At 40.2% G+C, this 72089-nt stretch overlaps 2 protein-coding genes and 1 long non-coding RNA gene across 3 annotated transcripts; 2 read left to right on the forward strand and 1 right to left on the reverse strand.

Moving 5' to 3' along the window:
- Positions 1-23455: 23455 nt before the first annotated feature.
- Positions 23456-37209, forward strand: LOC125415400 (synaptonemal complex protein 3-like). The gene is made up of 8 exons (XM_048457623.3): positions 23456-23576; positions 25895-26043; positions 26651-26717; positions 27094-27128; positions 30894-31011; positions 31697-31796; positions 33965-34063; positions 36877-37209. Exons 2-8 carry the CDS (start codon positions 25923-25925, stop codon positions 36973-36975), a joined length of 639 nt encoding a protein of 212 aa, XP_048313580.3. The 5' UTR covers positions 23456-23576; positions 25895-25922; the 3' UTR covers positions 36976-37209.
- A 7424-nt stretch (positions 37210-44633) lies between these two features.
- LOC125415401 (uncharacterized) lies at positions 44634-56041 on the reverse strand. The gene is made up of 4 exons (XR_007236611.3): positions 55799-56041; positions 49111-54957; positions 48370-48476; positions 44634-44929 (listed from the first exon to the last, which is right to left on the reverse strand). It is a non-coding gene; the product is annotated as an uncharacterized LOC125415401 (long non-coding RNA).
- A 2225-nt stretch (positions 56042-58266) lies between these two features.
- LOC148117217 (zinc finger protein 75D-like) lies at positions 58267-71759 on the forward strand. Its single transcript, XM_087902901.1, has 4 exons — positions 58267-58376; positions 62121-62644; positions 64178-64304; positions 71002-71759. Exons 2-4 carry the CDS (start codon positions 62237-62239, stop codon positions 71685-71687), a joined length of 1221 nt encoding a protein of 406 aa, XP_087759027.1. The 5' UTR covers positions 58267-58376; positions 62121-62236; the 3' UTR covers positions 71688-71759.
- Positions 71760-72089: the final 330 nt, after the last annotated feature.

Consider the following 72089-nt stretch of genomic DNA (forward strand, 5'->3'; position numbering starts at 1 on the left):
TTCTAGCCTATTTGGCCTGACCAGAGGAGAGTCAGCTTCTGGTGAACTAATTGCCTGTTGCTTTGCAAAGGCTTTTTTTTTTATCGTTATGCCATTTGCACCTTAGCAAGTCAATTGCCGAATAAGAAAATCTCTTATCTGAAGTTCCCCAAAGAGACAAATGCCAAATGCCAAAACAATTCCCAGTCATAGGACATCACAGTTTTGCACAGACTTTGAATTTTTAGGAAGCTCTCAGATAAGATTTACACACTTCAAACAGAAGGTACAGGACACAAAAGATAACAGTCACAAAAGGCAGATCAAGGTCCAGGTACTAACACTCTGGAATCAAACAGGCTTCAAAGCTTTGTGGGAACTCCCACTACCATAAGCGGAGCCACTGATATCAAGGCAGACCCTGGCTGCAAGAGGGCCACAGACCAAGATATTATTAAAACGTAAAAACAACAACAACAAAAAAAACCTAGAACCTTAGCTGGGTGGTGGTAGCACATGCCTTTAATTCCAGCACTCGGGAGGTAGAGGCAGGAGGAGCTCTAGGAGGTAGAGGCAAGCCTGGACTATAAGAGCTAGTTCCAGGACAGGTTCCAAAACTACAAAGAAACCCTGTCTCAAAAAAAAAATAAAAACAAAACAAAACCCAAAACAACAAAATCCTAGAACCTTGATGTTTCCCACATTAATAGTTAGAATTCTTTCTCCACTCTTTGAAGCTTATTGTGGGTTGTTTTTTTTGTTATTATTGTTTTGCTTTGTTTTTTGAGACAGGATTCTCTGTGTAGCTCTGGTTGTTTTGGAACTTACTCTGTAAATTAGGCTGACCTGGAACTCAGAGATTCATCTGCCTTTGCCTCCTGCGTTCTGAGATTAAAGGTGTGTGCCACCACCACCCAGCTTTCATGGGCTGTTTTACTTGTTTGAGTAAATGTGTGAACACAGAGGCTTGAAGACTATTCAGGGTTTGACTTTTAGCTTTTTCTAGAAGAAAGATAATGAGTATGAGAAAAAGTCTGAGATAGCATCCTGGAGAGCAAGAGCACACCAAACGTGTAAATGCACTTGTAATAGATCATCCAGTCCTTTTGAGTCTGCCAGATACTGACAATGATATGAGTTAAGAGGACACTAGGAGAACAAAGTACTCTAAATCAATTGTGCACAGAATTCTGAACTCACAGAAACTGAAGCATATAGATCCTCTATGTATATATTATAAGTATTAGCTTAGTATTTTTATGGGACTACTGAGTGTGTATGCTGCTCTTGGGGCTCTTTAAGAAATAGCCAGAACCTTTTAGAGCCATAGCTGTAGCCAACCATTCAAAAACTGACAAGTTTTTGCTATGTTATTAATAGTCTTGAAGGGCCTATTCTCAAGGCTACAGTCAGAATTCTGAACAAATGAGATAATATTTTCTTCTAGTCAGTAACTTTCATTGCGACCTATTATGTAACAATATATTATGTAAGAATGTTATGTAACAATATATAGCCTGTAGAAGTTAAGCATAGACAAGTCAAACACAACTTAATTAAATAGGATTAAGTGGTATTTTCTGGCAATCTTCTATTTGAAATTAGCTTTTATAAATATCCAACTGCAGAATACAGGGAAAAAACATTAGTAGGGTCAATATATTGTTGGTTGAGTTTTCCTGCCCTGACTGGCTACAACCAAATAACCACTCAGAGTCTTAATGTTGATTATAAATGCTTGGTTGATAGCGCAGACTTATTACTAACTAGTTCTTACAACTTAGATAAATTTTACCTCATGGCTCATGGCTTGTTACCTTATTTTGTGCATTCCCTGCTTCCTCTGTCTCCTCCCTCTTTCTTCCCAGTATCCTTCATTTAGATGTCCCACCTATACTTCCTGCCTGGATATCAGCCAATCAGTTTTTTATAAACCAATTTGAGTGACAACTCTTCATACTGTACAAAAGGATTATGTCACAGAATTTCCCTGTCTTTGTTTAATTAAAAAGAAAGGTTTTAATGTTAACAAGTAACATTAATTACAGCAAAAACAGTTAAGTAAGAATTACAATTACAATATCTAGTCTATTTGTATTTGAAAAATTAGAGAAATATTCTATTATGTGTCTTATCTTTGTGAGTCTAAAGTTTTATATAATTTAACTTTTATCATAACTGAGGAAAATCTTAAGTCTAATTATTTAGTCTTTAACTTTAGCAAAGACCTCAGAAGGGGATAACGTTATCTAATGGCAGGGACATCTGGCTGCCTGGAAAGTCACCCAAAGTTCTTCTGTAGTGTTGGGGCATCCATCTTTGGCCTACAGGCCTAGTTTAACTGACAAACTTTTCTGAGAATCGAAGAATTTTGAAGGCCTTTCCTACCTCGTCTTCACAAACTTTGATAGTTGCTTTCTAATAGTAGCCAAGAGTCCAGCTATTCAAGATTACCTCCAGGGTTCAAGTAAGAAGGTTACAGTGAAGAAAATGGATTTAGGATATTTCTAATCTGAATGGTTATAGAATTAACTCATACACATGCTGTTTGAGTAATGTTCTTTATTCTTCTGCTCAAGTTCCAGATCTTTATAGTTTATATAAACATACAACAGCAATTCTTTGGCAGTAGGTTGCAAGACTATTTTCTGAGTGTCACAAAACATTCTTTTGTAGATATGATAAGAGACACATGCAGTGCCATGGGCTGTGAAAGTATACATCAGGTGACAACTAGATGTCAACCCATCAGAGGAATGATTCTCTGATGAAGGAGAACCCATCCCAGGCATGGTCTGTGGGACCACTGACTCTGGAAACTTGTTCCTGTCTGCAATTTCATATGGGTTAATAAAGCAGCTATGGTGTCTCACTAATACCTGTACTGTAGGGTGTAATTTCGTATGATATGCATATGTAATCTCATGATTGCATCTCAATCTTAAGGACACATATATCTATGGGTGGTCAGAAAGATGATTTATCATTAACTGTATAATTTTGATATATAGAAAATATACTAGGATATGCTTCATAACTAGATCTGTTGTCCCATAAGGACTGTAAGACACTTAAAGCCTGCCTTGCTCCTTTTACTCAGATTAATATCAGAAAACAACAATTTCTCCTTTGTCTAAAACAAATTACAAACAATTAGCTCATTTTTATCTCAGAGCAAGATCAAACTAGACTGAATGCTTCTGTGAATAGACCTTAAGTTAAAACCTTAACTTATTATGCACAAGGTCAGAGTTGCAGGTGTTTAACCGAGGCTATTACCACAAAGAAGCCTAAAAATCATGCCAATTCTTTGCTTGCCAAGGCTAGTTGATAAAAAGAACTATGTCTTGCAGCTTATCTCACTGGGTACTATATCCCCAGATTCTGGTCACGGTCTTATACCAGAAACCTTGAAACATTGTGTTGCCAGGTAAATGGCTCTGCCCCTCCTTATCACTTACCCAAGGAGTGTACTATGACCAATCAGATATAACTCTTGTAACTTTTTTTATTGCCAAGCCTACTGTAAAAAATAAATTCAAGCTATGTAAACAAGGAAATAATAGAGAATTGGAACAGAGAATTGAAACAATGAGAACTCAAAGCTGTAGATGTAGAATTAAAGCTACAGAACAATAAAGAACATGGCCCTCAGATTTTGTATATGAGTCTTTACTCCTCATATAGAAAAGATAAGCTCAGTTTCACTTTGTTGTGGACTTCTTCCTTGAACCCTGACTGTAGCCTTGAGAATAGGCCCTTCAGGACTATTAATAAGATAGCAAAAACTTGTCAGTTTTTTTGAATGGTTGGCTACAGCTATGGCTCTAAAAGGTTCTGGCTATTTCTTAAAGAAAAAGGAGTCATAAATTGGAAAAATTAAACTAATGAAAAATCTAAGAAGGGAGCAAAGAATTCATGCACTAATCTTTATTTCCTAAGTGTGACTAAATTTATAAGCCAAGAGTTTCTGATCAGAAAAACACAAATAGAACAAAATACAGCAAACACCATTATTCTCCCAGTGCAGGGAGTGATGGTGTGCTTCAGAAAGAGTGTCAGTGAGTAACCATGGCAACCTGCGAAAGACAAAGGGGAAGCATAAGGCACAGATTCACATCTGCATATAGGTCAAATTTTGACTGGAAATTAAAGTCTTTTCAAATCTAAAAGCACATCTTTTACTCTATGTGGTTAGAACAAAGAAAGAGCATGTAACTATTTTGTCCAAAACTGGGGCCTGACAGCTCCCAGTCGCTCTGGCCATCTCATGGTAGTAACTGTGTGAGAAAATAATCTCCCTTTGGAGATGGTTTATTAGGTAACAACCTCTTCCTGTAAATCATACATATCAGGGCTAAAACATAAACAGTTCCCTAAGCTTAAAATTCTGCATCAATAAACTGGAGTGAAAGTGTATACAAAATATCAATAGCCTTCAGTGACAAAGCAGAAAACTGCTGCAGTTTCCATAATGACATGTGGGGTGAAACCAGGGTAATCCTGTTCTTTTTATTCTCTGAGGGGCTTTGATATGACAAATCCAGATGTACTACAATTCTGTCATTGAGAGTTATCTGTGAAAGTCCTTCTAGGTCTATCTACACAGACACCTCATTTGGTCAATTTGTCCTGATAGTAATGATAATTATAGAGAACATATTTCTAAGTTTTTTTAATAGCAATGTGTAACAAAAGGTTGACCATGACTTATTTTATTCACCAGAATTACACAGTATGGGGAGAAGTTGTCTTTCTATTATATTAATACATAGAAATGACTGTACCCGACAAATGAAGAATGCACTGCTAAGGTTGTGGCACAAGTCCCAGAGCTGTATTAGAGGGGGAATATGCTGGCACATAAGAGAATTACAGTTAGAAGCAACCAGCTATTTAAAATGTAGTATTTCTCATAGACCATACCTCAGGAGTTTTATCTTCCAACACATATGCATATCTCTGGTGGACTGGCCTTCTAAATACCAGTTGTTGTCTTCTACATAATCTTCCAGACTCCACCAGCTCTCTTTTGCACCCTGCTGGTCCACTATGGACACTATATTGTCAGAAACTGAGACAAGGGCAGATTTTTGCCCAAATGGATAGCTTTTGCTGTAAAGAAAGCAAACTCAAGCTGGGCAGTGGTGGCATATGCCTTTAATCCCACCATGAGGGAGGCAGAGACAAGTGGACCTCTGTGAGTTCAAGGCCAGCCTGGACTACAAGAGCTAGTTCCAGGACAGGCTCCAAAGTTACAGAGAAACCCTGTCTCAGAAGGAAGGAAGGAAAGAAAAAAAGAAAGAAAGAAAGAAAGAAAGAAAGAAAGAAAGAAAGAAAGAAAGAAAGAAAGAAAGAAAGAAAGAGAGACTCCATATGGAGTTTCTTGAACACCCATCATCTTCTCTGAAGTAAATTGGTACTGTCAGGAGCAGACTATTATTGTGTTTTCTTTGAATTTTTTGACTGTGAAGGAGCTAAGTACAGAGAGACATTTCATTGTATGGGCTGCTAAGCTAAACCAGAATGTATATTATAAAGGTATCATGACTTCCAAATTTAGGTCTAAGGATATGTTGCTTTGGAAAAGAGGTTATTCTTTTGTTTCCACAGAGGATGAGAACCTGTGGTTGCTTTCAGACTGGTGTGGTTTAATGGAACAAGACCCCCTAAAAGGTTGCCTTGAACACCCCTCAAAAATTGCTTCACCTGTTAAACAGCAGGAATAAGTTTGGACAGAACTGTGTCCATATTCCCAAATATTGTTTGTAAATGTTTCTTTACATTTAAAGGGGGATATACTATAGAGATGGATACTTTGCATTGGTATGAATCTTTGTTTATTGATACAAATTTAAGGTCAATTTTGCTATATGTATATTTCTGCTCTTGATTAAGCAGACATTATTGCATTTGTCCAACTCACTTAAAATGTAGTGTATAATTAAGAAATATAAGTTAACAGATAATCATCTATAATGTCAACCTTGTAGTCATGTTAGTTAGGATTTCTAGATATATAATTCAGTTAGATAAGTATTCTTCAAATATTTCAAAGACCTTCATAAAATGGCATTTAAATGTTTTAATAATTTAGGACTTTTCATGACAGTGAGACACATTTGCTCTTGGCAGCACCCATTACTTCAAGAGGAAGATGGGCATCAAAGAGGCTCCTTATGGAGTTTGCTAGCCATTTGGGCAAGGAACTGCTCTTGCCTGGACTGCTTGATAAGATGGACAGGAAGAACCCGTAGAGAGAGGACTGCTGAACTTGCCTAAAAGTGAGATGGTGCTTTGGGGTTCCTGCTATATGAAAGAGTCTGCAGACATTCTGCAGTACACAGAAGCAAGTGACTAACAAACTGCCGATATTAGCTCTCTTTTCCTGCTGCAGGATTCTGTTGCTATTCCCTGTTCCAACAGAGGATTGTAATCTGTGAGTCTACCGCTAAATAAATAACCCTCTATTATTCTCAATTCTGAGCTAGTGTGGGATTTCTTTTAAGTGTCCTTCTTTATTTTGACTAAAATTTCAATGGATTCTAGCATTATATTCTTTCCAAGGAGGGGTTAGGGCCATTATTATTAGGACTCCAGGATAACGACCTTCCTTTACCACATTTATTTATGTCACCGATTTGGCTGGCTGAGATGGCCCACCTTCTTACAACACCTTGGCCAGAACTTCAGAAAACCACTACCTGCTACTCAGAGACTGTCTGCAATTGTTAAAGACAGTAACCCTGAGACTTAACCATTGTTTTAGTTTTTCCAGGATCCCATAGAAATGCCATCTCCCCATGACAGCTAGAAGTAATGCTAGAAGACGATAGCCCTTTTCCTAACAGGTTTTGTCTTCTCAGGGTTATGAACTGGTATCTGTTAAGAATTGGTTATAAGTTGTGTAGGGTTGTCAGTGAAATAATGAGGTTTAGACTCAGGAATCTCTTATGGGAAAGAAGAAAAGGGGGTATGGATAGGATGGGACAATAGGTGGATTAGTGCATCTACTTGTGAACTACTAGTTACAGACAATTTAGGTTGATGTAGATTCTTGCATATTGAAACATATGTAAAATTATCTTTGCATTCCTGTCTAAGATAAATTTGTATATTGATACAAAATTTAAATTATATTTGTTATATTGTGTATATTTCTATTTCTGTTCACAATGTTTTTTACACAAAAGTAAAGTTATTTTATCATACTATATGTATGCATGCACTAACACTATTCACTAAGCTAAGCAGTGCTGGCGGTTGACATAACAACTGAAGGTTTGTTTCATGTGATCAAAAACAATACAGATGCTCAGCTTTCACTGCCTGGGGGGCTAGGCACCAACACCGTAGGGCTCAAAGGGAAGTCATGGAGTTGGTATATACTAGACTTTTTTATCTGAGGGGGTTAGGGAAAGAGACACTCATATATTCTCTTGCTGGTTTCCTTCTTTATTCTTCTGTATTCTTCATTCTATGCTCTATGTTCTCCTTTTAAAATCTCTATTCAGAAATGTCCCTTCTGTCTCTCCAGATGTTTTCCTTATCCTTTTAACACTCTCATTCTTGGTGTTTTCCCTCTAACTCTCTTGTAGCATGAACCAAAAGATAGATATGTGTGTGTGTGTGTGTGTGTGTGTGTGTGTGTGTGTGTGTGTGTGTGTATACACGGCTTCATGCTGTCTGACCCAGTCTTCACCACCCAAGAAACCATGACAGAAAGAGAGCAAGAGACCTTCTTCCTCCACTTAAAAGTTGTCATGTCCGCATACAAGACCATGCCCCATGCTTGGTAATCCCTAAAAGCCATTGGCTAAAGTGATTGAAATCCCATAACACTTCTCCTTTTTTTCTAAATAAGAAGGTTCTAATCCTAACAGAAAACTATATACAATAAGAACAACTATCAAGTATTGTGCAAAATATGGAAAAGATAATAACATAAACAATAATGAACTTATAGCCAGCAAAACAACATCAAGCAAGAAACACATACTAAATGACTAGGCTATAGGCTATTGAGAAATTACAGACATTATTCCAATAACTGTCCTATTCTGGAAAGTCTAAACCTTGTGCATAATATACCCTAGCTGTGATATGAGAGGATTGTAACTATGACTATCTAGTACACCCCTATCAGAAACCTGAGAATGAAAATAATATTACCTGAGTAAGCAGGAAGTGCAAGCAAATGACTTTCCAAAGATGCAAGAAATGACAGAAACAGCTGGCTACCTGGACAGCCACCCACTGTCTCTCTGCAATGTTGGGGCAACCAGCTTTGGCTATAGGCCTAGAATATCTGTTGATTTCCTTCTGACTCTCTCATTCTTGATATTTTCCTTCTAGTCAGTTTTAACTCTATCTAACTCTATTCTTTCCCTTTTAGCTTATATACCTCAGCAATATACAAATTACAGTGTGGTTACATTCTATTTTTCAAGTTCATGATTATAAGTAAAAAATAGCATATCTTCCATATCCCTTACATGATTAAACAGTTTATGCATTACAAGTGAAAAACAAAGTATCCCCAAAACCTACATACACTCATACCCAAACAAGTTGTTGTAGATTAACAGTGTAGGCAAGGAAGCTATTTTCTTTTTTTTTTCTTTTTTTTAAATATTTATTTATTTATTATGTATACAATATTCTGTCTGTGTGTATGCCTGCAGGTCAGAAGAGGACACCAGACCCCATTACAGTTGGTTGTGAGCCACCATGTGGTTGCTGGGAATTGAACTCAGGACCTTTGGAAGAGCAGGCAATGATCTTAACCTCTGAGCCATCTCTCCAGCCCAAGGAAGCTATTTTCAGTCATATCTTTTACTGGCAGGCTGCATTTTGCAGTTACAAAGAAAGGGCCAATTAATTATGAATTATCTTGAAAAGCAACCTTATAAGGAATCTTAGAGGAATCAGAAACTTAAACCTTTGAAAAAGGGTCAGTCAACTTTATTTTAAACCTTTAGGATGCATAGCCACACATCAGTAGTTTCCTATATCAGGAAATTGAGCTCAGGAATGGGTACAAGAAATTAATTATCACCTTTGGTCATCAACCAATACTAGCAAGATAGGCACATTAGTTAAAGATAACTGGGGTGCTTTGTTCTTGTTCCCTAAACATAACAAGTTCCTCATTCAACTATGTGCCTTTCTAAAACTTTAGATTATCTTCTTGTTTTTTTTCTCAAAGCTATTTGACAAAATATCTTTAAAAAAACTTAGTCTAAGTTATTTTCAAAGCTTTGTTTCAACTGTTATGCACTCTGAAACCTGTTACTACGTCCCCCAACTAATGTTAAAGAAATTAAACTAGCTGGGATACTGGAACTCATTTTTTAAAAATCATTAACCTAAGCCACAGTCTATATGACTTCTCAATAGAAACTCTTGTGTTCTAGCAGTGTGACACTTCCTTATATTTATTTTTGTTCATCAAAATCTGCATAAAATAATAGTATTATTATTTTCAGTTAGACAGTACAGCTTAGGAAAGAATCATCTTCAAAATAATACACAGGTAAAAATGCCAGTAGAATGGGATGCTTCCATGGGGCAAAAACACTGTATTACAGGCAGTGGGGATTTCCCCACACCTATTCACACCATGTCAGTTACAAAGAAAGGTAGCAGCAATAATTATGTAAAGGAACAGCAGAAGCAAAACACATTCTGGGGTCTATAATCTCAGGGCTTTGGCTATCCAAGATTTATTCATCCGGCAGTTGCCTCCTGGTGGGCTTACACCTTGAACTTCAATTGACATCTGACAAGGTCACCAGCTCTCTATAAAGATAGATCCAGGCAAAAAAAATCTCTAAATGGGTTCAGTCATAGATTAAAAAATAGTTTAAAAATAATAATATAAAACCCTTAAAAAGGAATAAATAAAAAATAATAAGCCAGATAAGGATGAGAAGTACACAGAAAATCTTAATCATGTATATTATTGTGTTTTCTTTGAATTTTTTGACTGCTGATAAAGGAGGAATAGCTGCTGAAGCATTGGATTATGAAAGTTGCTAGATTAAACCAACCTATATATTTTAAAAATAACTTTACTTCAAAATGGAAATCAAAGGTATGTTGCTTTGAGGGGAAAGATTATGCTTTTATTTCCAAAGGAAATGGGAGACTGTGGATTCATTCCACATTGTTGTGGGTTATGTTTGATTAGGAAAGATACCCTGAAAACCCTGGTTACAGATATTGTTAGTTATATTAGATAGGCATTCTTCATATCTTTCAAAGACCTCAGAATATGGCATCTAATGTTTTAATAACTTAGGGCTTTTTATGACAATGAGGCATGTCTGCTCCTGGCAGCACAAATCTACTTCAAGAGGAAGATGGGCATCAAAGAGGCTCCTTATGGAGCTTGATAGTCATTTGGACAAGAAACTGCTCTTGCCTGGACTGATGCATAGACTGGATACAAAGAACCTGCAGAGAGAGGACTACTGAACTTGTCTAAAGGTGAGATGGTCTTTTGGGGTTCTTGATTCATGAAAGAGTCTGTGAGACATTCTGCAGGACACGGCAGATAGTGACTGAACTGCCTTTAAAATTTTCTGCTTCATGAAAATGTCTGCTGGAAACTATGGGCCTGAAGGCTGAAGATGGATGCCCCAACGGTACAGAGAAACTTTGGGTGACTGTCCAGGCAGCGAGATGTCTCTGTCATTTCTAGAATTTGAAAGTTGCTTATTTTTTGTTTGCTTAGGTAATATTATATCCTTCTGGAGTCTTTGATGGAGTTGAAGAGCGGTTAGTTATAGTTTTCCTTAGTTATGATAAAAGATAAAGTAGATATAAATATTGTAACTGTAATTCTTGCTTGATAACTGTTTTGTTATATGCAATTTTACTATGTTAAAATTAAAGCCTTTCTTTTTTGTTTAAACAGAAAAAGGGAAAACGATGAAGGAGGGTTATCTGTCTATGTGTTACTTTCATTGGTTAATAAAGAAACTGCCTTGGCCCTTTGATAGGACAGAAAATTAGGTAGGCAGAGTAAACAGAACAGAATGCTGAGAGGAAGAAGGCAGTGGGGCAGTCGCCATGACTCTCCTCTCCAAGATGGATACCGGTTAGAATCCTCCCGGTAAGCCACCACCTCATGGTGTTACACAGATTACTAAATATGGGTTAAAGCAAGATGTGAGAGTTAGCCAATAAGATGCTATAGATAATGGACCAGCAATGTTGAAATGAATACAGTTTCCCTGTAATTATTTCTGGTAAAGCTAGCCGGACGGGCGGCGAGAAGCGGTCCGACATTCTTACTACAAGATATAAAGAAATAGATCTTAAAAAACTACAAAACATGTAACATATTTTACCTTCTCAAACACATAACAAGAAATTATCTTTGACTTATATTAATGCAGATATGTATATTACCTTTAAAAGTTTATGTATTTTCAGAGTAAGGGGACCAGGCACTAAAGAAAATGGATGTTCCAGATGATCCAGCCTCTCAGAGTGCTTCTGTTTCAGTTTCCTCAGAGTTCTGCATTCAGAACAGCTTCTAGGCTTCTGGCTGAGATGGTCCAATCTCATAAACTACTCTAGTCAAGTCTTAACCTTTATCCTAAATTTTCTCAGGGTTCTTTAAAGATGCCAACACCTACAGGCAATAGGAAGCCATCTAGGAAAAACAGCACCTACATTTCCAAAAGATTGGTTATGGATGGTTTTTCATCAATTAATAGGCATTGTTTATAAGTTATTAGTCATAGTCAGAAAAAGGTAAACAACTAAGTTAGATTCAAAAATCTCTTAATAAAGGAAAAAAGTGGGATATGATAAAGAAATGATGAGATAAGAGAACAGATTTTTAAATCTACTTTAATCCAAAAAACAACTATTAATCTCAATATATTTTACATTGGTATAGATTTTGGTTTACTGATATAAATTTAAAGTTAATTTTGTTGTACAGTATGTATGTTTCTACTCTTGTTTGGGGTATTGTGCTTATGCAGCTCATTAAAAATATAGTGTGTAACTAAGAAATACAGGTTAATAGTCATATAATAAAGTTGTAGTCATATTATATATATATATATATATACATATATATTTCAAGGTCATGCACAAATATACTTAGATGGTCTTCAAACACTTCAAAGACCTACGTAATATGGTATTTGAAATGTTTAATAACCTAAGACTATTCATGACAGTGAGACATTTCTGCACCTGACAGTGCCAATTTACTTTAGAGAAGTTAATGGCCATTAAAGAAACCCTGTATGGAGTTTGCTTTCATTATGGCAAAAGCTATCTATTTGGGCAAATACCTGCCCTTGCCTAAATTGCTGAAAATATACTGTCCAAACAGGACAAGCAGGACTAAAAAGAAAGAGGCTACCAAACTTTGTGAGGAAAAGGTAGGACTAATGTGGGATTCCCCTCTGTATGCTATGAATGTGTTTTATTGCCATTGGTTAAAAGAGAAACTGCTTTCTGCCAATGAATTAGCAGAATATAGCCAGGCTTGAAAATATATATATAGAGAGAGTAGGTAGAGATGAGAGAGACACCATGTAGCCACTGGAGGAGAAACATGCCCACACGCTGGTACCAGTAAACCATGATCCTAGTGGTAAAATTTAAAATAATAGCAATGGATTAATTTAAGATGTAAGAGCTAGCTAGAAAGATGCTTAAGGTATTGGCCAAACAATATTGCAATTAATATAGTTGCTGTGTGATTATTTCAGGTCTGGGCAGCCAGGAAATGCCTATATAGGAAAATCCTTCAAAATTCCCCAATTCTCCATAATGTTTGTAAGATATTAGGGCTATAGGCCAAAGTTTAATGCCCTAATGTTGCAGAACTTTGGGTAACTATCCAGGCAGCCAGATGTCTCTGTCATTAGGTAACATTTCACTGTAGGTGGAGAATGCTAATTCATTCCCAGCTTCCCTGACCTGAAAAATCACACAGAAACTGTATTAATTACAACACTGCTTGGACTATTAGCTCAGGTTTCTTATTAACTAACTCTTACACCTTAAATTAGCCCATTTCTATTAATCTGTGTATCAGCATGAGGCTGTGAATTACTGGTAAGTATCTGGTGTCTGCCTTCTTCAGTAGCTACATGGCTTCTCTCTGACTCTGTCTGAGAGTCAGACTCTGTCTTACACTTCTTTATTAAACAAAGTTAATAAAATATATTCACAGCATACAGAGGGGAATCCCATATCACCTCCCATTTTCTGTCTAAATAAAAGTTTAATTTTTCCTTTAACCTAGCAAAATTGCATATAACAAAACAGGTATCAAGCAAGAACTAAACTTACAGTATATATATATACTTTATCTTTTATTATAACTAAGGAAAACCATAAATATTCTTCAACTCCATCAAAGACCCCAGAAGGATATAATATTACCTAAGTTATTACAATGTACAGGAAGTGCATTGTAATCAATTTCCAAAATTCTACAATTGACAGAGACATCTCACTGCCTGGACAGTTACCCAAACTTCTTCTGTAACATTAAGGCATCCATCTTCAGCATAAAGGCCCATAGTATCTGTCAGACGTTCCCATGAAGGAGAAAATTTGAAGATATGTTTTGCCTTGTAATGGCAAAGTTCATTAGATGCTTTCTTCTGTGTCCTGCAAAATGTCTGGCAGTTCTTTCATGAAGCAGGATCCCTGAAGGACAGTCTCACCTTTAGGTGAGCTCAGCAGTTATTTTCCTGTGTGCCCTGTATGTCCAGTTCATACAGTATAATATCAAACAGTCCAGGCAAGAGCAGTTTCTGACCCAAATAGTTAACAAACTCTATAAGGAGCCTCTTTGATGCCCATCATCCTTTTGAAGTATATTGGTGCTACCAGGAGAAGATGTGTCTCAATGTCATGAAACGTCCTAAGTTCTTAAAGCATTTTAAATGCCATATTCTGTTAGTCTTTGAAAGGTTTGAAGAATACCTATCCATCTGAATTATGTCTGTGTACATCTATAAAATCTAACTAACATGACTACAAGCTTGACTATTATAGATTACTATCTATTAGCATGTATTTCTTAATTGTACATTACACTTTTAAATGAGCTGCACAAACACAATACCTTTATCAAGAGCAGAAATATACATATAACAAAATTGACCTTGAATTTGTACCAATAAACCAAGATCCATATAAAAGCAAAGTTTTCTTTTTTTTAAAGTAATTTTATTAAATTATAAAAGTTTCCATTTACGCCCCTCTTCCCAACACCCTCCCACTTCCCCCCCTCCCTCTCCTCCTCCCTCTTTGTCCCTAAGGGCAGTCAGGATTTCAAGCCCTGTGGGAAGTTCAAGTTCGTCCCCCCTCCCTCCAGGTCCAGGAAGGTGAGTATCCAAACAGACTGGATCCCAAAAATCCAGTATATGCAGAGGAAACTAGTCCCAGTGTCATTGTCAATGGCTTCTCAGAAAGACTCCGGGCCAGCAATATTCAGAGAATCCGGCCACATTCAGAGAATCTGGTTGGATCACGTGCTCGTTCAGTCGCAGTCCAACTGCCCTTGGTAAACTCTCATTAGATCCGACCCCTTGTATCAGTGGGTGATAGCATCCCTCGCAGTCCTTCGTCATTTTCTTCGTCCTTCTGCTCCTCATTTGGACCTTGGGGGGCTCAGTCCGGTGCTCCAATGTGGGTCTCCGTCTGTATCTCCATCCATCGCCAGATGAAGGATCTATGGTGATAAGCAAAATAGTCATCAGTATGGTTATGGGCCAAGGCCGGTTCAGGCACCCTCTCCTCTGTCCAGAGAACTATCTGGGAATCTCTCCTTGGACCTGGGATCCCATATAAAATCAAGTTTCCTATAAACCCTAAAATGACTCCCTTAGTTGAAATATATTCTTCCCTGATCCCATATTCATCCTTCCTCCCTTCCCCCCATCCTGGTCAACCAAGCTTTCTCCATTCCTCCCCTACTCCCTTCTCTCTAACCCTCTCCCCTTCCAACAACCCTCCCACCCACCCCCCATGCACCCAAGGTTACCTGGGACTCTTGACTATTTCCTACCTCCTGGCGGATAGCTAAATAATCTTCATCAGGTTCTTCTTCTTATTTAGCTTCTCTAGGATAACGAATAATAGGCTCAAAGACCTTTAAATTATGGTTAGAATCCACTTATGAGTGAATACATACCGTGTTCCTCTTTTTGGGTCTGGCTTACCTCATTCAGTAAAGCGTTTTCTATGTCCATCCATTTGCATGCAAAATTCAAGATGTCATTATTTTTTACCGCTGAGTAAAACTCTAATGTGTATATGTTCCACACCTTTTTTTAACCATTCTTCTATTGAGGGGCACCTAGGCTGTTTCCAGGTTCTGGCTATTACAAATAGTGCTGCTATGAACATAGTTGAACAAATGCTTTTGTAGTATGCTAGGGAATCTCTAGGGTATATTCCCAAGAGAGGAATTGCTGGGTCCTGGGGGAGGTTGACTCCCAGTTTCCTGAGAAACCGCCACACTGATTTCCACAGTGGCTGCACAAGTTTGCAATCCCACCAACAATGGATGAGTGTTCCCCTCACCCCACATCCTCTCCAGCATAGGCTATCATTGGTGTTTTTGACTTTAGCTATTCTGACAGGTGTAAGATGGTATCTCAAAGTGGTTTTGATTTGCATTTCCCTGATCGCTAAGGAGGTTGAGCATGACCTTAAGTGTCTTTTGGCCATTCGAAGTTCATCTGTTGTAAATTCTCTGTTCAGTTCAGTACCCCATTTTTTAATTGGGTTAATTAGAGTTTTAGTGTCTAGTTTCTTGAGTTCTTTGTATATTTTGGAGATCAGACCTTTGTCTGATGAGGGGTTGGTGAAGATCTTCTCCCAGTCAGAAGGCAGCCTTTTTGTCTTACTGACAGTGTCCTTTGCTTTACAGAAGCTTCTCAGTTTCAGTAGATCCCATTTATTCATTGTTTCTCTTATTGTCTGTGCAGCTGGGTTCCTGCTTAGGAAGAGGCCTCCTGTGCCTATATCTTGTAGACTACTTCCCACTTTCTCTTCTATCAGGTTCAAAGTGGACAGATTAATGTTGATGTCTTTAATCCATTTGGACCTGAGTTTTGTGCATGGTGATAGGTATGGATCTACTTTCATCCTTCTACAGGTTGACATCCAGTTATGCCAGCACCATTTTTTAAAGATGCTTTCCTTCTTCCATTGTATACCTTTAGCTCCCTTGTCAAAAACTAGGTGCTCATAGGTTTGTGGGTTAATATCCGGGTCTTCTATTCGATTCCAAAGGTCGATTTCTCTGTTCTTATGCCAATACCAAGCTGTTTTCAATACTGTTGCTCTGTAATAGAGTTTGAAGTCAGGGATGGTAATGCCTCCTGAAGTTCCTTTATTGTATAAGATTGTTTTGGCTATCCTGGGTTTTTTGTTTTTCCATATAAACTTGATTATTGTTTTCTCAAGGTCTGTGAAGAAGTTTGATGGGATTTTGATGGGGATTGCATTGAATCTATAGATTGCTTTTGGTAGAATTGCCATTTTTACTATGTTGATCCTCCCAATCCAAGAACAAGGGAGATCTTTCCAATTTCTGGTATCCTCCTCAATTTCTTTCTTCAAAGACTTAAAGTTCTTGGCAAATAGGTCTTTCACTTCCTTGGTTAGAGTAACCCTAAGATATTTTATGCTATTTGTGGCTATCGTGAGAGGTGATGTTTCTCTGATTTCCCTCTCAGCTTCTTTATCCTTTGTGTATAGGAGGGCCACTGATTTTTTGGAGTTGATCTTGTATCCTGCCACATTACTAAAGGTGTTTATCAATTTTAGAAGTTCTTTGGTAGAGTTTTTGGGGTCACTTATGTACACTATCATATCGTCAGCAAATAACGAAAGTTTAACTTCATCCTTTCCAATTCGAATCCCCTTGATCTCCTTATGTTGTCTTATTGCTATTGCTAGAACTTCAAGCACTATATTGAAGAGGTATGGAGAGAGTGGACAGCCTTGTCGTGTTCCTGATTTTAGTGGAAAGGCTTTGAGTTTCTCTCCATTCAATTTGATGTTAGCTGTCGGCTTGCTGTATATTGGTTTTATTATATATAGGTATGATCCTTGTATCCCCAGTCTCTCCAACACCTTTATCATAAATGGGTGTTGAATTTTGTCAAATGCTTTTTCAGCATCCAATGAAATGATCATATGGTTTTTTTCTTTCAGTTTATTTATATGATGGATTACATTGATAGATTTGCGTATGTTGAACCAGCCCTGCATCTCTGGGATGAAGCCTACTTGATCATAGTGAATAATTTTTCTAATGTGTTCCTGGATTCGGTTTTCCAGGATTTTATTGAGAATTTTCGCGTCGGTGTTCATGAGTGAGATTGGCCTGTAATTCTCTTTCTTGGTTGTGTCTTTATGTGGTTTTGGTATTAAGGTAACTGTAGCTTCATAAAAGGAGTTTGGCAATGACTCTTCTGTTTCTATATTATGGAATACTTTAAGGAGTATAGGAATTAGCTCTTCCTGGAAGTTCTGGTAGAATTCTGCATTGAAACCATCTGGTCCTGGGCTTTTTTTGGCAGGGAGATTTCTGATAACAGCTTCTAATTTTTCACGACTAACAGGTCTATTTAGATTGTTCACCTGTTCTTGGTTCAACTTTGGTATATGGTACTTATCTAAAAAAATGTCCATTTCTTTTACATTTTCCAACTTTGTGGCATATAAACTTTCGTAGTAAGATCTAATGATTCTCTGAATTTCCTCTGTGTCTGTGGTTATATCCCCCTTTTCATTTCTGATCCTATTAATTTGCATGTGCTCTCTCTGCCATTTGATTAATTTGGATAGGGGTTTGTCAATCTTGTTGATTTTCTCCAAGAACCAGCTTTTTGATTCATTGATTCTTTGGATTGTTTTCTGTGTTTCTATTTTGTTGATTTCAGCCCTCAGTTTGATTATTTCCAGTCTTCTACTTCTCCTGGGTGAATCAGCTTCTTTTTTTTCTAGAGCTTTCAAGTGTGCTGTTAGGTCTCCAATGTGTGCTTTCTCCATTTTCTTTAGTTGGGCACCTATTGCTATGAACTTTCCTCTTAGCACTGCTTTCATAGTGTCCCATAGGTTTGAGTATGTTATGTCTTTGTTTTCATTAAATTCAAGGAAGACTTTAATTTCTTTCTTAACTTCGTCCCTGACCCAGGGGTGATTTAGTAGTTGACTGTTCAACTTCCATGAGTTTGTTGACTTCCTGGGGGTAGCATTGTTGTTGAATTCTAATTTTAATCCATGGTGATCTGACAAGACACAGGTGGTTACTAATATTTTTTTGTATCTGTGGGAGTTTGCTTTGTTACCGAGTATGTGGTCAGTCTTCGAGAAGGTTCCATGAACTGCAGAGAAGAAGGTATATTCTTTCCTATTTGGGTGGAGTGTTCTATAGATGTCTGTTAAGTCCATTTGATTCAATACCTCCAATAAATCTCTTAATTATCTGTTTGGTTTCTGTCTGATTGACCTGTCCATTGGTGAGAGAGGAGTGTTGAAGTCTCCTACTATTAGTGTGTGTGGTTTGATGACTGCCTTGAGTTCTAGAAGAGTTTCTTTTATATATGTGGGTGCCTTTACATTAGGGGCATAGATATTCAGAATTGAGACTTCTTCCTGATGAGTTGTTCCTGGTATGAGTATGAAATGTCCATCTCCATCTCTTCTGATTGATTTTAGTTTGAAGTCGATTTTGTTAGATATTAGAATGGCCACACCCGCTTGTTTCTTAGGTCCATTTGCTTGGAAAACCTTTTCCCAACCTTTTACTCTGAGTAGGTGTCTGTCTTTGTGGTTGAGGTGTGTTTCTTGTAAACAGCAGAATGTTGGATCCTGTTTTCGTAACCAATCTCTAAGTCTGTGCCTCTTTATAGGTGAATTGAGTCCGTTGATATTAAGAGATATTAATGACCATTGGTTGTTGACTCCAGTCATTTTTTTGGGGGGGTAATATAGTGTATGTGTTTTCCTTCTTTGAATTGTGCTAGTGAAGGGTCGCTAGATGTCTGAATTATTGTAGTCAGTGTTGGCAATGTTGGATTTTTTGGGATGTAATTTTCCTTCTAGTATTCTCTGTAAGGCTGGATTAGTAGTTACGTATTGTTTAAATTTGTTTTTATCCTGGAATATTTTGTTTTCTCCGTTGATAGTGAACGATAGCTTGGCTGGGTAAAGTAGTCTGGGCTTGCATCCATGGTCCCTTAATTTCTGCAGTACCTCTATCCAGGACCTTCTGGCTTTCATGGTTTCTATAGAGAAGTCTGGTGTAAGTCTGATAGGTTTACCTTTATAGGTTACTTGACCTTTTTCCTTTGCAGCTCTTAATATCCTTTCTTTAATCTGACTGCTTTGTGTTTTGATTATTATATGGCGAGGGGATGTTTTTTTCTGATCCAATCTATTCGGTGTTCTGTATGCTTCTTGCACCTTCATAGGAATATCCCTCTTTAGGATGGGAAAGTTTTCTTCTATAATTTTGTTGAATATATCTTCTGGACCTTTGATCTGCAATTCTTCTCCTTCTTCTACTCCTATTATTCTTAGATTTGATTTTTTTATTATGTCCCATATTTCCTGAATGTTTTGTGATGAGAATTTGTTGGATTTGCTGTTTTCTTTGGTCAGGGCGTTTATTTTCTCTATGGTGTCTTCATAATCTGAGATTCGTTCTTCTATCTCTTGTATTCTATTGGTTAAGCTTGATTCTGTAGTCTCCGTTTGTTTACCTAGGTTTTCCATATCCAGCCGGCCCTCGGATTGTGTTTTCCTCACTGCCTCCATTTCAGTTTTCAATTCTTGAACTGATTCCATTACCTGTTTGATTGCTTTTTCTTGGTTTCCCAGGGTATCATTTACGAATTTACTCATTTCTTCAACCTTTTTGTGATATTTGTCTTCCATTTCTTTACTCATTTCTTCCATCTTTTTGTTATATTTGTCTTCTATTTCTTTAAGTGAGTTATTCATACCCTGTTTAAGAGACTCTATTGTTTTCATAATGACACTGTTTTCCACTTCTTCCGGAATAGGGCGTTCAATTCCTTCTGTCGTAAGATCGCTGGGATCTGGTGTTTTCATGTTGTTTTTCAGATTGTTGGAGGAATTTTTGCCTTGGCGCCTGCCCATCTCTTCCTTCAGATGCTCTCCAATGGCTCTTCCCTCCGCTGGGTCTTCTTCTACTGGATTAGTGTCCCTTGCTATCCAGGAATCACTTTGCCTGCAGTCTTAGCTCGCTGCAGGCAGGCTATTAGAACAAAGGGACTTCCTTCCCTTTGCACTCACCACCTGTCCCGACCCGCGGTGCCCACCCCGGCTGAGATGGAGGAATTTAAGCCCCGAAAAAGGGAGAGAGGACGGGAGGGGTTCGAGGCCAAAAGCTGGGATGGCATAGCGGGAGAGAGGGATTAGCTGGGGGAAGCTGCCCCTTTGGAGAAGCCAGGGAGATAAGGATGGCGGGAATACCGTGTGTACCTAACCGGACTTGTATGGCAGTCAACACACTCACCCCTCCACAGGATCAGAGCCCCTCGCTGGTCAGAAGACTCGCTGCCTGCGGTCTTAGCTTGCTGCAGGCCGGCTATCAGCACAAAGGGACTCCCGTCCCTTTGCACTCACCGCCTGCCCCGGGCCGTGGTGCCCACCCCGGCTGAGATGGAGGAATTTAAGCCCCCCAAAAAAAGGAAAAGCAAAGTTTTCATATCTGTAGCGTATACCTCTTTGAATGTAAACACACATTTACAAACAATCATTTAGGGAATTTGGGTGTTGTTCTCTAGACTACTTCCTGCTGATTGAGGATGCTGTTAATCAGGTCTTTCCTGGGGTATCCTGTGTGGTAGGTCCATCTCAACCAGCAGTCCTGAAACTGTCATGGATGTTGAATCATCTGAGCCTTTACTTCAGGGGTTCCTGTTTGATCAAACCATATTAGCCAGTAAGGAATCAACAGCTTTCTATCCTCTGAGGAAGCAAAAGCAACCTCTTTTCCAAAGCAACATATCCTTAGACCCAAATTTTGAAGTCAAGATACCCTTAAAATGTATATGTTGATTTAGCTTATCAGCCTATACAATGAAATGTCTCTCTGTACTTAGCCTATTCACAGTCAAAAAATTCAAAGAAAACACAATAGTATACATAATTCAGACTCTCAGTGTATTTTCCATCTTTATGTGGCTTATTTTTCCTATATGTATGACTTTAATGTATGACTGTCTACACCTTTTTTCTTTAAAGGCTTTGTTTTATTTTTAAAAAACTATCTTTTATAACTATCTGTACTCTTTTTTTCTCTCTCCCAAGCCTACATACATTTATACAACACTGTGACCCACTAAGAGGTCTTTTTTTCTTAATCTGTCTTTATTGCCTACTAGTAATCATTTTCTGACCAGGAACACCTGTTTTTAAACAACAACAACAACAAAAAAGACAACAAACTAATTGAGTTTGGTTAGGACTAAGGATGCCTTGCCTTTCAGCTCTTCCCAGTCCAACATGGCAGAGGTATATCCACCACCAGCTTTCTGTACCAGCTCCAGTGTCATAGTGGGTCTATGTTGTCATTGAGCAACTAGTAGCACACAACACACAAACCTCATTTAATTACAGGACCTCCTGAAAGAGCCAGAGTTCTTGCTGTCAGAACAAACCAGGAAGCCCTCTCTTAAAGAAGTCATGTAGTTTTTGTTGTTCCTGCTGAGTTGGGAAGCCTTCTCTTAAAGGAATTATGCCTCTGCTTGCTTTTAGAAAACAGAGCATATCTAAAGAAAATACAGCTACTAAGAAGTTGTGCTTAAATCTGTTCTCTTATATCTAGAATTCCTGTTCAAATTCTCTCAGGTTTTATGTGGATGTAGTTGGCACACATTAGCTCAGGTGTGTTATTAACTAACTCTTACATCTTAAATTAACCCATTTCTATTAATCTGTGTATTGGCATGTGCCGCAGAGAGGGGCTGCTTGTTCATCCCAGCTGCCTGGCTAGCTAGCCCCAAAATAACCACACAAAAATTGTATTAATTAAATCACTGCTTGGCCCATTAGCTCTAGTTTCTTATTGACTAATTCTTACATCTTAATTTAACCCATTCCTATTTATCTGTGCATCGCTATGTAGCAGTGGCTTACCAGGTAAAGTTCCCTGCAACTTCCAAAATTCTAGAATTGACAGAGACATTTTGCTGCCTGGACAGTCACCCAAAGTTTTTCTGTACCGTTGGGGCATTCATCTTCAACCTACAGGCCCATAATATACAGAAGACTTTTCCATGAAGCAGGAAATTATGATGATAGTTCAGTCACATTTTTTTTCCCAAGATGGGGTTTCCTTGTGTAGCTTTGGAGCATGTCCTGGCACTCACATAGATCCATCTATCTCTGCCTCCTGAGTGCTGAGATTAAAGACCTGCACCATTGCAGTCTGGCGAAACCTTCTTTTTTAATTAGACAAAAAGGCAGGAAATGCTGTGGCACAATCTTTGTACAGTGCAAATATGTATTACTTTTATTGTTAATAAGAAAGATGACTTGCCTATAGCTGGGCAGGACGAGATATGGTGGGAGAGGAAGAGTAGGAGTACTCATAGGGAAGAAGAAAGGTGGAGTCTCAGGAGTCACCAGGCAGGTGTGGAAGAAGCAGCTTAGAAAGTACATAAAAGGGGTAAATGAATATCGGGGCAGTACTACTAACATAGGTTAGTAGAAATGGGTTCATTTAAGTTAAAAACAAGTCTAAGCAATTATTGGATGAGCTTTCATAATTAGTAAGAAGTCTTCATGTAGTTATGCAGGAGCAGTTGGCAGGACAGAGCTAACCAGTGATCCTAATGAAACAAATACAGACTTTTTCTGGAGAATATGTTTCTTGAGAAGGCTTCTTCTCAATGAGGACTAACAGACAGGCATGGGTGAAACAGGTGCAGTATGGAAGATTCAGGGATGTGTTAGTATAAAAGTGTTTCGGTAAATACTAGCAAAGTGCTGGTTCACAAGAGAGGGGTGCATATTTTTCATATTTGATTCATTTTCTTGTACTTCAAAATACTAAAAAATATTTTATTTTCATATATGTGTATGTATGTGTCTCTGTCTGTACAGATACATGAGACTAGGAAAAAAAATACAAACAAAAGAACAACAACAAAAAAACATCTTTGTTCTGGGAACTGACTTCTGGTCCTCTGCAAGGGCAACCCTACTATAAACTTAATAAACTGGATGGCAAGATATCTCAGCTCTCCTAGCAGCTCAGCAGTTCGTGGGAGGGTTTTGAAGGGAAAACCAGTAAAGCTTTTCAGCTACCTATTGCTGGGGCTGGGTGCCACGCACACACAGTGCCGCCTGTGCGCGCTGGTGCCCATGCGCAATATCAAATGCACATGCGCACCAGTGTCCATACGCAATATCAAACGCACATGCGCAGAGCATTCAGCCAACCAGGAGTCCGGTGAGACTGTCTTTCTCTTTCGCTCCAGCAGTCATTTTGCTGAAGAAGCTTCGGGGGAGTAGGACGTCAGTGTTGTGAAGGGCAGCCACTTGTTGGCACACTGGTAAGCCTGGTTCAGCCAAAGTGGGGTTAGTTCAGGCAGGAGGAAGGGATGAGTGTGAGGAGGAAGGAGTGTGAGAGTGAAGGATTATAAGGAAGCGGGGAGTGTGTCCCGTAGAGGGAGGCTTGGGTCCCACGCGCCATTTTACTTGTACGGCAAATCACCCATCGGCATTACGGGGCCTCTGATAGTAGAATGGAGGAGGTACGAACCTCGTTGGGGCCTCTGATAGTAAAGTGGAGGAGGTGTGAACCTCGTCAGGACCTCTGATAGTAAAATGGAGGAGGTGCGAATCTCGTTGGGGCCTCTGATAGTAAAGTGGAGGAAGTGTGAACCTCGTCAGGGCCTCTGATAGTAAAATGGAGGAGATGTGAATCTCTTTGGGGCCTCTGATAGTAAAATGAAGGAGGAGCAAACTTCGTCAGGGCCTCTGATAGTAAAGTGGAGGAGGTGTGAACATCGTAGGGGTCTCTGATAGTAAAATGGAGGAGGTACCAACCTCGTCTGGGCCTCAGGCAGTAAAATGGAGGAGGTGTGAACCTCGTCGGGCCTCTGATAGTAAAATGGAGGAGGCGTGAATCTTGTCGAGGTCTCTCTGACAGTAAAATGGAGGAGGTGGCAAATCTCACTGAGGCCGCTGACAGGAAAACGGAGGTTCCTTACTGAGTACTGGGCCTCAAGCAGACTAAAGCCTAGATAGAAGGAAAGAATGCTTAGAGGATTGGGAGGTCTCTGCTGCCTTTACAGAGATGGCAACTCCGAGCAAATAGGGAGCCTATAGGGGAGGTGAGAGGCCGTGGTGGGGGCACCGAGGTGTGGCTGAAGGCATGTTGTCTGTAATCTGGTACATCAAGGGACAGGGAATTTACCTCTGTACTTTCCCTGAGGCCAGGCCTGAACCCTTTAGAAACTCACCTTAAGTTTTGTATAGACTGTATGGACATTACTTTTCCAAGGACCAGACTGAATTAAAAAAAAATTATATTTATGTGTATGTGTATGTGTCTGCAGAGAGGTAATTAGATTAGGTGGAGTTTGAGTGCCAGGCAGTTGTGAGTTTGGTAGCTGGATGCTGACTGCTGGGTTTTGACAATTGAATTCCCGTTTAAAACAACTGGCCAAGAGCTTGTAACTGCTGAGCTGTTTTTTGAGCCCCATTTGGGGCAGTGGTTTATAAGACATATTGCTCTGATTCTGGAGATGGCCTCCTAACATTCCTGCTTCAACCATTTGAGTACTGGGATTCTAACAATGTATAAGCACAGCCATCTTTGTATGTTTGTGTGTTACATTTTGTTGGTTTTGTTGGTCAAATATTTTTGAGACAGGTTCTCATTGTAAGGCAGAATGATCAGCACCTCTCAATGTGGCTTGGACTAGACTTCAGCTAGGCATTTTCAGCCTGGTCCAGATGGAATGTTCTGATCAAAGAGAGACCTGAGTCACCATGTCTGGGTTATTGGGGGGACAGTTTTGACAGTTGAATCCAGGCCTTATTGCATGGTAAACATACCCTGTACTCCCAAACTACACCCCCAACTATGCTGAATTTAACTTTGCTATCAACAGATTTGAGGCATGCCTGTAATCTATAGTGATAGCAGCCAGGGGTTCATTTGGGGTCAGATACTGCCTTAAAGATCTGTTCAAAAATTTTAAGAATTTGACAGTGATAGAATCAAAACTTAGATACCCCAGGGGTTAAGTACAAATACATTTGGAGTCAGGGCAAAAGCCATCATTATTTTTTTTCTTTTTAAGATTTTAATTTGCTCTAGGCTGTGCTTTCAGCATCACACACCTTTAGTTCCAGCGCTAGGGAGGCAGAGGCAGACGGATCTCTGTGAGTTCAGTGCCAGTCTGGTTTACACAGTGAGTTCCAGTACAGCCAGGTCGGTCACACATAGAAACCCTGTCTCAAAACCATAAAACGATTTTTAATTTTCAACTATGAATATAGATTTAGGTGGAGGTCTGAGGTGTTAGACCCTCCTAGAGCTGGTGTTACATGAAGTTGGGGACCCCCTGATGTGAGTGTTGAGAAACAAGCTATGGTCCTCTGCAGGAACAGTGTGTACTCTTAACTACTGAGTCGTCTCTCCAACCATCTTTTTTTTTTTTAATTCAGAAATTACAGATTGTTAACTTCTTATTTAATAATATATGGAAACTGGTAACTTTGTTTAACTAATTTCATTCTTTTTGGATAGTTTACATTTTATTGATTTATTTAAGTTGGTTGTTTTAGATTCAGGTGAGAATTTCCTTTTCTATTTTAAATGACAAAGCATTAAAATATATTTTTTCTTTTCCTGAAAAAGGCCGTCTGAGAAATCTGTGAAGCCACTGATGGCAAACCACGAGCACATAGCAATCTATCACTACGATATTGATAATGAAAAAGAGGAAGTACAGGAGGTGATAGAAATAGATGATGGACTGGACAGCTCAATGTACTCTACTCCTTCAGGTACCATACACCAGTTCTAAGTTTGATTGTTCCCGTAGTTCAGTTTGTTTGTGTGTGTTGAGAAAGGGGGTTTGTCAGAAGACAATTTAGAGGAGTTGGGTCTTTTTTCCCACCATGGCTGTCTCAGGGATGAGTCATGTGGCTTTCAGGTTTGACAGTAAGCTCTGTACCCTTTCCTCCTGAGTCGTCTTGCCTGCCCAGTTCATTTGATTTTTACACAGCTGCCTGAAATATAATAAAAGATTAGTGTTTTCATATACTTTGTTTACTCAATCTTCACAAGTCTGTATTAAAGGTTGAGAAATACATATAGTACATTGTTTGAACGGTGCACATACATCAATAAATTGTAAATAACTTACAGTAGTATTAAACTAGAAGGGCTTGAATAATCTTCTTAGAAAATGGTAATAACTTATGATTTTATTTCATCTAACTTTCAGAGTAATATTTTATTTTTATTTCTGCTTTAAAATATTATGTTGGAAAAATGCCTGAAGAAAACTATAAATAAATTACTATTTAATTAATATTAACAAAAATAGCATATTTAATTTATTTTTGTTTTCAATAAAAATAAGTCTTTTATTCTTCTTGTTAAATGCAGGACAAGTTCCAGTATTTGGTAATCCTGAGAAGACATGGGTTCCAACAAGAAAGGGTGATGATGAAGGGTAATATGATAAATATTTTTGCCTGTTCAATAATGATTTTCATACCTGTAATTTCATCACTGGGGAGGTGGAGGCAGGAAGGTAAGAAGTTCAGTAACATTCTCTGCTACATAACTACTTCAGTGATCATTTTGGGCTAACAGAGCTCCTACTTTTAAAATAAAAGCAAAAAAGAATAGGAAAATTTTACTTTGCTAATTTAATAACTACTGGATGCATTATTTAATGTGTGATATTTCCTTGAAACCAAGCAATTTATATTATAAATGCACACTTAATTAAAAGGCTTGGCTTTGTTAATGCTTTGTGCATGGGAGTAATGCTTGACCCCTAAAATAAACCTCAGTTGTAATGTTTTAATGTACTTTCTTTACAGATCTGAATTAAAGAAAAAGATGGAAAAAATTGGAGGTACAGTTTCAATGTATTTGTGTATAGAGAAAATTGTTTAAAACTATATAGTGTTAAAATAATGTATTTGAAAAAATATAAAATATAGTGTTAGTATGTTATAGGATTAAGTTATATAGTGTTAGTGTGTTACAGGATTAAAGTATATAGTGTTAGTGTTATAGGGTTGAAATATATAGTGACATGTTATAGGATTAAACTATATAGTATTAATATGTTATAGGATTGTTAATACTTTATTCTTCATAGAAGGAATTTGCACAAATATTTTTTCATAGCTCAAAGCTTTTCTTAACCTTTTTCTTGATAGGAAAATTAAAAGTGGTTATTTTGTATATGTGTGACATAAATGACATTATGAAAAATAAAATGAATGAGAAAATTTTTTTATGATTCTTTTGGATTCCCAGTTTTATAAATACACATCTTTATGTATACTGGTGTTTCATTTACTCTATTCTCTAGGAATCCTCCTGGATTCCTTTCTCCCTTCCAGCTTACTATTTTTTTTTTTTGGAAACTGTCTGTACTGTAACAGACACCTAAAACTTAGTAGACCTCTAGACTTAAATAGGCCCCAGACCATAATACAATATGATAGAAGCCAGAAAGTTGGCAGAAATTCCCACTGTTTTAGTCGGGGTTGCTATTGTGATGAAACACCATGGTCAAAGCAAATTGTGGAAGAAAGATTTACTGGACTTAGATGTCCACAGCACTGTTCTTTCCTGAAGGCAGTCAGGACAGGAACTCAATAGGACAGGAACCTGGAGGCAGGAGCTGATACAGATGCCACGAACGCTTACTAGCTTGCTCATCTTGGTTTGCTCAGCCTGCTTTCTTAGAGAACCCAGGAGCATGTGTCCAGGTGTGCAGTCAGGGCCCTTCCTCATCAATCACTAATCTAGAAAACAGCCTATAGGCTTGCCTACATCCTTATACAGGCATTTCTTTAATTGTAGTTACTTCCTTTCAGATGAATTTAAATTGTGCCAAGTTGACATAAAACTACCCAGCCCATCTGCCAGAACAGTCACAAAGGCTGTTAAGTTCTTGGTTCCTAGATGTGTCTGGGAAGTCTCTTGGGGGAAAAAAATCCATGCGGGTATTAACCCTGCATTTTTGCTTCTGCAGTTCCATTTCTCGCTAAGTGAAATCTGTCAACCAGGATGTGATTTCTGTGCATAAAAGGCTGAGAACTGTAAGGCTTAGGGCTGCATTATCTGAACAAGTTCTCAATGTATCTGCTGGCTGGCAATAAAGACTTCCAACTAGGAAGCTATAATAGTGTCTATATGGAGGTTTCTGGTGAGCTTACCTTGCAAACACTACATAGCCTTGACTGTCCTGAATTTCACTATGTAGATAAGGTTGGCCTCAAACTCATAAGCATCCACCTGCCTCTGCCTATCTCAGTCTCTTTTTATGATTTGTATATTTAACACACCAAGTCCAGAATAGTCCTGCACATTTCAATTTTGAGGATTTTCAAGACAAGATTTCTCCTTATAACACTGACTGACCTGGAAGTCACTTTGTAGACCAGACTAGCCTTGAACTCATATCCATCTGACTCTGCCTACTGAGTTCTGGGATTAAAGGCATGCACCACCACTGTCCAGCTGCCTATTATCATTTTTAACAATAAGTTATGCATCAAAAATGAAAGGCAATTTTACTGGCCTGTGAGAGATCTTTAATCAGATGTAATAAAGACATTAAGTTTTAAATTGTCTTTTAATTATCAATTTCATGAGATTTATACGAGACAGTACTCATGTTTATTTGATTTCTTATGTAATAACTCTTTTGAGATTATAATAAATTATGCCCTTTCTCACTTCCCTTTCCTCTTTCCAAACCATACAGTGTATGCCAGCCCTGCTCTATTTGAAATTCATGACCTCTTTTTTTAAAAATCTTGTGATGTGTGTTTTTTATTTTAATTGTTGTGAGATATGCATATTTGTACACACACACACACCAAGTTGTTTGTTTCTGAGACAGGGTCTCACTATGTGAATCATTCTGGCTTGAAAATTTCTATTTAGGCCACCTTTATCTTTAAATGGGAGATCTCCTGACTGCCAACTTGGTGCTATAGTTATACAATTGAGGTACCTCGTCTAGGTTAGGAGACAATATTCTTTAAGAAAAGTTAACATGGTCTTCCTTTTTAGGAATTCTTTATACTGTCAGGTCTTTTTTTGGAGGATTTCCACAGTTGGGCAGTATCAGAGTAGCTTCCTAAATTTATTGTAGATACTGAAAGCATAGACTATTAGTTTCATCATAGGTAGTGAAAGGTGATTATGGTATTAAAATTTTAGAAACTATAAAAATGTTCTGCTTTAGGAATTCTTACTCCCAGTAGCCTTTAAGTTACCCACTCACTTGGGTGTGGCCTCTTACACTATTTATGCCGATGTAAAGCGCGTGTCCAGCATCTTTTCTGGCTGTGGGATTCGGTTGCTGTTCCCCTTCCAGCAGAGGATTGTGACTTGTGAGTCTACCCCTAAATAAATAACCCTGTATTATTCTCAATTCTGAGCTAGGGTGGGATTTCTTTTAAGCGTCCTTCTTCAACGTCCTATAAAAAGTTTCACAAATGGCAGTCTGTGATGCAAACACTTTTACTCCCAGCACTGAGGAGACCGAGATAGGCAGGTCTCTATGAGGTTGAGGCCAGAATGGTCTACAAAGTAAGTTCCAGGATAACCAGAGCTGTTACACAGAGAAACCCTATCTCCAAAAAAGCAAAGCTTCACAAAAGTATCTAAAATATTCTTGATAATTATTAAATTAAGATTTATTTCAATCTTTGGTCTTTTCTATTTGTAAAAAGTAAATTTCAATGTACCATTACATATAATCTTTGTCACTTCATTTAATTACCCTTTTTTAATGCTGGCCTTCAGTTTGTAAAAATTTGACCTAAATTAAGAATACTTTGAGACAGGGTTTCACTAAGTATCCCTAGTTGGTCTGGAACTCACTATGTAGACCAAGCTAGCATTGAACTGAAATATCTGCCTGCATCTGCTTCCCAAGTGCTGGTATAAAAGGTGTGTGACTCCAGCCTGGATTTTAGCTGTTTAATGGCATTTACTTTTTTGTTTTATAAAACATATAACGAGTTCTATTGTTTTTGTTTTGTTTTGTTTTTGTCCAAAATAGGGTTTTTCTGTATAGCCCCGACTGTCCTGGAGCTCTCTTTATAGACCATGCTGGCTTTGAACTCAGGGATTCAGCTGCCTCTGCCTCCCGAGTGCTGGGATTATAGTCGTGCGCCACCACCTCTCAGCCATATAATGAGTTCTAACAGTAATGCAGTCAAGTATCCTTTCAACTGGAGAGTACTCTTTAAAAAAAAAGTTGATACTTATAATTTTTTTCCCTTGAGGAAAAATTAAAGTCTCTTCTTGTTCTATTGTTTTGTTTATTAGTTTTTCTTAGGAACTCCAAATTTAAGAATTATCTCCAACAGGAAGACTATAATTGTAGTAATGTTAGGCATTTCAATTTACAATGTCCAAGAACAGAAATGTTTCCAATATTAAGATTTTATTTTACTTTGTAATACTTGTATAAAAAGTGAAAATCTTGAATGCTACAAAATGTGAAATGCGTGAGGTTTTTGTTGGTACTATTTCTTAAATGTCTTTGTTGTTGTTGAATGAATTATATCTGTAGCTTTGTCTCCCTGCATCTATGAGAGCAATATCATTTTCTTCAACATTAAATTTTTATTTTTTTTCAATGTAGCTGACCTTAGCGATACTGTTGATGAAAAGAAAAAGAGAATGGATTCGTATATTAAAGGTGTTGTCAAAGACTGTAAGAGGAACATCAAGCAATATTTGAAATTTCATGAAGATGAAGCGTAAGACTCTTCATTTCTTTAGAGCCACATTTTTATGATTTTATAGTAAATGTTGGTGCTAATTACTCCATTAAGTGGAGTCTATCAAAAATTTTGATTTACTTTTTCTCCGAGCTGACTTTCTGAATTAAGATATGTTTCTGGGAAGCCTGTGAGGATCATGCTTTTTCTCTTCTTAAATAACAGTTGAGAGTTATTGTCAAAAACTCATTTCCGTTTGTTCTGGGAGGCAGTAAAAGGTAGATGTCATAGAAACTTCATTTTTTTTATAGATATGCTTGTCAAGGTAGGAGAAAGTCAATTTAATATTGTAAGTAATTTATGTATTTAAGAGATGTAATCATTCCCTTGTAGTCTTGGTCATGCCAAAACAGGTTTTTAAAAACTTAATTATTTTTTCTAAAATTTGTACATTTATAATCATATATGTGATATCATATATAAACATACATAAGTATCTCATATGTCCTTATTCAATAAGACAGGCATATGAGAGCAACTTTTTGTTAGGAAAAATGGTTTTAGAATCAACACAAACCTAATTTTATTTTTTGATTTCCCACAAGAATATTTACTTTGCTATTATATCATTCCTTTTATAGTACATAATATAGGAATTTAATTTCTCTTTGAATATTCTCTTTATCTTGATAGGTAATGTAACATTCATTATTATGTTTTACAGGCGAGAGTTTAGAATTGAATATACTGAGAAGATTATAACTCTGTTTCAGCAATGGAATTTCAATATAAAGGAAATTGGAGACGAAGAAGAGAAATTATCTGTGGGCATCAAATTTGCTCTTATAATTAATCTGGTAGTACTAAGCCTTGAGTTAAAGTATAGAAACTAACCTTGCATTAAGCACATGAAAATGAACTGTGTTTCAGAGTCTGTTCCTGACTTTGTAGTCTGTTCCTGGTGAACCATGAACCACATAAATGGGCACAAGTACAATGCTCATGAAAACCATTGGACTTTTGATATCAGTTAAAATTCTTACATTTTTAAGCAACAGAAACTTGTAAAAGAATAAATGATTACTGATTTCCATAAAAGAAATTGTAGGTAGGTTAGTTTCAGACATAGTTGAATGATGTGTGGAATACTTTACATGGTATTGTCTGAGCTGTTTGTCAGTCTTAGTGCACCTACTAAATGCCATATGGTACAGCTTCCATTTTTAGACTTAGCTGCAGATTTATTAACTTAGTGAACTTTTTATCTTTTCCCAATAGCCGGTGCAGAATATTCTTGTGCAGGAATATCACTGATCTAGTTTTGAGCATTTTCCTATTAGAGAACTAATCACTGTAGCCAGAACATGATTTGCATCGTTTTCATCCTCTCCATCTTCCTGTCCTTCTTTCCTTCTCCTTTGCCTTCTATTCCCTTTTCTACATTCTTTCTCTTCTTCCATTTCTACTTCTGAATTCTTGACTTAACCCAGGGCAGTTTTCAAGGTAGGCAAGTACACTTCTGCAGAGCTACAGCATCAGTTCACGACATCATTTACTCCTAGCAGTCAAATGTGTGTAATTCTCTTCTCATATTAATGAAAACTAACCCCATGTATACATTTTATTGTAGTGATATTTCATTTGTATTTTAATAAATAAAGCTTGCTTGAAGATCAGAGACTAAAAATGTCCCACTGGTCAGTCACTGGGGAGGTCAGCCAGGGACTCCAAGAGGCCTAGGTCTCACCCCAGTGAGATCTTTTGGTCTTGTCTTTAGCCTTTTTTTATTCTAACAATTACTCTGTTTGTGTAGTAAAAATGTCCACTGGTCAGTCTTTCAGGCCAGGCAGTGGTGACACGCACCTTTTATCTCAGTACTGTCATCAGACAGACTAGCTAGAGTTGTGGTTTCCAAGCTCATGGTTTAGCCAAATAAATGTGAGTAAGTCAGGAGCAAGGTGCATGTGCAAAGCAGTATTTTAACAATTGGCTATAGAATTTAAGGTTGGGAAAAAAAGTGAGGATAACAGGAGCAGGGACAACAGTGAAAGGAAGGTAGGATTCAGTTAAGAGATTTTTGGTCTTGAAGGATTGCTCAGCCATAGTACCAAAAAGAGTAACCTCCAGTAGGAAATGTTAGAGTATGAGCTCATAATACGTGGAGAAGAGAGTGTTTCTATAATGATGATAGCTTAGATGCTGGAGGCATAATGTTTTGGATCTGATTCAGATTTCAGTGATAGGTAGCATTGGAACAATAGACAATGTACCATTGCATCTCAGTTTCCTCATCACTGGAAGAAAATGGAGAGCATCTATTTCCTATAGTTGTCGAATTATTAGACGAGTTTGTATACAATTAATCTATTTAATAGATTTCAAAATAATATCTGTCATGGAGTTATTCTGTATTTTCATTACCAATACTAATAAAGGTGTGTTATGAGTAATGGCAAAACAGAGTACAAATGTTTAAATAAGTGGGTGAATAAAGTAGGTTAGAGAACAAAGTCATTGGTGGAGAATAAGTTAAGGAGCTGAATGGACAGAATTATTGGAAAACCATCTGTGTGAACACTACTAGAATAAGTTATGTCCTGAATATGAAGAATTCCCTCTCAGTCACACAAGCTGCATGATTGTAATCCCAGCTACTCAAGATGTTGAGGCAGGAAGATCATGAGTTCTGTGCATATAGAATCTGACTTTAAAAATTCCTACTCCGTGACTTTGAGAATGTTTTTGCTGCTTAGTGGTAAAAAAAAAATTGCTTAAACTTAGTGATAACACATATCGAATCAAAATATTGACAGCATTTATTACAAAACAATTCCTTTTAAGATGAATTTATAACTTTTTTCTGAATTTAAGTTTAGTCCTTCGATTATCTTAGTTGTAGACTTTATCTAGTATGAGAAAAGCCCACACAGCATCGAAAGCAACCAACTTCATACTTAATTGCTATTACACAGTTTTCCATTTATATTTGTAGGATGTTTTTTATCAGAAGCAGAAGACTTTTAAAAGAGCTAGAACACGTCAGAACCACAGCCTGAAAGAAATTAAGCAAGAGAATGAGGAGTATTTAAAGGTATGGTGTAAATTGTAATATACTGTATTTTGTTTTAGTGACTGGAAAGGGAACCAAACTGTTATATTTTTGGTTATGAGTCTACCCTTTAATGGCTGAGCCATCTCTCCAGTTCCATAATACATTCTTAATACGTTTCAAAATTTAACTACTTTCCATTCTAAATTAATTGATTGTGACTGAGTGATAAATAAATTGGCAGATCTGTCATGATCTCGGCAGGAACTTAACTCAAATCAGAAAACGTTGAGACAATTATCAGAAATGTGCTCATGCATCAATATGTAAACTATTAACACTTTCGTTATTTTCTGTTTAACTGCAAGTAATATGTCTATACACCATTTTAACATTATCGTTTGTCCTTGTAGCCCCAATATTTGTTAAATAAGGAAGTGCTTAATTGAAATTACTAAATATTTTTGTTTTTAAATGTATTATAGAAGCATTTTCCTAACATACTAGGTTTTAGAATAATTACAGTGACCACAATGATTTTAGATGCCAATTTATAATCATAAAAAATAGTCCAGATATAAGTTAGGGTTAAAATTTGTAGACTGAGGGGCTGAAGAGATGGCTCAGCAGTTAAGAGTGCTTGCTGCTATTTGAGGAGCCTGGAATCTGCTTCCCAGCACCCACAACAAGAGGCTCAGCCCTCCAGCCGCAGGGAATCTGACATCCTCTGCTGGCCTCCATAAACACCCACATGTACATGCTTGCAAACATAGGCACACCCATATAAATAAATGATAAACTCTTTAAAGTTTTTTCTAGGCTTATATGATTATAAGTAGATTTGCATGCTAGTAAGTCAAGGTCTAAACAGTAGTTTTAAAACACGTTCGAAGAGCTTCATGCTAATTTGCATAAACATGAAAGAGTGGATTAAGTCCAATTAGAGGGCTGTTGACTACCGCCAAGATTTCCACACCACTACTGTATCTTTAGGGTTATTGTGCTGTGTTGCTACCTGTAGTTCATATTCATTCTAGCTGAATAAATAGGATGGTTGGTTGCCTCTCTCCTTTGGAAATTTCCCTGCCACCTTCTGGTACCATAAAATCTAGTTCTCAGCGAGGAGGCTTTCAGGTCAGATTCAGCTTAGGTCCTGTGGGTCCCATGTCCAAAGTACACAGAAGAGTAGTTTAGTTAAAATCTATTTATATATTCGCAGAGAATTGGTTCCTTTTCAATTTTACTGCTATTAACTCTAGTTAATTACTTGTTCTCCCTCTGTTTTTTGTGCCGTCTTCCATAGATCTGCCATGTAAGCTACTTAACACATCCCTTTGTTTCTGCCAATCTAATGTACAACTTCCTGTTATATAAGATCCCCTCCATTTACCGCATCTGCTCATTAACCTCATCTCTCTGCATAATTGCTTTGTGAACCCAAAGACTGTGTACTTCCATTCTCTGTTTATATGCTTTTCCTAGAATAGTTTTAATTGGTTTAATTTTGAAACCTTACTATTTTGCCAACTTATTTGGAATCACCCCATTTTCTACACTATAGCTAAAAATAGATTCATTTCCATTCCAGTATGGAGTGTTTGAATTATTTTGTTTACTTTTTTTTTCAATAAAAGGGGTAAGATATCTTGTGCTATTATTTTTAAAGTCTCTCTACAAGGTTTACTAGTAGTATACCTTAAATAGCAGGTTAAAATAATTTATTAGTTAAATTAACTTAAAATTTTCACTGGGTATAGTGGCACAGGCAAATGATGACAATTGCGGGGAGTCTGAGAGTGAAGAATGGGAAGTTGGAGGCTAGCTTGAGCTACACAGCAAGATCCTGTAATAAAAACAAAAGTACCAAAATGTATTTTTTGTTTTATATAACTTGGAAATAGTCTCATAGTAAGACCATTTAATTACCTTTATTCACATTAGTCAATTAGTTATAATAAATGAATTGTAACCTGATATTTGATAACCTTATCAGAAATTCTTAAAATCACCATATTTACTGATTGAACTTTTGGATTTTCTAGTGCTTCTAATTCTATACATTTTCGCTCTTTCTTTTTAAAGGTAGGGTCTTATGTGGTACAGTCTTTCTATATATCTGAGTATAACCACGAAATCCTAATCCTTCTGCCTTCACCTCTCTACTGCTAAAATTACAAGCTTGTCACAGCTTGGTTTATATTGTTCTAGGGATCAAACCCAGGGTACATTAAATGCTAGGTAAGCACTCTACCAACTGACATAAATCCCCAGCCCCATTCTGCCTTTGAGACCATGTCTTCCTGTCTTGTCCTTGTTAGTAGTGTTCGGTTCTTTATGCTCTCAGCTGAGCTTCAGAGTGACTTGGAGCTGCACTTTTTTCCTCTACCTAGCCCTAACATCTCATTAAATTATTAATTCACACACTACCACGTTTGTACATGCCACAATTACCTTTGATTCCTTGTTCACACACACAGACACACACATACACACACATACCCACACATACACACACATGCATTATTTATGGTATGAATTTGGGAGTTTATATATTACAATGTTTTATCTTATTTATTTGTATTTTATATACATTGGTGTTTTGCCTGTGTCTATGTGAGGGTGTTGGATCCCTGGAACTGGAATTACAGACAGATGTGAGTTGCCATGTAGGTGCTGGGAGTTGAACCTGGAAGAGCACGGAATCATCTCTCCAGCCCCATATTACAATGTCTTATGAAGATGGAGTAGATAATGGATACTATTTGAATATGAAAGGTTTCATAATTTTTAAAAGTAATTTTAATCTTTAGAACCTGTGATGAAAGCTTGTTTTGTAACTATCTTTTGTGTTTTAGGGTTTGGAAAACTTGGAGGACGGCAGACTACTTAATAATGTACGCACTGAAATTAAAAAACAAATGTCTGTGTTGAAAAAGAAAATTGCAGGAAGTTAAATATTGAATTGTAACAGTATGGAATAGAAGAGGAGCAAACATACTTTGCTTTCCTTAAATATGGCACTTAACAAATGTTCTTCTGATAAGTCTTGAGAAAAACTTGAGCCTGGGTACTATTAGTTAACTAAGAAACGTGTCTTTTAAATACCATCTTTAATCATTAGCTTTTTGAAAGTGTGGCACCTCTGTTATTGTTACTTCCAAATAAAATCTAAACAGTTTTGTGACCTATAGCTAGTCCTGTTCTTCAAGGCTTCAGATATTTATCTGTGTTTTTGTATTTCTCTTACAGTTTACTTTTATGAACAAAAATGTAGGTTTGGGGGCATGGAATGGTGGCACATATCTTAAATCCCAGCACTTGGGAGGCAGAGGCCAGTGGATCTCTAAGTTCAAGGCCAGTCTGGTCTGTAAAGTAAGTTGTAGGACATTCAGGGCTACACAGACTTACCTGAAGAATGTGAGTAAGGTATTGCTGACAGAAGTGCTGGTGAACCCTAAGCAAGCACACTGGAAAGTCTTTACCCAGTATAGATAATGGCTTTCCCATCCAGTCATAGATAGAGTCCTCTTCTCTAGTATTCCCCACCTTTATACCCTAACCACTCCCTGAGGCCCCTGGGCCACATACAATTAGGAAAATAATTGCATACAATTGGCTAGGAGTGTTGAGGACCAAATAAGTCTTCCTGCCCTCTCCTATGAGTGTCCAGTCAACAAATCCCCTGCCATAAAGCTTTTCTCAAGCAGGTGTAATGGTGTTACGAAGATGGCAGTTGCTCCGCTTGTATGGTAGTGATGGACAGCATCCCTTCTTCTCAAGGATTTTCTGGAATGGCGTGCTGTGTGTAAGGTTAGGGTGAGCACACAGCAGAAATCACATGTACAGTTTAAGCACACACGTGGCATGTTATGTGCCAGGCAACATTCCAGCAAATTCACTGAAGCTCAAAGCTCCCAATCCCAGGCTTTAAACATAGGAGTATGGATGTTTCCACCCTTCCTGCTCTGTACTGCCACACATTGTGCTCTGTTGTGCATAGGATTAGGGAAACATGTGGGCACATGTAGAGCATAGACAACTCTGAACTTATCTCCACCCAGCACACAGCTTCACCTGGATGACAAGATTTAAGTCTCCTGAGACTAGTAGAAGTCCAAGCTTCCATCTAGAAACTCAGTGACAGTCTAGGCTAAAGTGTGTTTCAGGTGACTGAATGACAGTCCCAATCCTGTTCTGTTCAAGAACAGAAGGTGAGAATGAACAATGGAAGTTTACCCTTCCATTATTTGGACACTAAGCAGCAAAAGACAGTCAGGAGACAGGAATTATACTGAAGACTTGAGATTAGAAAGCAAAGAATGAAGTCAGTCCTCACTGGAAGATAGCTTGTTTTTGTTTTCATTTTAACTTTTTATTTTTGTTACTGAAAAACTTGGAACAGTTTTGATGAGCTTTGAACTATTCATCCCAGCAAAATCCCCTAGCTTTTGGAACTTTTCTGTGCATATCCAGGGCTGATTGAGGGGAAAAGGCTAAATTTTATACCCTAGCACTTTCCAGATCCAGTAGTAGAAAGGGTGTAAATTTGGAAAGCTTCCTGTAGTTGCTCAAAAAATGGGCCCAGGAAATTCTGGGCCCCAAAGAAGCTTAGCAGTCTTAGGCAAACTTGTGGGTTTTCAAGCTTCACTCTGAATTTCAGTCATAGCACAACAGTGAAAAGTGTCCCATGACCTCAGAACCAGCATACATATTGGGGTTCCTGTCAGGACATTTGGATGGGAAAGGTTCCTCAAGAGATAAGTAGCTTTAAAGCATCCATACTCATACCAGTGGTCGAGGTCAAAAAGCCTTTTTTGCCTTTGTCTCAATATGATGCCTTTCCTCTGAAGTAAACAGAAGGAGCTTCTGGCAACCATTCCAGGTACAGAGGACAGGCTAGAGGAGGATGGTTAGTTCTTGGGATTTATTAGAAAAGGGAGGATAGTCTGGATTTCAGTTACACAGATCTGAAGTAGAGAAAGGAACATAGATCAGGAAAAGGTGACACCCTTCCTCTAAGTTTGTTGTCCCCTGCCCCAGGAGGTGGTGGGGCTTGTCACAAGGGAAAAACAGAGGTCAAGACCTGAGTGAGGTCTGGAGCATGGTGTTCTCCTAAGCAGGAGCCAAGGGCAGTGAAGGAAGTGAGGGGAGGTGGGGAAACTGGATATCTCCATCAGGAGAAATAGTGATGGTCACAGAGGGAGAGGGGGATTAGAAAGAACCTATCTAGATCCAGAAGGGGAAGTCAAGGAATTTAGGATGGGGATAAGGGCCAGAAGTAGATAGAGTATTGTGACATGGGACAGAGGGGCTTGAGGTTGGGAGAAGGAGGATGAATCTAGAGGAGATGGGTAAATTGGGAATGGTGGCAATTAATGTGGGTTATAGGAAGGGGGGAGAAAAACCAGGTTCTTGATCTCTAGGCAGGACAGGACATGCAGCAGGAGGCTGGTGATAAACATTTTTAGAAACCAAGGCAGAGGATTTTCAAGCACAAACCTTAAACCAAGCAGGTGAGTTTTGAATAGGTGACAAACATTGATTAATATAAAGGAACTGATCAGGGTGGCCTGGGTCCAATGTGGACCCAAACTGCTTTTGCAATAGCAAAGGTCCGGGGAACTGGTAATGGCCACCCCACTTCATAAAGAGGGCCATTCAATCTCACAGTAAGTGCACAGTCTTTTTTTTTTTTTTTTTGAGAGTGTGTGCCCATATTCTTTTCTAGACCGTAGGGAGAAATTCCTTAGCATACATTGAAGGGGTAAGAGTTTAGAGTTGATGGTGCCCATGTTAGGAGAAAATGTATGTGACTTGAAGAAGTAAAAGGTTAATATGAGCTGTAGATGGGAGTGTCTCTCCCATCCGGTTCTGCTGCCCTTCAGTCCCAAAGAAACACACTGAGTATTATATTAATTATAAACGGTTTGGTCTATTACCTCAGGTTTAGTATTAACTAGCTCTTACAACTTAAATTAACCCATAATTCTTGCCTATGTTTAGCCATATGGCTTGGTACCTTTTGTCAGTGCAGCATTCTCATCTTGCTTCCTCTGCATCTGGCTGGTGACTCACTCTCTGCCTTGCCTCTTCCCAGAATTCTCTTGGTCTGGCCACCCTGCCTATACTTCCTGCCTGGCTACTAACCAATCAGTGTTTTATTAAACTAATATAATTAACAAATCTTTACAGTGTATAAGAGCAGTTTCCCACAACAATCAGCAACCCAGTAGTACTGACAATGAAGAGATTGACCCCATGTAGACCTGTCACAGCTTTCCTGTTGTTGGAGAAAGGGAGAATCTGAAGCACAGCAGTGGTGTGTGTGTGTGTGTGTGTGTGTGTGTGTGTGTGCGCGCGCGCGTGAGCACGCGCCTGCATGCACATCAGGAACACATTAGTATAACTGAAAATTTGTCCTAGAGAAGAAAAGGGGACTATTTTTGCAAACAATAGCTCATAGATGGTGCCACCTAGTGGTAGAATCTGGAGAAACTGGCAGACTCTCCATCAAGTGAGTGTGAAGTATCCCAGCTTCCCTTTCCTCTAAACCAACAACAGAAAAGGGTCATAAGGAATCCTCAGGCTGAATGGCTGAGCTCCTGTCCCCTCCTGCTTTATATTCCTCTCTCTGCCCAGCCATGTTCCTTCCTGTCTCTGCTTCCCTAGTGTGGGGGGTATAAAGGTTTGTAACTCCCAAGTACTGGGATTAAAGGTGTGTGCCGCCACTGCCTGGCCTCTATGGCAAACTAGTGGCTAGCTTCACTCTCTGATCCTCTGGCAAATTTTATCTGTTAGAGCACAAACAAAATATCACCACAGCAGGCCACTCAGTTCTGCATGCCTCTTGGCCCTCAGACACCAAGTGGCTAGTCTAACCCTGCTCATCCTCATGGTGCTCAGTGGCAACAGGAGCCACATATGTCAATCTAGATCCTGGCCAGTACAGGGCCAGGGACCCAGACATGGCCCTGAGCAGCAGCATGGCCCAGACATGGCCCCAGGTGGCAGCACAAGCCACCCATATCTGTATGGTCCCTGCCATGGCATGCCCCAGACTCCAACGAAGCTGCAGGCTCTGGCCCAGATCCTGGGTCTCTGTGTATGTCCTAGTGGTAACCTGGGCCACAAACTTCAAAACATACCCCAACTGCAGGTGGGTCATGGACCCAGACATGGCCCCAGGCAGCAGCTTGGCCTGGTCAACAACCTAGTTCCAAGTGGTAACCTGGCCACTCAGATCAGAATGTTTCTTACAGTAGCATGATCCCTGGACACCAATAAGGCCACAGGTTCCAGCCAAGACCCCAGGCTTCATGTGACCGTTGGTGGCAACATGGGCCATGGTCATCCCCATAGACTTTGGTTGTGGTAGGACCATGTAAAATGTTTCTGTACCTCGATATTAAGTCTTTCTGCCAATGACGCAAGCGAAATCAAGTGAATCAAGAAGAAAAAGTCCAGGTTTATTGGTAAAATGCTCCAAGTATGATTCTGTTTCTAGCCTCCAGAGAAGAGACAGGGAGAAGAGACTGAAAAACTGTATGACCTTTCCTTAGGAGCCATTTAAATACCCTTTAGGCATGGTCTTGAGCATCTCTGCATTTTCTGGGCTGTCTGAGACTGAGAAGGGTTTGGAGAAAGAGCGATGAGGAGGGGAGACTGAGACAGAACTTCCACCTGCGTATACCAGACTCCAAGCTTGGGCCGAGTTCTGGCAGGATGGAGCCCCATGGATTTTCCCTGTCCCCATCCCCATTGTGAGGTTACCAGTGGCCTCAGGGCAGCTGCCAAGGCATGGACTTGGAGTATAGTCTTCTGTTGCAGCCTAGCCTATTGGGAAGACTCTGATGCCTCCTCTTCGGCATTAAAAATCTTAAATGCCATATTTACCATTCCTATATGAGGGTTTGGGGACCCTTCTCAGCCCTTTTTAATTTCTTTCTAATGATGTCCTTCTGTATATGTGTTGCTTTTATTGGCTAATGAATAAAGCTGCTTTGGCCTATAGCAGGGAAAAATATAGCCAAATGTAGGCCCATATTTCTATATGGTGTGGCAACCAGGCTCTGAAGCCATAGGCCCACCTGAGGTGGTCACATAGAACTACAGACAGCCTGTCACTGCCCTCACAATAGCCAGGATGTGTTGCTCCTTTCTCTTTTGTTAAAAATGTAGATCACCTGAGGAGAGGTGTTTGCTGAAGCTGATGTTCTCCCCCTAGCCTGGAGTCCCTGGGAAAGGGAATATTAATGAGGTATCCACCTTGGGTTGGGGGGGCGGTAGAATAAACGCGGGTAGATCTTCAGGATGGAGAAAAGCCTGAGATGCCCTTCCGTGATGATGGTTTAAGCTGTGTCTGGTTATTTCTTGCGCCTCTGTACCGGTCCAGTTAGGGAAAATAGTTTTCTATGTTGGGCCCTGACAGTCAAACTAAATGAGATATATGCAGAGAATAGGCAAAGTCAAAGAGACTCCATGAAGCTGCTGAAGGAGATAGATGCACTGGAACATTGCCAGTAAACCATGAGCCTTGTGGTAAAATATAAAATAATAAAAATGGGTTAATTTAAGATATAAGAGTTAGTTAATAAAGAGCCTAAGCTAATAGGCCAAGCAGTGTTTTAATTAATATAGTTTCTGTGTGATTATTTTGGGTCTGGGCAGTCGGAAAATTAACAAGTAGTCTAGCAGTCTCTGCCTACAGAATGGTAACCAATGTGGGACATGAATCCACATAAGACCTTTAAAAAAGCTTCAAAAAAGAGGACTTCTAGACCTATAAAAACGGGAGCCAAGGACAGCTTCTTGATAGCTGTGCTCTTTTTTTCGCCCCAGATAGGCTCTGTTTGCTGACAGTAAGCAAAGGCATGACTCCTCTAAAAAAAAAAGACTTCCTAACTCAACAATAGCAACAAATCTATGTGGCTCCTTTAAATAGACATTCTGGTTCTGTGCTAGTTGTACAAACAGCTCTGGGTCTTTCAGGAGGTCAAGTATTTAAAGCAATTAAACTAGCATGCTACTAGTTGCTTAATGACAACATAGACAGGCTACATCCCTGGAGCTAGGGTGGAGTACATGACTCGCAGAGACAGTAAATATGCCTCTGCCATTTTGGACTGAGCAAAACAAATAGACAAGGCTGCAAAGTTGGTCCTAGTCATGCCCACTTAACATATAAAAAACATGCTTCTGGTCAAAAAATTATTACAAATACACAATAAAAACAAATTGAAATAAAAAGACCTCTAAATGGGTCACAGTGTTAGATAAATGTACATAGGCTTTAAAAATATATAAAGTTATAATACAAAACATACAGTCAACATAAATTTAAAAATATAAATATTAAACTTATAAAAAGTAATAACATAAAAATAAAATATACACAAAAAGTCTAAACTATGTATATTATTGTGTTTTCTTTAAATTTTTTGACTGAAAATGAGCTCAGGAAAAAAATACATTTGTAACACTGACTGAGAAATGAAATGGAAGGTCAGGGCCATGGCTCCTACTGGGGAGCTTGGATCAAGGCGAGTGTATTGAACCATGATCTCTCTTAATTGATTTTAAAAAATGACTGGATTTTTATCAGATTTCTGTGTAATCTCTTGGAGCTTATCAAGATTAACAACATTGTCCAATGTTGCTGAAGGAGACAGCCAAGCATGAGGTCCCTCCTCTGGTGGCCATTTTGACCTGGCTGATAATCCCAATAGGCCTCTGTAGCTGGAAATGCCATGTCAGCCATAGAACCATATTGTCCACTAGGTGGGTTTGGTCTGCATACTGTCTAGCTTCTGACTGAACCCAAACTCACTCTTTAGGAGTGAGAGTGGAGGCCTGGTTGACACAGAGATCATGGCAGGTTAGATCGTAGGCTTGGGACAGATAACAAAACTGCTTGATATAAACAGAAGGATTAGCAGAGAAGGACTACAACTGCTTTGCTATCTGTAATAGGTCCTTAAGGAAGAAAGAATGTTAGTCTCCTGAAAGGAGAAAGGAGCATAGTGCCATTTACTAATGATGAAATTGACAAATTATGAGCAAAAAGTGAACCCTGGCAAAGAGCTTGTAGTAATTTTTTGATTGAGATTAACAACCAATATCCCCAAAGCAAAAGAATTCAGCTTATAAAGAGAAGTAACTGAATCCTTCCTCATGTCATATGGAACACACTAATAACTGGGGCCCCTGCATTCTATACTGATGCAAATAAATCAGGAATGGCAGGTTACACAACAGAAAATTTAAGTAAAGTAGAACAAAGCCCTTATGATTCTGTCCAAAAGTCAAAATTATATGCTATTCTCATGGTACTAAAGGACTTTAAGGAACCTGTTAACCTAGTTACTGATTTGCAATATGCAGAAAGAATTGTTTTACATATCAATATCGCTGAATTTATACCAGATGATACAGAATTGACTTTATTCAGTTACAAGATACAATTAGGAATAGGAATCATCCCACATACATAGCACACATCTGATCCCATACTGGTCTGCCAGGTCCTCTAGCACAAGGTAATGCAGAAATCGAACAATTATTGATAGAAAATGTGTTCAGAACTTCATAAAAAACATCATGTCAGTAGCAAAGATTTAAAAAATGTCTTTTTCATCACATGGCAACAAGCCAAGGAAATTATAAGGACATGTCCTACTTATTCTTTATTTAACCAAATACCACTACCTTCAGGAAGTAACCCAAAGGGTACTCAAAGGAATGAAATCTGGCAGATGGATGTGTTCTATTTTGTAGAATTTGAAAAACTAAAATATGTACATCACATCATTGATACTTACTCAGGTTTGCAGTGGGCAACTGCTTTGAGTTCAGAAAATGCTGATTTGGTAACCACATATTGTCTAGAAGTTATGGCCATCATGGGTACACCTGTACAAATAAATATAGACAATGCTCCAGCATCTGTTTCTAAGAAAATGAAATAGTTTTTTGTTTAATATAATATATAAGCATATTGCAGGTATATCATACAACCCTACATGTCCAGCAGATATAAAAAGATCAAATTGCACTTTAAATGATATATTAAACAAAAATGGATAATAAGGACCCCAGGAATAGATTGTTATAGTTTTCCTATAAAAAGAAAAAAGAAACTCTCTAAGGAGATGTAAAGTGTATAAGGTTGAGAGATATCAAAATATAGTTTTGAATGACAATGCAAGTTATGATAGAGAGTAAATTAGGTACAAGTCTTCAGACTCACCAAAATAGGACAGATAATGGAGCATTTTCTCTGAATTTGTAAAATCCAAATGTAGTAGACATTGTTGATGTACTTATTGCCTGTATACATTGTATATAGTCATTATACTTATTTTATATAGTTTTTCTTATATTAGTTATAACCTTTTTATATTAGACAAAAAGGGGGAAACATAGTGACATTTTGTTTATGATCTAACAAATAAAGCTTGCCTGAATATTATAGTGCAAAGCTAGCCACGCTAGTCAACCATAAAGGCCAGGCATTGGTGGCATGGTGTGGAAGGTCCTTCTATCTATGTGTTGCTTTTATTGGTTAATGAATAAAGAACTGCTTTGAGCCTATGGCAGAGAAGAACAGAACTAGGCAGGGAAAGCTACACTGTATGCTGGGAAAAAGAAGGGCAGAGTTAGAGAGAAGCAATGGAGCAGCCACCAGAGTCAGGCATGCCAAAACTTTGCTGGTAAGCCACTGCCATGTGGCAATACACAGATTAATAGAGATGGGTTAAATTAATATGTAAGAATTAGGCAATAAGAACCTAGAACTAATGAGCCAAGCAGTGATTTAAATAATACGGTTTCTGTGTGATTATTTCTGGTCTAAGCCAGCTGGGCAGCAGAGAATCAACAAGCGGCCTCCCTTCTCCAACAGTGGCACAAAACCTTTAATCCCAGCAGTCATACTACTTAGTCATAGAGGTTAGGTAGGGGTGTTGCACGCCTTTAATACCAGCAGTAGAGAGGAATATAAGGCAGATGAGACAGGATCTCACTTTCTTTTCAGTCTGAAGATTTCTTAGAGGTAAGAGTTCTTTAGTGGTTGGCTGCTTTGCTTCTCTGATCTTTGAACTTGAACCCTGATGTTTGAGTTTTTATTATTCATGCTACACCCAGGCTACTATAGGACCAGGGACCCAGACATGGTCCTTGGCAGCATCTCTGCCCAGACATCACCATGGCCCTGAATGGAAAGTAGACCTCCTCCTTTTGCCTACTTATATTCCTTGCTGCCTTTGCCATGGCTCCAAGTGTCTAGCAGGCCTTTGAATCTGCCCACTCCTTGCATCTTCATTTCTTTCTTTCTGCATCTTTCCTTCAGTCAGGGCCTTGAGGACCCTGGCTGATTAGTCCACATTTGTGCAGAACTGCATTAGGTAATAAAGAATTTACAGAATTTGTGGAAATAATCAGTAAGCCAAAGCCTAAACTTATCAAGACATATCCTTTTACTTTTTATTATGAGATAGAGCAGAAAAATTGGGTGGGGTAGACTGATGAAAAAATCAAAAGTCAAACTATTTGCTGGGGGCTAGGAAATATGGTCAAATTATAGATGGTGCTCCAGGGATGAAGACAAAACCACTTCCTCCCCCTCTCTCAAATGCCACTGACCCAAGGATGCATTTAAATTTCATCAAAGAGAAAAAAGAAATTTCATGAGGTACAGATGTAAGATATTCTGAGACCCTTTACCATAGGAAAACCAATATGAATTTCAAACAGCAAGTTTTGATGATTCCACATGATTCATGTATGCAAAAAGCTATTCCTATTCCTAAAATTCAGTCACAGATCATATTTTAAAGATAGGATAATGTTCTCATTTAAATGAACAAATGAACTCCTAATAGAATGTTGTGCTATTAAAATTAATACTAATAAATAATTGTACTATTAAAATTGTGCAACACTGCTGCACAGTGAATTTATTTAATAAAGTCTTTAAAAAATCTGCCTACAATATGTACCAAGAGCTAGTCTAACTGCTCTTGGGAAAACACTCAACACCTTTTTTTGTATTAAGGTGAAATGCTAGCATAGAGAGAAGTTCCATTGGCAACAAAGTACATACTTTTGCATGAGGATAATTGTGAATTTGACCTAAGAGCAAGGTGTTTCTTTTACATTCAAGAATCTACTGGGCACAATTTTTAGTTGATAGGGCATCTTCCAAAAGTGAATCCATATCACCAACAAAAAACCCAAGACTGTTGAAAAGAAAAAGTCTTGACTGCATACATATTTATTTGCTCATTCAAACTACTTTATTTAATCCAGCATTATTGCCCAGTAGTAAAATTACAAAGGGTTTAAAATGATTGGTTAATACAACATCTCCACTGGAAATATAGATACCACTCTGCAGGTGTAGTATGATTAAATGCTGCCTACTACAACCACATTAACAATATCGTATAATGCAGGTGTATAACCAGGGAGAGTATGGAGAGAGTCCAAGGTGAAAAAGATGATGTCATCTACCACACCAGTTCTTCCATCAATACTGGTCACACAGACCTATGATGGGAAATGAAGACACTGAGTATGGAGAAGCAGAGCCCACCACAGATGGTCCTCAACAACCCCTTGGCTCTAATTAACAGGTCCCTTGGCCCATCACTGATTCTCATCCTCGACACACAGGGAATACCTGGAAACTGTGCCAACACATCTAATCCCTGTGTGATGAGAAGACATGTCCTTCAAGCTACCCACGGTGTCCCCACACTCTATCTCCTGTGTGATGAGAAAATATGCCCTTCATGCTAAGCAGTATGGCCCCACACACTATCTCCCGTGTGATGAGAAAATGTGCCCTTCATGCTACCCAATATTGCCTCACACTCTTTCTCCTGTGTAATAAGAAAATATGCCATTCATGCTACCCAATATGGCCCCACACTCTATCTCCTATGTGATGAGAGGATGTGTCATTCATGTTAACCAATATGGCCACACAGTATACCACCCTGACTTTACATCTAATTCTCAGCTTGTACTGACCATGGGCTTACCCATCTTTATCAGCAGGCTGAAGACCTCAAACCCAGTGCACTCAACGTTTCCCCACAATTGCCTCACAGTCAAGACACTTTCTAACTGTTGTTCACAGAGCATCCTAACGTCAAGTAAAGCACACAACCTAGGAATTAAGTATGTGTATATTCTACATTATTTTCTCTTATTTCTTTTTCAATCTGTGAACCTATCAACTTTTGCAGGGGATATACTCCCAAACAAAATTCTGAGCAAGAAAGTGATCAGGAAGGAAGGATAGGCAGCTACCTACCCATGACAAGGGCAACATGGAAGCAAATTACCTCACTGATCCTCTGAGAGCTGAGGGAGCTCATAGTGTGGATGTCCATGTTTGAATTGCCCAGCTTCGAGGAATAATCAATCAAGTTTCCTTTGTAAGGCATGAATTCTAAATCAGCCAAGAAAATTAAAACTGTAAATATTATTGCACTCGGGTCATGTCACATTACCTAAGGCCCTTTGTCACTGCCATAGGCTGATGAACATTTCCTTAATGTAAAGTCACTTTTCCAAATGCTAAGACAGATTATCTCTAATTCCTCCTACAGAAAGGAAGCTTAAAGCCCTTTAAACACTGGTTCATCTACAATGATTTATTCATCAGACATGGATAACTAGCAACTGTGTGTCTGAGAGTGGATTTCTTCATCAAATGCTCATTTTGATATCACCTTGGGGATGGAAGCCAGGTATATGGTAGGATCACATGTGTGAACCTTGGTACATGTATCCTGCTGCAGTGGCACAAAGAATATGATCCCGGCACTCAGAAGGGAAGGGGTTTCCTAAGGTCATGAACAATTCTCAGATACACAGTGAGTTTCAGGTAACGTAGAGAAAAAACAAAACACTCAAAGAAATCAATTAAATCGTGAAAGCCACATGGATGATGGCATTCTCAGGGGGCAGGATAACAGGTGATATTTAAAAGAGTTCCCATTTCCCTTTACTGTGCCTTACTTTCAATTTCAAAGACATTTCCCACACTCTTGATCTATGTTTTTAAAAACTATCAAACTTACCTCCAGAAAAGAGCTGGGCAGGGATAGAAGTTTCCTTGCTGATATAGATACTGTCCTTTGTTACCGAGGTGGCACACATAATACAAAGTTCTCTGTCAAGCTCTGATGGCTTAGTACCGCATCGCAATTAGCCATAGTTTTCACCTATAAGAGAAGGAGACAGTGGCCGAAGGTAAAATAAAAATTGCGAGCAGGAGTTCGTATGTTTACCAAGGATTCCCCACCAAAACAACAGCATTTTAATGAATTGACCTAACACAAATGGAAGGGTGCTTTCAGGACATAGGACCCCTTGTTAGAGACAAAGGACTTCATTAGCCATCCCAAAATAGTCCTCCTGTAGCAGAAATCTTTTAATCTGTTCTCAGACTTAGACCATACGTTTCCTGATAAAGATACACCATGGACCTGAGATGATGACACCAATTGTGTCTGTGCTTGCTCCATGGATAGGTAAGGGCCTTGAGAGTGTGAATTTGACATCTGTGGTTAATGCTCTCACAAACCTACCTTCTGACCTGAGAAAAACAGTGCTCTTGCTTTCTAGGATCTTAAAATTCAAGAGTCTAAAATATATTTTAAAAAACTACTTCTAAACAAGCTGTAGTCACATCTGTACCTGAAATTAGAAAACAATTTTGCACATTTCCACAGAAAACAGTTTAGTCTGAGTGACACTGGTGGGTAATTTGAGGAAATGGGCTTTGCGGTGTATGCAAAGGAAGAGAAATGGGTTCCCTGGGAGATGGGAGTGGAGCAGAATAAAGTCGACAGAGAAGAAAGAGCAACACAATTTTGGAGACCAAGAAAGGAAAGCATGCTATTCCCTTTCTGGACCTGGGTGCAGGAGCAGGAGATGAAGTGGGAGAGATAGCCCCCCAGAAGAGATTGCATAGACAAGGCGTGCTAGGGCTCCATTTACATATATGTGAAATAACACTAATATTCTGACTCTTCAAGGATTATGACCCTTACTGGAGGTAGTTTTCCTTTGAAATTTTCTTCAGTAAACAAAACATGCATGTTTTCTATACAATAAGAGAATAGTCACATGATCACACAGCAGAAAACCATCTCCCACAAGCCATACTGGATAATTTTCATTACCCAGAAACAATGACTGGCTACCAGTTTGAAAATCAAAACTAAATATTGTGCAAGCCATTAAAGTATCTCATAAAGACACACCAAAGGGTGGCCAAAAGTGCATCTAGAATCACAATGTACACATGCATAATAATTAGTGAGCTGTTGTCCTCATCACATGATTCTTTGGATGTACTCATTATGATAGTTTTAAGCTCCTGATGGAAACTGGAGCCACTGACATCAAAGACTGTTGAATGTCTTTTCAAAACCTAAAAAATTGCTGCTGCTACTTCCCACTCACTGTACAGATGGAATGGTCCTTTGGTCCTTTCTCCAGGATCCTTTGCACTGAGGAGAGAAGAAACTGGCTCCTATCTGACTATTCACCACCAGTTCTGTCCGTATGCAGGTGGGTGAGCGTCACAAACTCTGAGCAATGTGCATTTTGACTCTCCACTAGCCCACAGACATATTGCACCTTTAATAACTTCCAAGTTTTCATGGAAAACTTGTATTCTCCCAGTTCTCAATTTTTTCACGATCGAAACACCACTAACAATCATAGCAAAGAAGTCAGATAGATTCTTAGACTTGTAAAGAAAAATCCTAAGATACTTTTGGTCCCCACAACCAAATGGAGGAGAGTAGATAGTCCAGTTCATGCTATAGGACCACTTGAAAGCCAGTTATAAAGCAAGGTCTAATATTCCTTAAAAAATAATGCTGGCGTGAGTGGTACAGATTTCCTGTGGCGAGTGGCAGAGTGGTGGCTCATCCCAGACAGGCTGGTACTGCCATGCGGCCGGGAGAGTCATCCAAGCTGGCGGGTGAGCAGGCGTGGCAGATAAAAGGCTTACAAGACATAGTAAAAGACATAAAGCTGAACATAAAGCTGAACATTTATTATTTAAAGGAGAGAGAGAGAAAGACAAAGACAGAGAAAAAGAGAGAAAAGACAGAAAACACGTACAGAGAAAAAGGGAGAGAGAAAGGACAGAAAACATGTGTGCACACGCCCAGAGAGGAAACAGAAAGAGAGAAAGATGGCGACTAGAGGTCAGAAGTGACTGGGAGTGGGTGTGGCTTGTCCCTTAAAGGGACCAGAGACCAAAAGGAATAACATCCCAGATCCTTTATATAATAAAAAGCAGGAGAATAGACACCACAGTTTGAAGGAATTGGGGCAGCGAATTCTCAAGATTGCTTCTGGCTGATTTGTGGGCGTCGTCTTTGGGGGGGGAATCCGAGAGAAGGCTGGGTGCTGGTCACATCCTGGCATAGTTGGTCTCTGCTCCCGACAGGTGTCTGTGGCATTGAAATGTCTGGTGTCCCTTGTAGCTGGTTAGGGTATTGGCAGAACAGAGAACAAAGTTAAATTAAGAAAAAAAATTTTAGGACCAGGGAATTGAGGGGGATGTATCTGACCTGTTTATGGTGGGTTCTTTAATTCAGCTTCCTGGAACTCACAAGAACTCCTTGGGTTTGTAAAAACAGAAGTTTTAGACATATGCATTGTATAATGACTGTGACATATTTTTGTGCAATGAAAGGTATTTTTTATTTGGTGAGGCAACCTGGCAAAACCTCTTAGCTATCAAATTGTCAGAGATCTCTAAGAAGGATAAGATTTTACTTGAGTTACTGATTAAAAAATGACAGAGAACTTACTTGGTTGGTACCCAGAGCTACTCTTTTGGGTCCTCCATGGTCGCTGAAGGTTGTACTTGACCTTTGCTGTTTAGTGCAGGGCCTGTCAGGCTCCAGAAGACCCTGTGGGCTAAGAAATCTGTAGGAAGACAGTCCTACCTTGACCAGTGCAGCTAGGCTGTTGATTCCAGTGATTTCGTCCACATCTGGAGGTCTTCAGTTTAGGTGAAAGGCAGTTTTGCCCAATGGTCAGCGCTCAGCAGTCGAAGCAAACTGCAGATGGACGCTGCTCTGCAACTGCAGACGGATGTTGTTCTGTGTCCATTTGTCTTCTGTCTTCTTGGAGGAAACAGAGTGCTGCTGCTAGGAGCCAACCTGTCTCTTTTTGTTATGAAAAGTTTTTTTTAATAATTAAATATTTAAATATCACATTCCCCAGATCTATGAGCAGTTCAGGGCTGTTTATATTAGGTGTACAGTATAGAATCTGTCTGGAAGGTTGGGTCTGAGCTTGACTGTACTGGCTCTTAACAGGTAAGATCCACACTCTTAAAAAGACAGACAGAAAGAAAAAAAACTGTTTGTAATATAAGATTAGTGGCAGAACTGACAATGGTAGAGAACAGCTTAATATTAAATATAAAAGAGTTAAAAGTACATACTAGTTTAAAATATGAGACAGGATTTTGTAGTCTGAAATGAGATGTAATGAATAACTATTATATATGGAAAGAATGAACAGGAATTGGGCAATGTGCATGCTTTTGATGGGCCCTATCAAAAGCATGTCACTGTGCAAAACACCTGTAACAGAGTTAACAAGAGGATTTCAGTAAACACGGGTGGGGGGGGGGAAGGCAGGGCATACATAAGAATGGGAGAGCTTGGTCACGTGACCTGGTTCTCAGTCAAGATAGCGATAACGTCACCTGACCCCAGTGAATATGGCGGCAGCCACGTGTTGTGGGAAAAAAGTTACAATTTTTGAGCTGTAAGGATTTTAAGCTTAATGAGAGGGACCTAAAGGTGTGATCTGCCCTGTTTCTGAGCTGCCATGCCATACCACAAGCTGCAGAGGGAAGCACAAGGCTGGAACCGGAAAAACTGCACCATGCCATGGCTGGAATGGAAAAGTCAGCAGGAATTTTAAAAACCAGGGACCAGCCACCATGGGCGGTTGTTATCCAGAGCCAGAGTCGTGAAAACCTGCCCAAACAATTTTCCCTAAGTTATATTGAGACCATTTTTGAAGAAAGATGGATAAGTGTGGAGGATTTTAAGTAAGGCATCAAAGCATGAGGCTGTTGATAGACTGGTACAGCTTGCTTCCCTTGGTCAAGACCGTGAAAAAAAACCTGCATAAACTGTGGCACCTCAAGTCTACAATGAGAATGGCTCCCTGTTCAGGCGAGATGCAGATGGAGCGAACACCCAGGACACGTGGACAGGCGTCCCTGATCCACGTGTTGGGTGCTAAGGGCCTAGCAGGTTCTGGACAGATTGCTCAGAAACCAGTAGCGGCTGAGATGCACCGTAGCAGCCGTCACGATAAAAAGAAGGAAGAAAAAGAATGAAAAAGAGAAAGAGGAAGAGCTGGAGACCCCGGACCTCCAGATGCAGGCAAGCTGGAGGGCTGTCCACGGCCAAGCCATCCCAGGCACAGGCCTAACAGAGGATGTAAGCCATAATTGAATGCCAGCAAAGGGAGCAACCACGGCTTTGAAGACCCACGGTTGGGGGTAGTCCCCCGATCCTAGAAACACCGGGATTTTCCATGAGCTCAATGGTCAATTCCTGGGTCAAAAGGGGCGGTTAAGCTGGCTGAAATGGGGAAACTCACGATTAGAAGCCTGTGTTGTTCGTAGGAGCCATGCCCAGGCAGATGGAACATGTGGGTCATTGTCGAGAAGGTCCTTGGTCCCGATTCTGTCCCGAAAGTCAGAGCTCAGAGTCCTGGATGGAGCCTGAAGCTGGGACTCCTGCCCCGGGGCAGGTGAATCTGTCGATTCCATAGCACCAAATAATATTCTTTAAAAAATGCTTGGCATGCCCCGGCAGGCTTGCAGAGCAACCGCTAGCCAGGCAGAGGCTGCCAGAGCAGTGTAAATTCCCCGCAGTCAGCGGCAGAGCTGGCTGTGGGCAGGCAGGCAGGCAGGAGACAGAGACATGGACATGTAAAATGAGATTAAAATATTTATTCGGGGTTATGGAGGAAAAGGGGAGGGGGCAGAGAAAGAAAGGGAGAGGGAGAAGGAGCATGAGAGAAAGAAAGACAGAAACAGAGAAAAGGAGAGAGAGAAAAGACAGAAAACACGTGTGTACACGCCAAGAGAGGGAACAGAAAGAAGGAAAGGTGGTGACAAGAGGTCAGAAGTCGCTGGGAATGGGCGTGGCTTGTCCTTTAAAGGGACCAGAGACCAAAAGGAATTACAAGGTCTGTGTCTTTTTTTAGCACCCTTAAGTCAAATTCAGGATGGCTGAAGTTTACATGCCGATATGTGCATAGAGTGCTGAGAGAAATCTAGGCAGTATTGAGGCCTGTAACTCCAGTACTTAGGAGTCAGACGCTAAGGGAATGGCTGAGATTTTGAGGCTACCCAAAGGGTTCATAATCAATGTGAGGACATGTGATGCACAGGGCAAGACTCTACCGCATAAAAATGGAATGAACAAATAAGTAAAACACAGTATCATTTTTCAGGGTGGTTGTTTAAAACAAGGCCTTATATTGTATCCTTGGATGACCTGAACATATAATGCAAACCAGTCTTTCTTTGAACTCAAAGACATTCCATCTGCCTCTTTCTCCCAAATTATGAGAACATGCCCATTAAACTTACTCTATGTCTACATTAGTGTCTTTCTTAATCCAAGGGAAAAATAAAATTGAAATAGGTTAAGACACTCTGGGTAAACTCAGCCATACCTTGACCGCTTTCAGTACATGAGTTATTTCGTCTTCTTCCACCAGAGCAATGACACTTCTTCCAATGCTCACAGGCATGTTGTCACTGACCACGCAGGTATAGAAAAAAATGGTGTCATTAATCCAGCCATAGACGGGACAGAGATGGGTCACAATTCCTCTGACAGACTTCAGCTTGAAGTTATCTATGACACAGGTAAACCAAGGTCACACTGGCTCCCGTCAAATACAAGCGACACACAAGTCCTACTCTGACCAGCTGTGCAGATGTGAGCACATATCGTCACCTCTCTGAACACAGTAACCATTTCTGCGCCCTAAGGTTGTGACTACCGAATGACACCTCCATGGCATCTGTGGGTGACCTGTCCCAGAGAGTGCAAGTGCAGCACTCATCTCCCCTGCTCAGGAAGCTCCGAAACCCCCACCATTACTAGTGTAAGCCTGCCTCATCGCCAGCAGCAAATGCATAGCCGTGGCTCTAAACTCTGACAGAACATTAGAAGGTCTGAGCAAATGTAAGGACATGTTTCCAAATTGCCTTTTATTCGTCACAAGCATAATGGGTAAGTAATGTTTGGGGATCTGGCTCCACTCTCCTGCTGGGACAACCGGCCGCCTTCCTTCATGGTACCCTCCCTATGACTGACTCTGCCTCCTGGCATCAGATCGTGTGTACTTGGGAAACAAGGCCACATTCACTGTCAACGTGAGATGTGCCCCTTCACTGGGGACTACACAGAGGCATCTTGCCAGTACAGCCCACAAAGACTCATGTCACGTGACCTTTGAGTTCATCCAAACAGCTTCCTGCTTTGGCGCACCAAGGGAGCTTAGGGAGAGTTCACTGTTGGCCTAACTCTTGGCAACTCAAGAACACCCTCAGACTTAACAACCACTCTGCATGGCAGCGGGTCCCTCCCCGCTATTCAAGCCCCATAGCATGTCATGGTGGAGGAGACCCTTTCTGAGGAGTCTACTTAGGTGGGGGACAAGGGGGACTGACTCTCAGAGCCAAAGGATTACCTTGAATCTGGAGTTTTCCATCAGACTCAGCCCACCTCCGAAAGAAATTTAAAATACCACGCAGAATTCTCTGCATAGTTACCACCGGCCTGAGCAACACAGACGCTTTCTGATGAAGTTTGAGATCTCTTGACTCACAGGTTCACTTCCTTGGCCTCCGTGAGATGGTAGTGAACAGCTAACAGATCAACTTGAGGAGAGCCTCGGAGAGAGTGCCTCCTCAGCTGCTTCCAGGTCTCCTATTTGTGCCCTCTCCAGGGAGATTGCACGAGGACACTATTGTCCAGCCAATGAGACTCAAGGCTTTGTTGACATCACTGCTATATGCAATGAGTGACACTGAGCAGGGAAATTTAGCCCCGCCCCCACAGACAAGTGGACCAATAGAAAAGCCTATGGAAAATTCAAAAGTTGGCCATTAGTACGGGTACTCAGAGTGTGTGGCTGCCTATTTAGCATTTCTGCTTGACACACTTCCAGGTTTATTTGGCTTTTTTGGCTTTGGCAGGGTTTTTTGTTGCTTTTTAAAAGTTCTTTGGGTGAGAATTTATTGATTTGTGATGGTTCCTTCTTATTATTGTAAGCACTTAAGGTTAAACATTCCTTGGCTCACTTCTTTCACTCAACATTGCAATTTAAAAAAAATTATTTCTTTTTTATTTTTACCTTATGAATGTTTTTCTTGCATCTATGTCTGTTTGCCATGCATGTCCCTGGTTCCTGTGGAGGTCAGAAGAGGGCATCAGATCCCCTGGAGCAGGAGTTACACATGACTGTGAGCCACTGTATGAGTGCTGGGAATCAAATTTGGGTCGTCTGGAAGAGCAGTCAGTGCTCTTAACCTCTGAGCCATCTCTCCAACACCACAATTCTCTTTAATATGGCAAGAAAAAATATGAATGGAACCTACCTGAAAAGGTCCAAATTTATGTAGGAATAAATTAATGGTTTGAAAGGACTGCCAGCAAACCAGAAAATGTTTAAAAAATTTTAAAGGAACGTTGTTCGTGTCTTATGGTGAGTTCTGACCAAGACTAATCTACCTTACTAAGTAAAGCTAGGGATAAGCATAATGAAGGCAGCTCCAGCTCTCTGTCTGGAACTCAAAATATGTGGCATGTGCCAGTGCAGGGATTGTTCAAACCTATGCGCCTTATTCTTTTGTGGCTTCTGGGCAGAAAGGACTATCCTTTACCGTAATCATCTGTTCTCTCCCGTTAAGATACAAGCCACGCCTACTCTCTTCCTGCTTGCAGCTTTAGCCTCTCGCTTCTCTTTCCATCTCTCTATCTCTCTCTCAGAGAGGCGCACCAACCTCTCCTCCCTCTCTCTCTCTCTCTCTCTCTCTCTCTCTCTCTCTCTCTCTCTCCTCTCTCTCCTCTCTCCCCTCTTTTCCTCTTTTCCTTTCCCCTCTATAACCCATCTAATAAATGTCCAACTTTATTCTACATGGTGTGCCTGTCTGTCTTTTGCCGCCTGCAGCCCACACGGCTAGCCGCCAGGGAAGCCAAGGAGACCAGCCACCTTTGGAGACCTGCTGCATGGTCTCATGCCCTGGCCCTGCCCAGGACTGGCTGCTCCTCGGCACACCAACCTCTCCTCTCTCTCTCTCTCTCTCTCTCTCTCTCTCTCTCTCTCTCTCTCTCTCTCTCCTCTCTCTCCCCCCTCCCCTCTTTTCCTCTTTTCCTTTCCCCTCTATAACCCATCTAATAAATGTCCAACTTTATTCTACATGGTGTGCCTGTCTGTCTTTTGCCGCCTGCAGCCCACACGGCTAGCCGCCAGGGAAGCCAAGGAGACCAGCCACCTTTGGAGACCTGCTGCATGGTCTCATGCCCTGGCCCTGCCCAGGACTGGCTGCTCTCGGGACCCGCTGCCCCCTGCCTGCTGGGGATCCTGCAGAAATTTTGAATGATCATTACATTTACAAGATACCTAGCAGGAACAATTGGGATGTACATAGATTCAGGGACTGGAGAAGGGGTATCTTAGAATAGGGAATTGACAAGCTAAATATTCCCTAGACCACCAACCATTTTCAGGACTTGTACGACTTCCAGCAGGTCTCCGGACTCCATAGTATTATTAATTCTTTCTTGAACTGACTACAAAACTGGAGGGAGAAGTTGGAAAGATGGATTAGCTTAAAAGGCTTGTTGCATTTACAGAGAACGTGAGTTCGGTTCCCAACTGGCTCTCACTGCCTGAAACTCTGCTCCAGTGGATCCTGCACCCTCTTCTGACCTCCACGGGTACTGCATACATGCGATGTGCATATAAACAGGCATGCACATGCAAGTATGCAAAAACAAGCATGCACACACACTTAATTTCAATGAAAAGAGGGAAAAAAAAGGAAAAGCAAACATAGATCATGAGTCCCGGTTCTTCCGGAAACCATAGAGACAACAGAGAGATCACTGGGTGTGGCCTCACGAAACACCCCGGAAACAGCTCATTCCCTGCCCACCCACAACCGCCACGGGGAACTTTTTCTGGGCGGGCACAGTGAATGAGCACGAGAAGAGACATCACATCCTGAAGAAGCAGCCTTCATGAAGTTGCCTAGACCCTTACGGTAGGAGACAAGCTGAGTTTCCCATTGGTGAGAGCATTCAGAGAACCTGCTAGCAGGTGGTGAGTGGGGCTCAACTGGTACACCATTTTGTCCATAGCCTTGCAGGAAGTTTGGGCACTGGGAAAAAATGGATTGCCAAAATGAGTGTTTCCGGGTGGGCTTTCGAAATTCCTTAATCTCCAACGAAATTCAAACTTACAGCGAGTACGGGGTGCTTTGCTCCTTTTCTTATCCACAAAATTTTGTCATTAAGGAGAAAGGTTCAGGTACTCCGCAGTTTTCCTGGTGGAGAAGGGAGGGTGACTTGCATAGACAATAGCTAGACGGTTCCTTCTGGAGGCTAGGTGACTGTAGCAGTCTGCATTTCATCCTTGCTGAGGACAGGTTCAGCTAGATAGAAAATACAAGTGCAGAGAAAATAGTACATATCGAACCTTAAATCAGCACCAGGGGATTAGGCCTACCGCATGGTTCATAAGACCATTTGAAAAGATTTATTTTTAATTCTGTGTGTTGGTATGTCCATGTTGAGTATGCCCAGGGAAATCAGAGGCGCCAAATCCCTCTGGTGTTTGAACGACAAGGAGGTATTAGCCACCCGTGTAGTGGTTGGAAGTGGAACTCGGGTGGGGTGCGCTGGAAGAGCAGCAAGTGCTCATAATGACTGAACCATCTCACCAGCCGTAATAAACCATTTAAAAACAAACAAAATACAGAAAGCGAATATTCCCACTCGTGCGCGTGCACGCGCACGCACACGCACACGCACACGCGTAGGCAGTTTCCCCACCTGTGACTTTGTGCCCATTCCTGCCTTAAAGGGCTTGCTCCTCCCCCTCGCACTGGATAATGTGTTTGCTCCTTCACATATTTGCTTCGAATCACAAGTTTTGGAAAGCAGTACCCTGGGCTTTTTTGATTGTTTTTCTTTTCTTTTTTTTTTATTTTCTGAGAAAGGATTTCTCTGTGTAACAGTCCTAGCTGTCCGGGAACTCACTCTGTAGACCAGGCTGCCCTCGGGCTCACAGAGATCCACCTGCCTCTGCTCCCTGAGTGCTGGAATTAAAGGCTTGCCCTGCCCCTCCCCCACCCTTTTGCCCTGCCCCTAAGATTTCTTAGCTTTTGTGTGTCTCCCTGGATGTTTTCCCAGCATCACTTGTATGGTTCTTCAGAGACCAGAAGAGGACCCCTTGAGACAGCTGTGAGTCTGGTGTCATGTGGGCTTTAGGAATCGAACCTAGATCCTCCATGAAAACAGTAAGTGTTCTTAGCTGCAGAGCCATCTCTGCCGGAGTAGCCCCTCCTGCCAAGTGAGTTCCAGGGAGCTAACTCAAGCTGTGAGGTTTAGTGGAAATCCCCTTTACCCACTGAGTCCATTGCCAGTCCCGCATAAGCCATTTTTAAAAATTTTTTCGTAGGTGCACGTGTGGGTCTCTCTGTGTGGGGGGAGCAGGGCAGGGGCAGAGTCCAGAGAAGTGATTGAATTCTTGGATCTTATACAGGCTGCTGTGAGCTGTAGGGGTGCTGGGGACTGAACTAGTCTACTCTATAGGGGCAATAATCACTCTGAACAGCTGAGCTATCTCAACAGCCTCCCCTGTGCCTTTCCTTTTTGGAAGAAGGGTCTCACTATGGAGCCCTGACTGTCCTGGAACTCGCTATATAGCCGAGTTTAGCTTTGAACTCACAGAGATCTGTGTGCTTCTACATTCCAGTGCCCTGTGCCACCATGCCTGGGTTTTATATATGACAATTTTAACAATCTCATTTGTGATGTTTTCCAAAAGTGGGACTGCAGTTCTTTAACACATGACTTGATTATTTCTCTCAAAATTTCTGGGTGTTATCCAGAGACAGGAATGAGAAGTAGGAGAATGAAGAAGAGCTTGTTTCTCTCTCGTTCCTCTCCTGTTTTCTACCTATCCTTCCTCAGAACTTCCGTTCGCAAGGATTAAATACAGACTCCATCGGCGACTTCTAACCTCTAGACACAGCCTTCTAGCTATCTATGTGCCGATGCAACCAGAATGTGGGCTAAAAGCATAGCCACAAGCTGCTCACAGGCAGTGTCTGTGGATGTCCCAGTGACCTGTATAGAAAGGGTGATGAATTGGTGATGTGAATTCGGGTGGTAATGTCTGGCACTGCGCTCTTAAAGCTTGGTCAGTTTCTACTAGCTCATGGTCATTATACCAGGGAAAGAGCATTGGCCTCTGCTGGCACAAAAACCTAGGAAGTGCTGCCGTATCTCCTGTGTTTGGAAGAAGGACACAGACTGTCTTTGTGCACTTGCTGCGTCCTCAGAGTTTTGTTCTTATTTCTGCTGGATCACCTACCTCTGGGAGATCAGGCCATCGAGGGTATCCTTAGCCTGAAGCATACATTCCTGTTCCGAGAAAGTGTGAAGTCTGGAGAAGGGTTACCCTTATTCCGATCTTTCCTGTCTATAAGAACCATCATTTCTGAGTTTAGAGCGATAGCTCAGTGGTTAAGAGCACTGACTCCTCTACCAGAGGACCTGGGTTCAATTCCTAGCACCCACTTAGCAACTCACAACTGTCCATAATTCCAGTTTCACAGGGCCTGAAACCCATGGCAACCCACTAAGGCACATAAAATAAAAATAAATCAACTAGAAAAGGAACCTTCATTTCTGTTTTTAAACTAAACAGCCATTTGACTATCTTGAAAGCAAAGGGCAGCTGTAAATTTTTCAAGTGAAAGACACACTTGAATACACAGCAGGAAATTTGTACAGGGCACTTCATAAACTGTTCAGAGATGGGCATCCCCCAAATAGCAGGGGCCTGTTTCCATTGTGGGGCGACATTCACTGAGCCACATTCAGTTACCTTTCTTGTAACGACATCTCTGCTCTTACTGTCTCGGTTTTCCTGTCAGTGGTATGACAGTGGCAATGGAACAATGGTAAATGGTCCCTGAAGCAAAGCAACCTAACTTGTTGTGAGAGAGTTAGAGGGCATAGAAGTTAGTTGTCCACTGAGTGAAGCTGAAAGATGGGGATTATCTGCTGCATGTAAAAGAACCAGAAACACGCCCGATTCGTGAGCATCGCACAGATGCGCACACGTAAAGTATTGGAATCTCAGCGTGCCTTTTGGTCATCGGGAGCTGGCTTTGTCATTCATCAAGTTTTCCTAAACCATTCAACAAAAAAGAGGGCATCGCTTGGCATTTGTCTTTATGGACTGAGCAATGCTGTGATCTAATGTGGAAAAAGAGAGGAGAGAAGCGTGCCTTCAGAGGTAGTGCATACCGCAGTACCTGACAGTTGAATTTAAAGGGGCAGGAATTTTCAGTGTTCTTTGGCAATAAATTGTCAGGCCTCCTTAGCCACCTTATTCCCCCAGGGAAAGGTGAGTGTGCTATCTGCCCATTCTGCATCCCCACGAAGCAAGGCACTCAGAAGCTATAGGGAGTCAAGTCAAAGCAAGAACTCAGTTGATTACTGTGAGGGTCAGCTTGTATAGGGTAAGTGACATGGTGTGATGTGGGGGTACCTCCAGCCAATGAGAGACAGCCGGGCCCTCCCTCTGGCTGGAGGGGCGCCTACCTAGGTTTTGTTGTCTCATCCTCACTCTGTTCCTTCAGACTCGAGCCAGTCTTTGCTCTGTCCTACAGACCTCGAGGTACAGGCCCTGAGATAATTTTGGTCCAACAATAAATGCCGATACATCACGCAATTTTTCTTTTTTCTCTCTCTTCTCCTGTATCTGCCCTTAGGAAGAAGATTCATTCATTGATTGATTTTGCATCAAACCTGATGGTGCCTCAATTGTGAAAGGTGGCACCGAGGGGGTGTCAGTGTCTCCCAGAAAAGCAAAACTGTTGCTCTAGTGATGGTGAGGAAAGTGAAGAAAGATGGGCGTTTCAGCACGCCCATGGGGAGTGTGCAGAAAAGTAACCTGTCTATTCAAGATAGCTCAATCCAGAATAGGGATGGCAGGTCACAAACCAAACGGCCCCCTCCCGAGAGTGCTCAGCAGCACTTCGGGAACGTGTGCTACAACCAAGTACCTGGACCACTAGAGGCTGCCAGGAAGCTTCACGAATTATGCTTTCAGTGGCTGATGCCAGAGACCAACTTCAAAGAGCACATCCTGGAATCTCTGGTGCTGGAGCAGTTCCTGAACGTTCTGCCCGGGGGAATGAAGAATTGGATGCGAAAGCATCATCCAGGAGATGTCAAAGAGACTGTGAGTCTGGTCGAATGCTTGCAGACAGAGCCTGACGCAGTGCCCGACAAGGTGAGAATGAATAATTCCTTTAATGCCCAGTAACATAGGATAAGGGTAGATGTGTCTTGGTTAAGAGTTATCAAGGAGTGAGACCGATTTAGTCACATTCTCGTTGGTTTTTCTGTTTTGTTTTATTTTGTTTTCAAAGACGATTTCTCTGTTCTTTTGGAGCCTGTCCTGGAACTAGTTTTTGTAGACCAGGCTGGCCTCGAACTCACAGAGATCCGCCTGACTCTGCCTCCTGAGTGCTGGGATTAAAGACGTGTGCCACCACCGCCTGGCCAGTCACATTTTCTTATTTCTTAGAATGGCTAGGTAGGATCCAAAATCATGTGCTAACAGTTGCTCAATACGGTCCAGAGTCACAGGCGGAGTCTTTCATGGCCTTAAAGGGAAAAAATTTGTTTTTCTCATTTTAAGTCCTCGAATTGATGCTGGAGGGCCTACTCTAGCAGATCTAAGAGTACAACACTTGAGATGTTACAAACAGAGAAATAAAAGGCAAGAAAGGTATGGGAAGGTGGATTGAAAACATACAATAGTGCAGAGACTAAAGTTGATGGCAGAGAATGGAAGCTCAAATCAGACAACTTTGGGAGACAACAAAGGAAGAATAACATGGAAAGCAAAACTGAATCAAAGACTTTGAAGAAAAATGTTCCCAGAGACGTAGAGGGAATCTAGATGCTGAGGACAGCATCCTCTAATGAAAACACACCCCTGAGCAGAGAGAAATGGAGCCCCACTGCTCTCTCTTAGTGGTATATTCCCGGTGCTGCTAGTGAGTGGGAACCAAGAAACAGCCCTAGGTGACAGATGCATATCACCTCTTTATGGGAGCCAACCTAAGAATATAAAGCAGAGTTTATTTCTTGGTGTCCTAGTGTAACCAAATTCTGTAGAGAGAGGTTGGAGGTCATCCCGGTCTTCATTTGGTTCGAATCCCTTTGTTTCATCCCTTCCCCGACAAAAGATTTCCTTACTTATAGGGAGATTTAAAAATTGGCCTGACAGAAAAGCCTTTTTAAGTACCATGTTTTATCTTTTACATAAAAGGAAAAGAGAAAACCACTCCACGAGGCTCAGAGTCAAGAAAACAACTGATGAAGGCAGCTTTAGAGCAACACTCCAGTCTGCTCAACATGACCCTGGTCGTCGGCTGTGGCTCTGTATGTAGGCGTGAAGGCTGCTAGGTAGAAGGACTGGAAGACGGCAGAATGCTTTCTGTTATTGTTTCGATTATCCTAACTCTCATCTTTTTGAAGCAGCCTCATTTCTACTCTTTCTCTCTGCAGAGACCCACAGTGCCCACTAGGTCTTCAGGGGTGTGTTAGACCTTAATGCTGTTATCCAGACAACTGGATTTGGCATGATGAGAATGGGAATTGGGTAGTTCACTATACTACTTCCCGTCATTTTAGTTTCTCCATCAAAACTCTATGTTAATTTCTTCCACATACAGCCAACCATGTGATTCAGAGGCAGGTGACCAAACAGCTTCTGCCTTGGTAGTGCTAAACTCAAATCCATTCTGTTCTTCAGGACCTGTTGACGTTTGACGATATCGACATGCATTTTTCTGAGAAGGAATGGCATTTACTGGGTCCTTCTCAGAAAGCACTCTACAGTGAGGAAATGTTGAACATCTACAAGATGGCTGCCTCTCTAGGTAACAATCGATGCCTTCTTCTGTGTGTGCGTGGATATGTTGTATGGTGTGGCCTGTGTTTATGAAAAACACACCCTGTGAGAAAGCTCGTTCTGGAGTGTAATCAAATTAGATTGCTTCGTAACTGTTGAATCCGGGAGTGCTTTCCGTTTTCTGGAGTCTGGTGCTTTGCTAGATGCTTGGCTTGCAGTTAATTATCACTGTTAAGTACTGTTTTGTCCTCTTCCCATGGGCTTCTAGAGAATAAAAGTTTTTTATTTTAGTGAGGATCAATTTTTCCCGTTAGAGGGTATGGTTTCACCATGTAGGCTCGGACTCTTAAATCCCTTAGTTCTAGATACCGATAAGTTTTCCAAAATCTTTCATTTTCTTTTTACATGTAAGGCCACACTGTTTTGAATAAATTTTACATAGAGTATGAAGTTGAATTTGAGGCTGAATGTTTTAACAATAGGTGTAGCACAATTACTAGAAACCCAGAGACAGAAATTGGGGTTCAACCTGAAGGTTGGAAAAGCAGAACAGCCAGCCACTGACTCTTACCTCGACCTCACTCTGAAATGGTGATCCTGCCTCAAGGAATCTCAGAAGGAGACTGTCTCCTCCCATTTTATAATCCTCTCTAGTGCTGAGATTAAACGCATGCACCACTACCATTTGGTTTCTATGACAAACTAGTGTGGCTACTGGGATTCAAGGTGTGTGCCACCACCACTTGATCTGTAAGGCTGACCAGTGTGGCTCTTTTTACACTCTGATCCTTAGGAAAACTTTATGTACTAAAATACAAGTGAAATATCACTACATTTCCCCTTTTTGTCAAAAATGAAAAAAGGGAAAGGCTATAACAAATATAAGAAAACTATACACAATAAGTGCAAGGACTATATACATTAACAATGTATATAGTACAACAATAAGTACATCAACATTGTCTAGTCCATCTGCCTTTGACAAATTTGGAGAAAATACTCTGTATCCATCCTATCTTGGTGAGTCCAACATCTTACACATAATTTACTTTCTATCGTAACTTGCTTTCTGCATCTGATAAACTATAGTTACAACTATCTAATCTTCAGCTCCCTCAGAGACTCAAGAAGGAAATAGCATTAACTGAGTAAGTAAGAAATGCTAGAAGGGACTTCCAAAAAATGTGAGAGATGACAGAGACAGCTGGCTGCCTGGACAGTCACCCAAAGTTTTTCTGCAACATCAGGGCATCTACCTTCATCCTACAGGCCTATAGACTATCCATATCTGACAGACTTTTCTGTGAAGTAGGATATTCAGAAGGGCTGTCCCTTCGTGTCCTGACAGGGCTTGGCAGTCAGTCTCCTTTGGGTCTTGGTTGTTCAATTAGGACAGCACACTGTCAGCAGTCGAGGCAAGGGCATTTTCTTGCTTAGTGACTTTCTTCTGCCACAAAAGTAAACTTCATGTAGAGTTTCTTCAGTGTCCATTAACTTCTCTGTAGTACATTGATACTACCAGGAGAAGACATCTTAAATGCCATATTCTCTAAATCTCTGAAATGTTTGAAGACGACCTGTCTTTCTAAAATATCTATTTGATCTTGAAAACATACCTAATATGACTACAAGATTCATTTAATAAGTAACTAACAACTAATCTGCATTTCCCTATTATCCTGAATAACTGGTAATATCACTATTGTAATCAGATGTATTTGTTAATATTACTTTTAAAATAAATGTTCCTTTATAAAATGAAGAATACTTCAAGCAAATACAAAGTCTTGATTGCACAAAAATGCAATCACTGACAAGCTACCAGTTTGTTAAACTCAAGGAATACACGAAATTATTTCAGAATAGCTCTAAGAAACACTCCACTTTTTTATTAATCAAATTTACTTGCTTCTAAATTAGAAATAAATTTCAAATTCTTATTTTTCTATGCTATAACAAAAATCTTTGAAATTTTTCACTCTTTTAATAGAATGCTAGTGGCATAAATGTATGGAAATAACTTTTACAGAAATACTAGTGCAATATATACCTGAAATGCATAAACTCTTAGAAGACACAAAACCTCTGGCAATCTTGATTCACATATGAACCAATAACAATCTACTTTGCTGGTGGTGTTAAAGAACACAGTTCATCAGTTTCTCCTGCCAATGATATCCTCACATTCTCCTCAGATGTTGAGTGTTTCCATTATCTTTCTTTCTTTTCTTTATTCCTCATTCCCAGGCTGGAATGGCCTGGTGTGGGTTATGTACTGGTAGCCAGGGGACTGTTTGCCATTTTTTCTTTTATTAAGAAACATAAACCCCTTTTTGGTGGAGCACGCCTTTAATCCCAGCACTCAGGAGGCAGAGGCAGGTGGATCTCTGTGAGTGCAAGGCCAGCCTGATCTACAGAGCAAGTTCCAGGACAGCCAGGACTGTTGTTACATAGAGAGATTATGCCTTGAAAAGAATGAATTAATGAATGAATAAAGAGAGAGAGAGAGAAAAGAAAGAAAAAAATCTTGTTATTTAGGCGTGCTTGTTTGTCTGTGTGAGTGTTTCTGAGGATATCCATAGAGGCTAAAGTGGTCATTGGACCCCTTGGAACAGAAGGCATCTGTGTGCAGGACTAGGACTGAGGTCTCATGATTGAGCAGCGAGCACTCTTAACATTGGCGCCACCTCTCCAGTCCTGATCCTGTCTTTCTGATTATTTCCTCCTGACCTTGTGAATCTTTACTAACATGCTGTTTTGTTTTGTTTTGTTTTCCTTTTTGTTTTTTTCTGTTTCTTTGTTTTCCTTATTTGTTGGTTTTATGGATGGTTTTTTGTTTGTTTGTTTGAAATTTTGCCAGCATTTTTCTGCCTTTCCATCTTCCTGAGTGTGGTGGTTTGAATGGGAATGGTCCCCATTGGCTCATACAGTTAAATACTTGGTCCCTGTTAGTGGAACTGTTTGAAAAGGTTTAGAAGGTATGACTTTGTTTGAGTAGGTGTGGCCTTGTTTGAGGAGATGTGTCACTGGGGGTGAGCTTTGAGGCTTCAGATGCCCACACTAGACCTAATCTCTCCCTCCCTGTCTCTTACTGCCTCCGTCTGTGTGTGTTTCTCTGTGACTCTTTGTCTCTCTCTGTTTGTCTCTGTCTCTCTGTGTCTCTTTGTCTCTCTCTTTCTCACTGTGTCTCTGTCTCTCTCTGTCTCTGTCTCTCTGTGTCTCTTTGTCTCTCTCTGTCTCTGTCTCACTGTGTCTCTGTCTCTCTGTATCTCTTTGTCTCTCTCTGTCTCTGTCTCTCTGTGCCTCTTTGTCTCTCTCTGTCTGTGTCTCTGTGTCTCTTTGTCTCTCTCTGTCTGTGTCTCTGTGTCTCTTTGTCTCTCTCTGTCTCACTGTGTCTCTTTGTCTCTCTCTGTCTCACTGTGTCTCTGTCTCTCTCTCTGTCTGTCTCTGTCTCTGTCTCTTTTACTCCCTCTCTCTCTTCCTCAGGATGTAAAGCTCTTACCTGCTTCTCCATGCCTTTATACTCCCCACTGTGATGACAATGGACTAAGCCTCTAAATCCATAAGCAAACCCTGAATTAAATACGTTCTTTTCCAAGAGTCCCTGTGGTGTCTCTTCACAGCAATAGAAGAATGGCTGAGACCCTCTGCCTGTCTATGTACAACTTTCTGTTTAAGTATATATAAATCTCATTCTGGAGACCCGGAACTTGCAGCAGCTGCAGGACTTTCCTTTTTTTTTTTCTTCCCTTTAGCTCCTTTTCAGTTCTCAACACTTCTTCCTGTTCATTTCGTTAGCAAGATGTCGCTTTCTAGAATAAAATGGCACGGACACTCTTTCTGTTGCTCTTGGCTTTCTCTTCTTACTTTAACTGGGACACACTTTGTAGAAATTTCTATACTTTTCTGTATTATATTCAAGCGTCATCTGTCTCTTTCTGTTTCCTTTTTTGTTCTTTTTGCTTTTGATTATCTTCCAATTTATTGGTGGTGAGAAGCATAGTGTATCCTTTCTTTGACTTTTTTGTCTCTTTTGCTTCTTTTTGGTTTTCTAATTCTGAACGAACTTTTTCTTCTTCTCAAGGCAGAAGCTGTGGGGAAAAAAAGCTTCCAATACTGCTGAACTTCATCCTCTACTTTCCCAGGGAGGTCCCCTACAACTTTTCCCATGAACTCTGCCTTCATTTGATAGTTCCCCCCCCCCCACCCTCACAAAGGTATAGTCTTCATAGTAAACGCAGCCCTTGTGCCCCACCTGGTGGCCAAAATGTTTTCTTTAAAATTGACATCATTAGCCTGGCAGTGGTAGTGCACTCCTTTATTTCCAGTACTCAGGAGGCAGAGGCAGGCAGCTGTCCATGAGTTCAAGGCCAGCCTGGTCTACAAGAGCTGTTTCCCAGAGAGGCACCAAAGCTACAGGGAAACCCTGTCTAGAAACTAATAATAATGCTTCTTCCAGAAGAGTATGTGGTGTGACTTTGCTGGAGATACCCCTGAAAGCTTTCTCTGTTCTGAATTACCTAGATCTCATGGGTCATTTGTCCTTGGTTTGGCACTTTCTTTAGTTAGGATTTCTATTGCTATGATAAACTCCATAATCAAATGGCACTTCTCATCTGACATTTCATAAGTCAGGTCAGGAATTCAAGCAGGGCAGGAACCAAAGCAGAGGCCATGGAGGGGAGCTGCTTGCTGACGTCCTCAGCTTCCTATCTCATGCATCTTAGGTTCATCTGCCCAGGGGTGGCATTGCCCACAGGGGGCTGGACCCTCCCACATAAGGCAGTAATCAAGAAAATTCCATATAAATTTGCTCTTTGGCAATCTGATGGAGGTGTTTTTTCAGTTGACTTTCCACTTTCCAGATAACTCTAACTTGTTACAAGTTGATTTTTAAAAAACCTAACCAGGCCAGAGATCCTGGCTGACATGGATTTTGAACCCTCAAAGCTCACCACCAGTGACACATCTCCTCCAACAGGTCCAAGTTTCCTAATCCTCCTCAAGTAGTTTTGATTCCTGGTGTCAAAACAGTCAAATAGATGAGCCCTTGGGGGCCAGTTCTCATAAACCACCACCTGCCCTATATCCGCTTCTTTCGGGAGGGCTGTTTGAGACAGGGTTTTGCAATGTGGCCCATAACTACGCTCATTGTTCTCCCTCCAGGTGTATCCCTAGCGCTGAGATCATAATCTTGTGCAACAAAGCCTGCTAGCATCCTGTGCTTCTTGTTAGTCCTTTCGGCCTGGTATCCTTTCTTGTCAGTCTTGGTGGTGACTTACTGCTTCCATTCTGTTTTGAAAAGCAGCATTTTACTTAATGATGGCCATTTTCATAGTTTCATCTAGTAACGTTGGTTAAGGCCTAGTTTCCTCTCTGCGAGGTTCTCGAGGAGGGAACTTGAAGATTATCGCCTGTACTTCTTCTTTTCTACTGTAAGCACTTACGGCTGCATGTATCCCTTTGACCACTTCCTTAACTCTACTCCATATATTTTGATGTAGTTTAACTTCATTTTCATTCCGATCTAAGTATATCCCACTCTCTTTTGAGGGCTTCCTTTGACGACACATTATTTGTAAGCATACTGCTTCCGTGTGTCTGTAAGCTATACAATTTCTGATTTTGCTTTCTGTTTGATTACACCTTTGTCAGATTTGCCACTTACTCAAGTTACAACTCTCTTAGTGTTTAGTCTGATAAGTGCCTTTATTGCATTCTAATAGGTTTATCTATTACAATCAGAGAGCTCCGGTCCTATCGATGTATGCCAATTTAGCAGACACCCACCCTTCGTTAGTTTAACATGCAGAGTCTTCATCGCTTTTATATGACTTTCTTCCAATGAGGTTTGTTTTCAGAGGCTTTGTAGCATTTTGTGTCTTTCGGTTCCTCTGATTCTGCTAGTTCTGCCATGGCTTATGGCTGATGCTGTCTGAGGGCACAGAAGCCATTGTGGAAAAGGGAATCTCAACATAAGGAGGAAAAGGCTTCCCAAGCCATGTCACTAGTTCTAGCTGGATCTCTCCTGCTATTTCTGCTTCTTCACTTTCGTGGCTCTTGTTATAGGAATACATCTCATGCCTACAGTGTTAACGGTGCTTCTTGTTCATTGGCCCTTATGGGACACCATCTCCGTAGATGGAGCTGTTTAGACACATCATTTTTCTCTCGGCTTCTTGAGGGAAGCTTCCATGCTGTGACAGGATGCTAGAATATACTCCCTAATCTACTTATTGTTGACAGATACCAGGAGGGTTCCTTGTCAGAGCTGTGTCTGGTTTGCATTTTACCATTCTTTAAAAGGTTTCACACCCAGTTTGAGAAAGGAGCAAGTCTGTCTAGGCAGCGTTCTGCAGATAGGTTTTGGGTTGGAAAATACTGGGTTTGAGTTTCTACTTTCTTCTGGGTGTTTGTTTGGGTGTGATGTACTTTGCTAGGTTTTTGTTTGGTGTTACTTTCTAAAATTCCTGAGTCTAAGACCTCTTTGTCTTCTTTCTGCTTTTTATGATTTCCTTTTGTAACTTCTGGCACCATTTGATGGGCTTCTTTCTGTGCCTCGCAGAGGGGATAAAGGGACTATGGATCTGTCCCATTTTTCTGCCTGGGCCAAAGTCACTAGTTTATGTATTTCTTTAAAGTAATTTTCATCGACAATTCTCTCTAGTCCTTTAAATTTTCTTGTCTATAAAACACCTGAGTCATTCTTTTCTTTATATGAACAGGTTTAAAGCCAGAAAATGACGTGGGAAATGATCAGCCTGAATCTGCCTCTACATCAGAAATAGAAGCAAAACCATCAAACGTTTCAAACACCAGAAAGAAAGCTGCCCAGAAGAAAACCAGCAGAAAAAGCCATGCATACACACTCAGGGCACAGAATCATGGTCAGGCTCATCCAAGGGGGGGAACAGTGTCAGCTTCCGTTTGTAAAAAACAGGTTCCAAAACCTTATCAATGTCAGGAGTGTAAGAAATGCTTCAGAGTTCCTGCTGAGCTTGTTAGGCACCATAGAGTTCATACCAGAGAGAAGCCGTATCCCTGTCAAGAGTGTGAACGGAGATTCAGGTGGATGTCAGATCTTACCATGCATTCCCTGACACACAAAGGAATAAAATTATACAAGTGCTCCTGGTGCCAGAAAAGCTTTTCTCTCAACACAAACTTACATAAACACCAAAAAATTCATACAGGAGAGAAAGCCTATAAGTGTCTGAAATGTGGGAGAGCATTTACTCAGAAATGTAACCTCATTAGACACGACATAGTCCACACTAGAGAGAAGCCCTATTCATGTAACCTGTGTGAGAGAAAGTTTAACAGACAGTCAAGCTTCCTCAGACACAAGAGTAGACGTTGTCAGGCAGCATGGCCAGTTGGAGGACAGTCAGTGAGAGATGGGAGAGATTAGGAGCCTCCCATGATATGAATCTGTTACGAAAGGAAAATTGGGGGGAGTTATGCTTTGCGGCACAGAACGGAATCTACACCGCTCCCCACTCTTAACACTTAGTTTTCAGTGGGTACCATAAAATTGTTATTTACGAGATACCTTATGAATAAAAGCATCAAATTTTGGTTGTCGACTATGTCTGCAGTCATGTTTTTCTCTAATGCTATTCTCAGGTGTCAGGCGCCACGAACCCTGCATTCACTCTTCATGCTTCCTCAGAAGAGGTATAATAAAATGCCGTTGCAGCCCCTATGAAGTGAGTTCAGAGAGAATTAATACGTGTCTCCGTAGACAACCAAGATTGAGAATCGGGGAGATTTCCTCATGAGCAGGAAGTGAGGCTTAGCCTTTTTCCTAAAG

Source organism: Myodes glareolus, chromosome X (genome assembly GCF_982192425.1).
Source record: "Myodes glareolus chromosome X, mMyoGla1.1, whole genome shotgun sequence".
Taxonomy (NCBI): Eukaryota; Metazoa; Chordata; class Mammalia; order Rodentia; family Cricetidae; genus Myodes; species Myodes glareolus.

Bases quoted from the DNA above. Each gene is read 5' to 3' on its own strand.
- LOC125415400 (XM_048457623.3), top strand. From the start codon at position 25,923: ATGGCAAACCACGAGCACATAGCAATCTATCACTACGATATTGATAAT. The intron at 26,044-26,650 runs GTACCATACACC...TGTTAAATGCAG, and splicing joins AATGTACTCTACTCCTTCAG to GACAAGTTCCAGTATTTGGT. The intron at 31,012-31,696 runs GTAAGACTCTTC...TATGTTTTACAG, and splicing joins AAATTTCATGAAGATGAAGC to GCGAGAGTTTAGAATTGAAT.
- LOC148117217 (XM_087902901.1), top strand. From the start codon at position 62,237: ATGGTGAGGAAAGTGAAGAAAGATGGGCGTTTCAGCACGCCCATGGGG. The intron at 62,645-64,177 runs GTGAGAATGAAT...TCTGTTCTTCAG, and splicing joins CTGACGCAGTGCCCGACAAG to GACCTGTTGACGTTTGACGA. The intron at 64,305-71,001 runs GTAACAATCGAT...TTATATGAACAG, and splicing joins CAAGATGGCTGCCTCTCTAG to GTTTAAAGCCAGAAAATGAC.